The sequence below is a fragment of the Zingiber officinale genome, chromosome 9B (assembly GCF_018446385.1).
Source record: "Zingiber officinale cultivar Zhangliang chromosome 9B, Zo_v1.1, whole genome shotgun sequence".
Classification (NCBI taxonomy): Eukaryota; Viridiplantae; Streptophyta; class Magnoliopsida; order Zingiberales; family Zingiberaceae; genus Zingiber; species Zingiber officinale.
The window spans coordinates 40,254,134-40,326,222 of NC_056003.1; the positions used below are offsets into that span (position 1 = coordinate 40,254,134).

Genomic DNA, 72,089 nt, shown 5'->3' on the forward strand with positions numbered 1-72,089 from the left:
CTTCAACAATATCATAATTATTGGATTCTTTAACCTCTAATGATCATAAACATCATGTATTAATCCCCCATAAGATTATATATATGTATACCATCATTTTAGTCAAGTCCGAATGTTGAAAAATAATTTCAGACTGTGTCAGTCGACTACCATATGCCCCAGTCGACTGACCCCCATCAAAATATACTTACATAAACATTCTATACTCAAAAATACTATTACCAGTTGACTAGTATCTGTATCAGTCGACCGGTACTCTATTTCAGCAAAAATCAACCTTTCTGGCTTAACTTCAGAAATGCACCAAAAATTCCACAGACCTCCAAAAATTTTTAAATTTTGTGAAGAGGTTTATTTTACCAATGTATACTTGAGAAATATATATATATATATATATATATATTGATCATGGATCCCAAGATTGACACAAAATTCAAAACTAGCTAAATGGTTCAAAAATCAATTTTAACCTTTACCTAAAGTCCTGGTTTTGACTTCTTCTTGATGTATTTGCTCATACTAAAGAATAATGCATCCCTAGCATTAGTTTATATGTCATCTATACATCAAAAATCAATTTTCATGCAGTATGAACTCAAATCTTATTTCCATGCATGATACTCATTCCAATTATACCAATTCCTTGAATTTGAGACTCAAGTCCGTCTCCAAATCACTTTGCACATTTTATAACCCATCTACCAAGGGTCCCAAAGGCTCTTCCTAACCTTAGGACTCTTAGCCTTAATCACCTCCCTAGGTGACTCATCTACCATGGTTATACCCACATGGTGTACCTTAGTAGACTTCCTCTTCTTAACCTTGGGCACCTCATCTTTTTCATAATCATATGCAATTCTTGCATACTTCTTATCACGGACTTTGGATGATTCTCCCTTTTCCTTTGTCACTCCTCCCTTGCCATTTTCATGTGGCACCCTAGCACTTGACCTCCTCTTGGCATGAGAGAGACATAATTTGACATTTTTGAATTTTTGACCACCCAAACACATGTCAAGTCTTCTAGGTCTAATAATGAACTTATCTAGGACGTTCTCCATTTCTTCAAGCCTTACCTTCAAGGCTTGATTTTCCAATTCTAGAGTTCTAACCCTAGAGTCAACATATCCACCTTGGACATCCCTAGACCTACCCACCTTCCTAGGCATATGTCTCCCTTTCTTGGGATTAATGCTTAGGTCTTCACCCACTTTTCATCCCTTAGGCAAAGTGGTTTGGGTCTTATTAGGTCTACCCTTAGTGTATAATTTCTTAGGATTATCTACCTTGTTAACCCTATTCCTATCATTATACCTAAATCCATAATTATTCATGGGTACATAATTTTCAATATTCCTAACAAGCATAAAGGAATTTGAACTTGGATTAAACTTAAAAATAGGGATTACCTTCCCTTTTACCTTTGAAGCTCCTACTTGACTTGAGCTCCCCTTCTTTTCTCATTTCGTCAATTTCTTGAGCTCTCCTCTTCTTGGGCACATCGTGTGGTAGTGTCCCCACTCACCACATGTGAAACACCTAACGTGCTTCTTCTCCTTGACTTCATCCCTACAACTCACGTTAGTTCTTAAGCAACTTTACCGGGTTTAGCGATTACCTACTTTACCTTTTTGAGCGAAGGACACCTACTCTTATAGTGCCCCATCTTACCATACTCAAAGCATTTGATGTGGTCATTTGTGCTCTTCTTGGTAGTTGAGGTGGAGGGTTGAGCTTCCAAGATCTCCCCTTCCTTGGATTGCTCTTCTTCCACTTCACTTGAAGGTATGGATGGTTTCACTTCTTCCTCCCTTGAAGATGTAGATGATACCTCCTCATCTTTTTTCTCCTCCTTGGATGTTGAGCACGTGTCAACAATCGATTGGTCCTTCTCCTCTTGGACCAATGAGCCCTTCTCCTTGGGCTCCTCCACTCCTTGGAGTTTTGTAGGATCTTCATGAAATGCAATTATCTTTTTCCACAGGTCACTTGCATTCTCGAATTTACCTACACTCACTAAAACATTAGGGGGCAATAAATTTAATAGAATTTTCATTATCTCCTTATCCACCTCTGATTGCTCCCTTTGCTCCTTAGTCTAATACCGAGGACGAAGGTGTTTTCCCTTCTTGTCCATCGGAGCTTCGAATGGATCCTCCAATGTCATCCAATGGTCCCAATCCATTTGGAACCAAGTCTCCAAGCGTGACCTCCGATACCTAAATTCTTCTCGGTCATATAGAGGTGGGATCCTGATATTCAATCCAAGCGGATCTTCTGACTCCATCTTCCTCTAGCACTTTGCTCCCTCGACGATTAGTCCGTAGAAGAGCGACTTGCTCTGATACCACTTGTTGGGACCTTGATGTCCGCTAAAGGGGGGATGAATAGCTCGTCACCCAAATCGTTGCTTCCTACACTTGTTAGTACACAGTGGAAATACAAAACAAAACTAACAAGGAAAAGCTATACCCTAGAAGACAAGAAACACAAACAAACCTAACACGTTTATGTAACATGGTTCATAGATCACTTACTCATACTCTACGCCTGTCCTTAAGGTGAACGATCTTGATCCATCGGTGAATGATTCCCCGAAAAACCTCTGGCTAGCTCAATCTCCTTGTGGGTGCAAAAACCTCACCACAACCTTGCTCAAGTACACTTGAACACACAAGAGGGCTTTGGTAGACTTCTAATAGGGGTTAACCACCTCTATTTCACCAACAAAGCCCAAGCACCCCGAGCTCTATTAAATAGAGCTCAGGAAGAAAACACCAAGCTATTTTTCCATCACCAATCGACTGGTACAACCACCAGTCGACTGGTCCTAAGTGAAATTAGGTAGTTGCAAGCCAACGATCGGCTACTAGTCGACTGATGAAAACACTAGTTGATTGCTACAGTAACGCTACAGTACTGCTACAGTAACACTACAGTACTACTGCAGTTGCGCTAGAGTAACATTAGAATTTTATCCTGGATACAGTCTCTCATGCACTCGTCTTTGCTTGCACAACCTAAACCTAGCTTTCTAGCCTCCTCCATCAGCCTCGCGCCCCACAGATGCCTCCCTATCCTTCACGCCTTGCCTTCTAGAGCTTCCATTAGCTTTGTCATTGTTGTTAGGTCTTTCTTTACTAAGAGGTCGCACCTCTGGGACTTATCCATTACCAAGTCACACTTGGACTTACGTTGTTGTACTTGTATCCTACACACTCACAATGCATATCAAATACAACAATAAACCTAACTTAAACCTCTGCCCAAACATCAAAACCTAGGGTCATACTAGATTGCTCCAACATTCTATTGGTAATAATATAAGTTTATAGCTGGAGGTGAGTGGAGGACCAAAAGGGGAAAGAATATTGGGAATGAATGTTTTGAGCAGAACCCATGGAATTACTGATACATCTTCTTCCACCCCACTAATAGTAAGAGCACAAATAAATAACTTGACTGAAGAGGTTATCAATTTAAAGGGGATATTATTTCAAAGGGATCAAGAAATTATTCAAAGAGATCAAAAAATGAGGTAAAGAGATCAGGAAATTAGTTAATTGCGCCAACAACGAGACTTCATAAAGTGATATTTTCAGTTAGCTCTGCTCCAAGTCAGATTCCTCTTGGTTTTGGTGATGCTGGTGATGAAGATGATGGTGATGGTAGTGGTGATGGTTCTTCATGAATTTGTTGTGTATAAATGTTATTTATCTTAGAATTAGTATTTTTTTTTTGAACATTTGTTATTTGATTGAGTTTATGAACCCTTCATTTTTGTACTTTTAATTAGTACTGTTAATTTATTTCAAACACAGTTGGTGAGGCCAAGAAAGGTGGTGGAAATTGAAAATCCATGTAGGAAGAAGTAAATCTTTATATATTAAGTTTTGTGTTAATTTATATGATTTTCTTTCTCATTAAAAATGATACTTTTTGTTTGTTTATTTTCTAATGCAAAAAAAGAAGAGGAAGTATGGAAGGAGAAGGGAGTGTCTACCATGCGGAAGAAGATGGATCATGATCTCATTTTATATCTTTCCCTCATGTTGAGACTTATGGGATATTTTGGGGTATTTTGTGAATTTGCTTATGGGATATTTTGTGAATTTTCTTATGACACTTGTAGAACTTCGTTATTGGATCTTTCTTGTTGAACTTGGTTATTTGTTCTGATGTGTTATGGTCTTGTGTTGTTGAACTTGGTTATTGGATCTTTTGTGTTGTTGAACTTGGTTATCTGTTGTCGACTGTATTGTTTGAATTGAAATTATGTTGTATATAGGATTGTTTGTATATACGTGATAGAAAGCAGAAATGGGAAGGTTTTGTGAAAAAAATTTAAGTTTTGCCACAAAAAATTTTCGTCACAGAATTATCGTAAGTATAGTATGTATTGCAAATCTACGATGAAAAATCACCTTCGTCGTTGATTTGTGACGAAAATGGACTCGTTGCAGATCTAACGAAAATGAATTTGTCACAACTCTATAACGAATATATTTTCGTCATAGATTTGCATTTGTAAATTTGTCCTGAAATTTGGCGAGGACTTATTCACAACAAATAATTTTTTGTCACAAAGTTTGTCGTAAATTTTTTACGATGATTCTTTTTTTAAATTAGTCACAAATGAACTATTTTTTTTATAGTGCTTTGTGATCTTTCAAAAAAAAATTAATTATGTCAAAAAAAAAAGTATGGTACACCCATTAGTTTATAAGCTATTGACATTAATATTAATTCTATCAGTTATGACTATAACTGTAAAAAAGAAAGTACTTTCTATCCTGAGAATTGTGAAAGTCAAACTGTGGGTGATGCTTGGATGTAAATTGTTGATATGATTGAATTTGATGTAATTGGTAACAAATGTAACTTAGATTTAATTGATGTTATCTTAATAAGTGACGGGAGTCTAGACACAAGAACTTGATAAGGAACAACAAGTGTAACTTGGAAGAAGTATAAGTTGGTTGAGGTCATCAGATACTCGATGAAGTTCAATAAGTTTTAAAAAGTTTCAGGGGTGCTTAGCAAATGCAGAAGACTCAGAAACAAGTACTCATAGCATGTTGAAGAAGTTATAGAGGAGAGAACTATTGACAAAATGATTGTTGAGTAGATAACTCTTGATTCAGCAAATGTTGACGTCGATGCACATGTTAATATATAGAATGTTAGTTCGATGGCTTAGAGATCTAAATCGAGCAAGAGTCAAAGGCAAGTCAAGCTTGGAAAGCCTCGATACTGCTAAAGACTAGAAGCTTGTGAGAAGGATTCAACGGCGGATCATTGTCGACGACACCGAGGCATCAAGTTGAGAACTCCTCTTAATTAATTTCTAGTATGTATAAATTTAATTCAAGTGCTCGACGATGAAATTGATCATGCGAAATTTGCTCCCATTTACTACGAGTGAGTAGTTCTTTATTAATCACTCACTTGCCTTTATAAGTTTAGCAATATACTCAATCGCAAGTGTATATATAACCCTTTAAAGAGTCCACCATCTTACAAGCATCAAAGCATGGTATTATTCCTATTATCTGAAGACACTACTAACCTTTTTTAAAAAATAGATATCAATAACTAGTTAGGGTCGAATGAGTGTTCATCAATTTGGTGGATTTAAAAAAATAAACTTAAAATAAAAAATTAATAAAGTAGACTTCTAATAATAAAGGGAAAGATAACGTTCCTTTAATAATCTAGTAAAAATAAAAATAAAAACAAAAACAAATGAAGATATATATTACAAGGGACACAGCTGTATAACATTACATACATACGCAGAGAAGAGCAGCAGCAGGACAGAGTGGTCTCCCAACTGCTTGGGCCCTGCAATTTGATTTGGAGTTGTCAGGAGATGGCTACATCTGCTACGTACCGCATCGTCCCCGTTCCGTACTCACCGCAAACCGCTATGATACGAACCAACCTAATAATAATAATAATAGCTTTATGGGATTGGAAACCCAGCACTGAGTGAATAAGGACAGGATGACGAGGTGGCGATGCTGCAGGGTGGGCACGTCTTATCTTCTGCTGTTGGCTGACTGTCTGAGTGGAAGACAGCTTTCTACAACCTCTCTCCCTCTCTTTATACTTGCTTCCTGCCGCTTTGTTTCGTTGTGCCAGCACAATCCACTGCCTTTGTCAGGCTGGTTTTGGAAATTAGCTGCGTCATTTTCCTCCTGTAGAAGTCCGTGTCCTGCCTTTCTAATTGAAAAGCACATGTGCATGTTAGCATCGAGAAATTAAGTTGACCATGGAGAAAAGGTGGGAGAAAAGGTGGGGTTTACTTCAATCCCCTTGTTTTGTGCGAGTAAATTTTCACATGAGAGAAAAAAACAATTGTTGTGAGTTTTTTGTTGATTACAAAGGGAAGGACTCAGTCGAAGTTTTCACAAATGAAACAGATATGCGTCGAGGACATTAAGCAAATTTCTAAACTGTCAAAGATGTAGAGGCTTTGTTCACATTCAGGTCTATGATGCTATTCGAGCTTGATTAAGAATGTCGTAGAACTGAGAAGGCCTCCTCCTAGAACCGGAACAAAGTTCCTGAAAGGGGTGATAATAAATGTTAGATTAGACTGCAGTTCAAAATGGAATAAGCTATAACATATTTACAAAAAACATACAGAAATTGGGACAGTTGAAATCTACGTATTTATTGTTTTGATTTTCCCTTTGGAAAAATGGGCAAAGTTCATAACATTTCGCTTCGACCAAGAAGAGAAACTAAGCAAAGGAAAATAAATATAGGAGTCTAACAGGAACTCGTACAAAACTATCTAAGTTACATAAATTACAATTGATAACGTAAGCTGAATTCCAATTTAACTCGATGTTTTCTGCAATCATCCTTAACAGAATACTGCATAGGCTTATAAACCGATGAATCGTTAGTATCTTATTAACTTCCATGAATGGGTATGGAAATCAGTATATTTATTGACGAAACTATAAATGCTTAAAAAGTAACTTTCTGAGTTATGATGTCTCAGCTCCAGTGTGGATTAAGCTGGCATTTATTGCAGTTTGCATTGCACATGGTGCATTGCTCATTCTCTTTGACATGGCTACTATTACTGATAAAAAATGTCGGTACTTGAGGACAAAAATATAAGCCATAAGTTGGCCAACTTTTCATAGAATCGATTAGGCAGGACTTGCACCAATTTGTGTCCAACCAAACAGAGAAGTCTTCCAAGTTCTATCTGGTTGCACAAGATATATCCTAGTTTGTATTTAATCAATCAAAACATTTTAATTACGGCTTTCCATTGAATATAATCATAGTATCTCAGCTTGCATTCTTATTCATTATTGATCAATGACCATAAACATTTTCTATTCTTGCTTTCCGGGTTTCATAGCAAACTTGCATATTGACGAAGCACCCTTGTCCTCACTGGGCCAATATTCCTTAACTGACAAGATCAATCCCATATCGTTTCTTTACAATTTCCTTGTATGTTTTCTATTATATGTATGAAACATGTCACAATGGCATAGCTAATCTTTACATATTGGGGCCACAGTATCAAATAGAGTTACTAGGACGTGCAACTAACAGATGGTAAGCAAATTTGAACCATGGAAAATAATGTGTTTGTATTATTTAGCAAATATTGCACATGGCGTTCACTATTCTATCCTCGATGACTTGCCAACAGTTTAGAATTTACCTCATTTCTACTTGGGTGATTCACAAACAAGATCAACTCAGAAGGAATTTCTTTTGGCGACATGGTTGTTCTCAAGTGACTCCCGTTGGGATATCTTACCTCCTAAGGTAGGGTGCATGCTCACAAGACTTATATGCCTTACCTTAATTTGAGACTTCACAAGCTAGCTTCCCTTTCTAAGTGGTGGTGGAACCCTCTTATCCTCATGCACCCCGTGGGATTTGTGGTTCATCATCTCTAATTTCGTGGGATACAGTAGATCATGCAAATTCAATCCATTGTTGGTCCTACGCATTGAAAGGCATCTTCCAGCTCAAAATCTCCTATGCTCTTAGCCTTGAGAAATCCTTATTGAAAACCAGTGAGGTCTCATTCAGGAACCGAGATGGTGCAGTGGCATCACACAATGACAGTTTCCTAATTTATCTGATTGTCTCACAATGATTCCTGAAGATGGCCGTTCATGATCTCTCCTCTCCAGTTTTCCATCAGGCCTCTCCTATACTCATCCGAGAAATCTTATTAATTTTCAGGATCTTTTCCCAGTGGCTTAGTAGGTTCTAAATATTACTTTTCAACCTTTGCTTCTACACAAATCAGAGAACAATGGAATCTCCACAGTTGGGTGAGCCTCCTCAACTCAGCTATAGAAGTCAGATGGATGCTTCATTTATTGATTTGGTCTTCCTATGCATTAATTAAAGTTTACGTTTTCACCTGGTTGATTGTGCACAATATGATCAACACCAAGAGCTTGTTAGTAGAGGATTGCTACACGTGGATCCCCGTTGTGCACTTAGTAACACCTCTCTCTCTCTCTCTCATCTAGTGGAGGAAACCACTTTCATCTTCTTTTTCCTTGTGATTTAGGTAGGAACAGACCCTCTCTAGTTTCCGTAATATGTGGATCAAAACTTTTAATGTCAATTCACTCGTACAAACAAACTGATTATTCAAACACATTAAGTCAGTGGCCACGGAACATTCAAAGCGAGCACATTTTATTCAAGAGCTTGATTTTCTTATTTAGGACCGTCTAGCAATTGTAAAATTGCTACTTATTATCAAGCAACAACTTTGTCTATGGAGATAGAGACAATGAGGAATCAGATTTCTAAAGAAAAACAAAGGCAAAATCATCCGACACCATCACAGCAGCATGGTGGTAAGAATCAGATTAGTGGGCAGACAGCTTAAACTCAAATCCAGATCTAATTGATCGAAGATTCTTCCCGTCCAAAAGGCTAAAGTATATCAGAATAGAGGACCATCTTAGACTCGGAGCATAATTGCATCATCAGCAAGTCAAAGAGGACACATTGTTATTATTAACATATAACTATACATTAGTCACTTCCCAAATAGCTCAAGTAATTAGGATGAGTGGTTAGCAAATTAATTTTAACACTAACAAATGTGGTGATTTGGGGCATGTCTTGTGAGTGTACCCTTACGATATTAACTTCTACTGTGAGAAGGTGCTAAGGCACAAAGCAATAGAGTTTTAATTTAGGGCATAATATAGCATTTCACCTCAAGTCCGTAGTAGTCACAGCAGCAGCAAACTGAGCCATGCCAAAGTCGGCTGCAGTTGCAACGCAATGAACTCGAAGATATCAGTCGACCATGTATTTACCTAAACCCAGCAAGAGATTCAAAATACAGATGATCCAATAGCCCAAGTATGATAACTATTTATGACATTTCTGCTTATTTTTTGATTGATACTGGTAGTATACATTTATTTATCACTGTGGAATCCATATACATCAACCACTCTATAGCAGAGCATATAGGCATATAGGCCACTTTATGTGACCCCGCGGGTCATCCGACTTGGTATGTGGCGGGTGTTGCCACAATGAGGTCGCAGGTCGATCCTCGGGGCAGCTGAGGAATAAATCCCTTATCCCCGTATTACACCATGTCCGTCACATGCTCGCTCGGATGCTGCGATTTACCTCCCTCGTGATGGCCTTGGGTCAGGTACGGCGGGGGCGCTCGGAGCGAGCGTTTCGCCTTTTGCAACAATATAGACCACCTTATGTGCTGGTAGGAGGGCCGCTAAGGCAGCAGATTTAAAATATAGACCACCTTATGCTTTGGGACGAGTTTACGAGTAGCAGTCACTAGATTCGTAGATGATCCACAAAGAGACAAAACTAGTGTAAAATATTAAGAAAATGTTACTCATTGCTTAGAGTTGGCAAAAGAGCTACGCGAACTAGAGTTTAATGAGAGAGCATGTCTTCCTCTGTGTCCCTTATTAAAGGTGTGACAAAATTAATCTCAAGGAAAAGCTTGCTCCTAGGTAGTAGACCTAAAGATAAGTTGCTCATTAGAAAATTTATCTCCATGTGTTCCCTACTAATATTGAGTTAGGGAATATTCTCTCTCCTCACTATCTCCCGCTCATACAATTTCTTTTCCCACCACACACCACCTCTCCTCTCCTCTTCTAGGCGTTGGTTTCCCCATCCAACAATGCACCATCCTCCTCCTCCTTCCAACACCAATGCCTCCTCCACTGGTCGCAATTCCTCCTAAGTGACACCAACTACCAACACCATACTTCCTCCGGCTGGTAACCTTCCTCTTCCTCATTCCTCTCTTCATGTTCCTTCCCATGCAACACCAACACACCAAAGATAGCGATGTTGCCTCTCTTTCTTGTTGCCACTTCTTCACCTCCTCTGTGTGGCGATGTTAGGAGGCAACAACCCTCTATTTTCCCTAATTGGTTTCTCTTCTCCCTCTCCTCTATTCCCTTCTCCATGTGCTTAATAACAAGCACCACTACTAGACACCAAAACCAAGAGAGGCCACCATCAATGACGGGCTGAGAGGACCCTCCTCCCTTCCCTTTCTCTCTCTTATTTATCTCAATGTCCACCGACACGATCCAACCCTCTTCTTCTCTCTCCTATTTTTCAATGCCCATGACCCTTGCTGCTTTTGCTGGAACCATGAGGAACTATTCACTTTCCTCATTTTATAAGCCTCAAGCTATCCTTGAACAAAGTGATTGCTTGCACGCGAGCCAAATACAGCAAAAATCAACCCTTTATGCCACTGAGTGGTGTCAATTATATATCGATCCTCCTATGTCATTCGACTTAATTCCTTACTATATCATCATTTATATTTAAATAAATTTTATCACCTTTTATTGTTACTAACAAATATTATTTGGTCTCTCTTTCTCAATTAATGTGTATTTCTCACGTAGACATTTATTGATCGTCTAATTATATGTCCATATCATCTTATATACGTCTCTTAGAGTTTTTCTTCAATAGATGTAATCTTGACTTTCTCTCTAATATTCTCATTTTTTATCCAGTTTATCATATATGCCCAAAGATTCACCTTAACATTCTCATTTTTACAACCCTCCTTCTGCTTGTATGCTCATTTCATAGTCCAACATTCAGTTTCATATCATATAGTAGATCTAACTGTCGTTTTATAAAATTTTCCTTTAAGTTTTAGAGGTACATTGTGATTACAAAAAACATCTTATGTCCTCCATTTTAACCATATTACTTATATTCTATGTAAAACATCTTATCAGTCTCTTCATCCTTTTCCAAAAACGATCCTAGAAACTTAAAACTTTCAATTACGGATAGCTCATTATCTTCTATCTTAATAATTGTCTTGTTAAGTCTACTACTAATTTTAAATTTCATATATTTTGTCTTTACTCTATTAAGCTTAAAATCTTTAACTTCTAATGTCTCCGACCAAAATTCGAACTTAGCATTACTCCTTCACAAGTCTCATCGACCAAAACAATGTCATTTTTGAACAACATGCATCATAGTAACTTATCTCGGATGTATCCAGTGAGTTCATCTATAACTAGTATAAAAAATTATGACCTAAAACTGATTCTTAATATAATTCTATTTTTATGGAAAATGCTTTAGTTAATCTACCTAGAGTCTTCATTGTTGTCATTACATCATCATACATATCCTTATTTGTCTAAATATATGCTATTTTAACCCCTTTCTTTTTTAAAAAAAAATTCTCCACGGAATTTCTCTTAGGACATGTAATTCTTGCTTCTTTTCTCCATAGTTTTCAATCATCAACTTTTCAAATATGAATCCAAATTGATCTTCGATCACTTTGGCCTCCTTAATCTTTTTTATATCACTTTTCAGAATTGCACGTAGATAAAGGTAAAAAATGTGAATAATTTTATGATTGACATTGAAAAATGATTGATTATTTCAGACTAATCACAGTATGTATTTAGGTTTGATTGACTCGAGTCTTTCATCTCAACAAAACATCTATCTAATTTTGTCAATCGAGGGAAAGATAAATATTTTATTTTATCATATTACTATTTTAGGTTAGTTTTTCTAATTTAGCATGGAAAAATAAATTATTATTTGAAAGTATATCTTGTTTAGAAATTAGGATTATATCAAGCTAGCGTGATCAAGATTGGATCTATCGACTTAAAATTTAATTATTTTTTGAAAATTTATATGATTATCATTATAGAAATTTATTTTGAATTTTTTGAGCTATTTTTTTTATTGTGATACATATTCGAGTGGAGCATACCAATTTTTAGATACTTAGATTATTTTATTGTATATTGAGATGGGTAAATTATTTTGACTTGTATACATATTTTCTTGTGCATGAATAAATAGATAAAATAGATTTATATGCTTCAAAACATCAAATTAAAATAATATTTAAAATAGTGAAATGGGCTTTTAAATGAATTAAACCATTGGGAGTTAAATAAATTGATAATCTTTCATGTTTATGTATGGTTTCATATGGGAATTAGTTTGTTTTAAAATTAAAATGGATAGTCTGATCTATTCTTCATTTGATATTTGTCATTAGAACTACTTTACCTTTCATACTACTTGTTCACTTAGATGTTGATAGTTGTTTTAAGTTATATATCTCATACCTAGAGACCACATACTAATATATAATAAATTAGTATAACTTATGTCAAAAAGTTGATTTAGGTTAGCCGTTCAATTAACTAATAAGATGTAAATTTAGAGAAGATTAACTGTGTAAAGATTTAAAATGAAATGATAATATTTAAAATTATAAGTTTAGCCTCATACCAAAGTACATGATTTTCCATGTAAAATTGTGATTGTGAGTGGTTGCCCACGGTCAATATTTATCTGTGTGAGTGTTATATTGTTATATATAAGCGTGAGAACTTTAGGCCATACATAATGTTTGTGGATTTATTAGAGATATATTATTTAGAGGTGGTGATTAAATGATGAAAATTAAAAAATATATTTTTATTAAAAGAATGATAATTTAGAGAAATAATAATAACTTTTAATGAAAATTTGAAATAAAGAAAAATAATTATATATATATATAGGGATTTTATTATGCTGCACACCCAGTGAGCACTATAGATTTTTTTTTTTGTTAGACTTAATACTATATCATAATCCCTAAATCCAAAAATTAAAATCTTAAATGGTTTAACAGCAAGTTTAAAAAAAAATAAAAAAAAAAAACGTTGTGCACCGCACAATTGCGCACTGTGCAGTGCGTTGTGTGTGTGTATATATATATAGATGATGCTTTACATACCTTACGCCGCATGCCTTATGCATACTATAACTTAACCCCTAAACCCTAAAGGCAAAACTCTAAATAACATAACTGTAAGCTAAAAAAAATAAACAAAAAAAATCAAAAAAAAAACAAAAATGCCGACGAGGGGCGTGGACAATGCATCATAGTATCTTTCTTGCATGATATTTTTGCCCCCAGAGCGTAGCACAGATAGTGGCCGCATGACATCTCTGGTGTAATGGTCAGGGGTCGATTCTCAAGAACTGACGACCTGGGATTTATCCAATGACGCACAGAACGCCTATGTACGTGCATTTACTTCTCTCCATAATCGTTGGGCCGGCAAGACAACCGTCAATATAGCGGATCTCCATTTTTTTTTTTTCTTGCATGATTTTTGTTAACCTCTTAATTAAGAACATATTTACTCATTTAGCAAATTTGTACTTTTGCTTTTCAATAAGCTTAGATTTTGTTGGCAAAGGGTACTATTTTAAGAATATAATTGGTTTCAACTAGTACTTATAGTTGATCCAAGATATCGACCTGTATATGATCTTTTTTCATTGTATGGTTTCATTATATTTGTTGATAAAGTGAATACGCATGTATATTATTGAACTTTTTGAATATTTTGAGTTAGTAATCGTTTGTATGGCTCTTAGTCCCCTTTTATTACAGCCACTAAGTGGTGGACCTTCTAATACGTGGAAATTATAACTTCAGGCGTGACACTAATGGAATTGTCTAAGGACTAGTGATACTCGTCTCATCTACGAAAAGGGAGTTATTTGGATTGTGATAGCTCGCATTTCACTTAAAATGTTGAGGGTTTTTGTATCTCTCGCCACCCACGGACTAGCAACAATACTTAGTTCACCTGATATATATAGTTCATTTTGTAAACAATGTTTGCTCTAATTTTAGTACAACATAGTCAAGATGTGTATAAGCTCTTCCTACAAATATTGTCTATTATTTTTAATACCCTTAGTTCTCTCATTATAGATAATTTATATATCAAGTCAAATCCCACCTCCCTTTAACATAAATACAAAATTTACAGATTTTCCTCACTTGTAATAGACCATTCAAACATTTATCAGACTACTTTTGTGAAAAAGTAACATTTATCATCAAAGTTTATTTTAAATATGGCATCCACTGACAATGCAAAAGCAATATCTACCAAAGGCTATTGTAGATTCAACATGTTAGAATTGCACTAGAACAGTTTATAACGTACTGATGACGTTGCCAATTCAAGTACAAATCTTGACAATGCAGATGAAAAGCATACTTAAGAGATTAGCGAGTTTGAAATTTTCAAAATACTATGACCATGGCATGAGAAACATTAATGCAAAGTACCATTATTACTAGAGCTCCTCTAAGACAAGAACCATTGAAAATTTTTGATAACTGTAGACTAATTCTAGGTAAGGAAGTTAAAGACAAGAAAAGCAGTTGAAGATGGGAAATATCTACCAAATAGAATCCTTGTGTGTGTGTGTGTTGTGTGTTGTATGTGCTAGCACTAGAAACACTATCTTCTTTGAGAAAACAAAATTGCAAAGGTAAGCGATGTAAATTATTGCTTTGTTGTCATGGTGCATAATCATCGATTTTCAGAACTGGATGTTCAAGCTATAAATGACAAAGAATTCAAAAACCTATCAACTATCAAACTAGAACATGAACTTATCATTTACCAACTTCAAGGAGAATGTACCAATTCTTGAACCTTTTTTATTCTTTAACATGAATTTCAGTTAAAAATATGAAGATGAACTTGAATATAGGTTCAGATTTGGTCAAAACAGATAATAAAATATTGCACTAATCATTAGCAGCAAAAGATAAAACCATTACATTGACAGCCCTTCCAGGGTGGCCCCCCACTATCTGGAAGAGAAGTAAATCATGGAGGGCTTTGCCAACAACAACGACGCATGCAAAGAGGGATTGAGGCAACAAGCAAAGTATTTCGGCTAGGAATCAACCCCAGGTCTATTGGCAGCAATACCCTTACATGAACCAACTGCTCCAGTTCGTGGGGGCAATATTGCACTAATCATGATGGCAAAAGGTGATTCGCTTGCCCCAGTGCCTCCGCTAGCCCGTCTCTATGCCAACACGGAAGAGATAAATCACGAGTGGCTACTAGCCTTGGGCAGTTGAATAGCGCATAGGAGAGAGCAGGCACCCGGCTACAAGCACTAATCATGCATTCATGGGAAAGGAGAGAAGAGAGAGAAACAATCTTGTATAAACAAGAAATAATATGCAATCTACGGCACAGAGACTGATTGTTTTACATTCATCCACTTAGTTTCTCAATTCTCATAGTTAAACTGGTTTCCTGGATCGACTTTATATTTTTCTTCCATTTATTGCTGTTTTATTTGTCTTTTGTCAGTTTATTGCAGGATGTTCATTTGGAAATAGAGATTAATTCTTAATATTTAAAAGAGCAAAGGAAAATTTTTCACACTTTTATCAGTAACGTGTGCAAATTACAAACATATTGCAAGTACTTTGGAAATGTCCAACCTATTAAATGAATGACAGTTCTCAAATCATCTATTATTACACTAAATTTCATTATATGAGTCAAATTATTTTAAAGACTCAAATCAGTGCATTTGCCTAACAGACACTGTGCATGGTATCTCTAGAAACCACAACGATCCTAATGGATTTTGAATGATCCAAACATATAATGGAAGCTTTCAATGAAGTTGAGAATTATGCAAGTCAACAATAGTCATTCTGTTTTAGATGAGCGTACAGGCAAAATCAAATAACATATATATATATATATAGAGAGAGAGAGAGAGAGAGAGAGAGAAATGGTCTATTGCCCGATGCCTTCTACGCGACCGTGAGCGAAATCCGGCGTGGGCTATCTAATGCAGCCAAAACCCATTTTTTTAATCCCTCTCTCATTTGCATGCAATAATTTCTCTCTCTTTCCTCTTAAATTAAAATAAAATTATCTCTTCACTCTCCTATTATTGCATGCAACAATCACTGTTGTATTGATGCTACAACGTTATAGCAGCTACTACAGTAGCTGCTACAACAGCAGCTACACACAGTGGCTGCTACAACAGCAGCTGCTATGTTGTAGCAGCTATTATGTAGTAGCCGCTACACATTGTAGCAGCTACACCACCTTTAAAAATAGCATCACAATGATTGTTGCATGCAATCCTAGGAGAACGAAGAGAAAATTTTATTTTAATTTAAGAGAAAAGAGAGAAAAGTTGTTGCATGTAGATGAGAGAGATTAAAAAAAAATAGATTTTGGCCACGTCAGATCACCCACGTCAAATATCGCTCACGGTCGCGTAGGAAGCATCGGACAACATATATATATATATATATATATAAAAGTTAAATAAGTTTAAAGCATCAATATTGTCAAGGTTATACCTCCACTGCAGCAGCTACTCTGAGAATGGTGGCTTCATTCCATGGCCGTCCTATCAATTGCAATCCAATAGGCAGTCCTCCTTTATCATGTCCAATCTGCAAAATCGAGTGGCCAATATATGCATCCAGATAACAAGAAAATGGATATATATAGAGAGAGAAAAAGAGAGAGAGAGAGAGTGTGTTTCAACTGTTTCCAACTTCCATTGCATCCACGAAGTTATTCATTTACATCCATTATAGCAGGTGCAAGCTTTAAATAATTATGCTCTCAGGGAGCTCAGTTATTGCATTGATTGCATAAGTGAAGTTTCTATTATGACCTAGAAATTAATTACCCTAATTGAGACATTTTGCTTAAATTAAACCAAGAAATTCATTGACTTGGCTGAATTTTTTAGGCTTGGAGCAGACTTGACTGTCAAAGGAAGGTCACAACGCAAAGGTAAAGCAATCAATAGAACTTGAGTGGAGGTCAGACTTATTTGATCTCAGGTGAAATATTTCCATTTCAAGGTAAAATTGGATTGAGGTCAAACTCATGCTTCAATGGTATGGTTGGTTGATTTGTTGTAAAATTGGATTGTGTAGAGGAGTGTGACTGAAGGATGGCGAGTGACATCTATTGGGTCAACAGTGACTAACGGATTGACTACTTAAGAGGAAAGGAACCCAAATAGGAGACGGGTCAGTTCCCTTGTCTACTTCGGTACAATGACAAAGGAAGGGGAAAAAAAGAGAGCAACGTAGCTCCATTCCTCACTTTCGGTTGTCCAAAATTGGGGGGAAGAGAAGAGGGAGAAGAGGAAAGGAGGAACACTGATAGAAGCATTAATTCTGTAGCTTGAGAAAAACAAAATGAAAAGTCTAATTTTATCATTTTCTCTCATTTTTTTTCCTGATTTCTTCTCTTTTCAAGAAGGTAAAACAAAGAAAACCTCCTCCTTCCCTTCTTCCCTTTGCAACGCTCTTCCTTTCTTTCCTTTCCTTTCCTCCTCCCATCAAATAAACACGACATAAAGATGGCAAGATAGGGTCATTTTCTCTCATTTTCTATTCTTTTCTTCTCATTCCAAGTAGACAAAACAATGAAAAACTTCCTCTCCCATCCCAGCTTCTCTTCTGACATTCTTCCTTTCTTTCCCTTCATCCTCCCCTCAAATTGGCATGCTACAAGAATGAGTTTCAGTCAGCTAAACTCTTCTTTGACTGTTCTTCTGGGATTTGAGGTTTGTCGTCAAAATTTTAACTGATTTCATAGTTCACCATTAATGTTTGTAATGGGAACAATGAGTAAATACTTTCGGTCATTTGAAAGTCAAAAGCTATTTTGTATATGCTTATAGTCATGAGATAAAATATGCTAATGCGGTATGCCAAAGATTCATGTGATTTAGCTGCCTTCATTTCTTAATTTTAAATGATAGTTAAGAATGCCATTATTATAAACCAAGAATGATATTAGCTAGTATTGATTGGGATGGGAAGAATGCAAAATCTGTGTATCCATGGAGGGGAGAATTTGAATCTTCTTAGAGGAAGGAAAGTGATAAATTTTTGAAATCAAACTTGCTTGATTCCATTGTTGATGTTTTGCAGATATACATAATCAGACTTGAAAATTGTGCAGCTCCTATAAATTTGGTCTACAATACGACTAATTTGGTGGAATTCTAGCAAAAAGTTAATTATAGATAAAACTATTTGTGGTAATTTGATCCATAATGATTGCCTCCCTATTTAAACTAATTAAAATTATAATGAATCGAATATATGACTAAGAACAAATATAATTTTTTGCTGATATGGAACCCAATTAATTGTTGTTACAGCGAAGTAGCACATAATATCAGTCACCACAGAAAAGTGTGCTTGCCCTCAAGCATGAACTTGGAAAAGCTTCAAGATTCTAGTAAGAGATGAGGGTTGTAAGCAGTGGCAATCCCGTTTAGATGGGGGTTGAGTAACTCGGTGCTACCATTGGGGACCAAAGTGGATTTAGCAAAAGCAACACTAACACCTAGGTGCTTGGTTAGTCGAGAAAGAGTAAGCTTAGGAGTAGGGAAAAGGAAGTGGCACATGTTTTATGGAAGAAAATAAGTTCTTTTTATGACAATATAATGTTGTTTTATCAATCATATGTCATCCTCCACCTCGATAGTCAATTTTCCTTAACTATTTTCTTTCCACAAGATGTTGCATATTCTCTTCCACCATGGGTCTTTGGATGCACTTGTTTTATTCACCTAGTGTTCCATTAAGTGTATTTTTCATAATTATTGCAGTCTCTCAAAAAGATATCATTGTTATTCTCCTGAGTCATATCATCTCTTTACTTCTAGTGATGTGACCTTTTTTGAACCCACTCTTTCTTTCCCTCTACATTATTTCTTTGAGTCAATGCAGGAAGCCGTTGTTGTTCCTACTCTATTGTTCTTTCCAACTCCAACATTGAACCTCCCCTCACCCTTTATTGTTGTTGACACGTCATTTCAGGAATCTACCTTATGGGTCTACAGTTAATGACCTCATAGTGAAGACACACCAGATACTCTCCGAGACTTTCATTCTCTGGTTAGTTGTTGTCCAAGATCCCTTAATCCACTTCCCATCCTCTTTCACATTTTATATCTTATGCGTCTCTATCATTTAATACTGTCTTCTTTATCCTCATGATCAATTCTTATGAATGCCTTAGAGACACTTTAGAATCTATCATCATGACAAGTAATGATCAATAGCATGAATGCTCTCCACTCTAATAGCACTTGGGAGTTCTATTCCTTCAGGGAAGTCTACTTTGTGGTTGCAAATGGGTCTTCTGGATTAAATATTCATCGGGTGGTATCGTTGATTTCTTCACAACTTGTCTAGTACCTAATGGCTACACTCATATTCATAGCATTGACTATGTTCATATATATTCCCTAGGGGATAAGATTACTTTTGTCCATCTCATCCCTAGTTGGTAACTTCGACTAGCCCCTTCATTAGTTCAACATTAAGAATGTCTTTCCTTCATAATAATCTTTCTAAGAAAGTTCATATAGAATAACCTTCAGGATTTGTTGTTCTAAAGGAGATTGATCTTTTGTGTAAGTTGAAGAACTAAAATGACGTACCAACTAAAGCAATCTCTGAGAGCTTAGTTTGGAAAATTCAACTTAGCCCTTCTACATTATGACAAGACTAGGAGTATTGTAGATCTTTTGGTGTTCTACTTTATTTCACAACGAGGAAGATGATGATGTATTCTTTTGATTGTCTATGTGGACATTATTATCATCGTTGGTGATGACTCCATTAAAATCACAAAATTAAAAGATTGCCTCCACCAAGACTTCCAAACTTAAGACTTAAGTGACCTTCCTTGGTATTATAACCTCTAGGAATGCTCAAGAAGGTTAACATGCTAAGCACCAAACCGATAGATACTAATGTATGGCATGACCATTGTGTAGCCGCTATAAGGATCCTACAATACACAAAGAGTGCTCCAAGGTATTTTTATTTCATAATTACAGATCTTCATATCAAAGGGATGTTCTCCTACAAATAGGCGATCTACATTTGACTATTGCATCTGCTTAGGATAATCATTAGCATCATACTTTAAAATCAAATATTTTATTTATTAAAAAAATTAATGTATTTTTTATGTCATGTATTGATTGGATGCAACTCCAATAGTAATTGACTTCATTGTTAATTTCAAAGGTTGATCAAACTAAGTGTAAGGAGAAACTTCATGATCGAGATAATAAAAAAAGTTTTAAAAAAATTTAAAAAAAAAAGACCATGTTGACTTACTGGCACTGATATAGCTGGGAGCCCAAGGAGATTTCCTGCTATTACAAACTGCATGAGATATGCTGCAGAACAAAATGAGTCATGATATCAACCATTTAATAGCATATTGAATTGAAATCAATTTTTAAACTTTTTATTCTGCAAAACATAAAATTAAATAAAACTCAAGCTTCTCCTTGTTTTCTTTGTTTCTTTTTTTGGTTAAGTAAAATTTATAGAATGAAGTACAAAACCCGTCTTTAGGAGTTTCTCATGTCTGATGAAGCAAAGAAAACACCTAGGACCAGCATACATGAATTTACACACACTTGAAGATCCTTTCAATGTCCAATTGTCCCTCACCAAATAAACTTCTATTTCAATCCTTCCATACAAAATGAATCATAGATGACAAGACAAGATGACGGGCTGTGTCAGCATTCGGCTCCCCAGTAATGCTTTCCGATCCGTTGGTAGGTGGAGCTAATCTCTGATCCTCCTCCATAATTCTACAAATGGAGACACCCAAAGAATAGGTGCTCTGTATCTTTAATATGGCCCACAGAAAGTGCACTATTGATCTTCTAAGTAATTTTTTCTGTCTCTGGTGAGGAGACGCCTCTGTGCCAACATCCAGAAGGTCGCATAACTCGGCTGTAAGTAAGTCTTTCACACTATTTGAGCCCATGGCCTCTTAGAATTAGAATGTCTAAAAAATTATATGCTCGTGTGCTTCCCCTCCATCCTGATCAAACCAATCTACCATTGTCCAGCCTCCGAACCTAGCAGCCAATAATATAAGATTCTGCATTTATATAGTAACTTGTTTTCTTGTTTCTTGTTTATGTTGTTTAGTGGATCAAAAACAATCTAATCTTTAACTTAAGTTGAACTAGAAAGGAGTCACTTATAGCTCCATTATGATATTACAAATTAGAGATGCCAAGCAAAGCATTTTGGCTGTTAGTCATTGGTTAGAATTTTGAGCAGAGCAAGCCAATCTAAAGTTCTTAGCATTGGAATATAAAGAATGTGTGGAGTAAATATTTCATAGTATAATCGGACAGTTAATCGTCTAGAAAAGTCACAAATGAGTAGCTAAAAGTTCGTCATTGTTGGTTATTTAGCAGATACTGAGAGGACACATGTTCTACCTTTTTCTTTTTTAAAGAAATAAAAAAGAAAGACTTGTGCATTAGCTATATAATATGGAGTGGGCATTGGAATTCTGACGTGACCAATCATTATATCCATGTATTGGAATTGTAGAATTTTGAAAAAGTAGAAATAATCATTCTTAATGAGAGAAGCATTATGTGTGTATATATATAATCATAATAAAATCAAAAAAATATAAGTATTAATGTGGAATTAAACAACTAATAATTTATTGATACAATTGCTCTAAGACTTCTCTTCTAAGTTAGTGCATAGATATTATCTATGTCTAACTTGTTGCATAAACTAGAAACTATAATAAACAAAAAAGGATACCACTCACATAAACTAAAAAGAACTTAGTCAGCGGAGCAAAGACTTGATAATTCCTACGAGCTTAAATGCACGACCAACGATGCCTTTGGTCTCAAATCAACATATCGACAAAGAGAAACAATAAAGAAAGGAAGGATGAAGTGAAACAAGAGAGGGAAAAAAAGAATCACATTAACTAATGCTTAAACGGGCTTCTTGAAATAATTGTTACACCAACACAATAAATTGATGGAAAAGAAAAGCATTGAGGCTCTTAGAGAGGGAGGGATGGATGGATGGATGGATCGAATATAATGCAGCTTGACCATTTGCATGACTTAGTCACATGAGAACAGTGCATTCTCCGTATCAAGGTGCTTACGCAAAGAAGATGTTTGCACACTCACACGATGCTCATGTGAGGAAGGAGCTGTAAAAAGGAGGTTTCTCTATGTTTTGAGCGGCTAGATTTGATCATGAATAGTAACATCAAATCACTAGCAACCAAACTAATCATATAAAGGAGTTATGTGTGAAGGAGATTGAACTCTCGCCAAGAGCAATCTTGCATGTCTCCATCAACATGATTCCTTCACTCCTCTACTCAGTCTCACGATGTAACGAGGCAATGGCTTCATATCAGGAAGAGCACTGCGTGCACAAAGGAGGGCTTATACGAGATGGTGTTTAGGTGTCATAAGCGAGCACCATGCATGTTCGACAACAAAAACAATAGCCTGGCATAGACAAGAGATATAGGAGAAGGATAAAGGATTGAAGGAGGAGGAGGCCGACCTTCCATCAGAGGAATATCTCTTTGAAAACCTAATCCTAAAAAGAGCATTTGATGAAAAGCAAAATAATATATTGCCTCTTTATGAAATAGTCTATAATATGGGCATATATACTCAGAAAAAAAGACCTTAAACTTAATTGTAACAATGTGGGGCTACCTCTAACAAGAACCATAATAATAATAATAATAATAAAAGCAAGTATAATGAATTTATCAATTGTCCATTATAAAGTAGCTTTTTAAAATAAAAACCTTTTAGTTATACTTACCTATTCTCTTTTTATCCTTTTTCATAGATTTCTCTCATCTCACAACTTAACCTCTCCTTCCCTAATCCTCCCCCACCCCCATAGTCTCACATTGTATTCTCTCTCTCCCTACTCTTGTTACATAAAATAGGTAAATTTATCAGTTATTGAACAAAGGAAAGAGGCATTGCATTTATTAAAGCAACTATAAGAAACTTTCAGCTTACCTTGAACCTCATAATCTGACTCCCCAAGTTTGAGAGAACTGGGTGCTATCACTGGACTTGTAATACTATTACAATGAGAAAATTGATTAGGTGCAGAAAAGAATGTCTTATGTGAGGTCAAATAAAAAGTTTGCTTAATGTGTGGTAAATACAAATTATTTGACTATATTAATTGTTTGCTAGGATCTCATTCATTAGGCAGTTCCACAACTATCACAGTCATCCATATAGATATACTTGTATAATTTAGAATCTCAATTCATGATACATAAAATATTCTGGCACATCAACAAAATAATTTTCAAACAAAAACAGATGTGATTGCTCTAAGGTTACTACTAACTCACCCCCACAAGCTTGTTAACTTTGGTACCTCACCAAATTCCTTATAGATTACAAATTGCACAACCAAATATGATATTAGCTTCAATAGCATCATGCATGGAAATGTTAAAATGTGATGTTTGTTACTGCCATAAAGTTGGTTTGAAGAAAGCAAGCAAATGATTAAATAGACAAACAACAAACATTCTCACAAATGAGGTTGTGGAGTTCACAAAAAGGTTCACTTTGTAGGCTTCCCTCTTACAGTTTAGAAATCTGCATTACTTGGATCCTGAATCTATGGTTTTACAATTTTCTTTACGATCTATAATGCAACAAATAAAGAATCTACTCTTGCAACAAATCCTAAATTTCTTACAATTTTCTTTGCAATTTTTATTGTACTGGTTCATGAACCTTTTCTTGCACCAGATCCCAATTGTTCATAAATCAAGAAATGGGCGTGCCAAGTTTTCTACGAAGTACTAAAGGAGAGATAAAAATTGGATGGAGAAGACGAGTGTGAGTCAAAGAGAAAATAAAATAGTCAAATAGCAGAGAAACAAGACAATGTGAGGCAAGACAAGTTAAAGGAATGAAATTAGACTTTGATACCACTTGACATAGCATAAGCACAATCTTTGTGCTCCTGCTAATAATTTAGCAGGACTTGACAGTGCAAGGATAAATCCATGTGACTTGGCCAGTATTCTCAAGGAATTGCATGCTCGACACTCAAACTCAAGAGAGAAAAGTTAATTTCCAAAGTAGAATTATTCATTATTGATTGAATGATAAAAAAAATAAAAAAGGACCTCTTTTATTAGTCTCATAAAACTCAAGCTGAACTTTGCAAGGAACCATAAAAGCAAGATTTCTAAAATTATTCTGAAGAAGAAATAAAATGGGATTGGAAAAATAGAGTATGATCTGATTTATTCTATGGGACCAATTTATTTTAAGAGGGGTTTATTTTATTGCATCAACAGTATTCTTCCAACTTAGAAAATTAGGAGAAAAAAGGGCAATAATTGAAGATTAATGTATATTGTCGAAAATAGATAGAACTATTTTATCCAAAAATGGCAAGCAAATCGGATGATTTGCATATGTAGCTAAAGTAGCAAGGCTAAGTCCATTCCATTTCAAAGGATCTTTTTATAATGTATATGGAAATAAGCCCCCATTTCAATGAAGTAGGTTTGTTTCAAACCCAAAGATCTTGGCAACAACTTTTAAGGTCTTTACCAACTTGTTAAGTATAACAGACCTCGATCTACTCCCCTGACTTCAATGTCTCCTCATGCTCATTAGAACTTAAAGGCACAAGTGACTCTAATACAATATTGAAATGAAATGAAGTCCACGCTATCCTAAAATAACTATCCACTTGAGATACATTCTCATTATAAACACGCCATGTACCACCAGATATCCATGTGCGATTATGGGCGTGGAGCACCTCAACTTTAACACTTCCCATAAGGACAATTTGTTGGTGCAATCATGTCTCTATATGGTTAGAATATATCATACATATCGATGAGGTGTATCAAGTGTGTAGGCTCCTTGACACAAGTATTGTAGTCGCAATAGAGGAAATCCTGGCATATCAAAGGTTATTGGATGCTTGGAAAACGGATGACCTGACAAGTCAAGGGTAATTGAATGCTTAGTAAAAGAGAAAGACCAGAAAGGAAGGCTTCTTGATGTACGAAATGCTGGAGAAGATGCTCTTGTAAGAGCATTTGTAAAAAAAAAGGGTTTATTGCAGGCTAGATTAAGCATGGACTAAACCTATGAATTGCTTTAGTTAGTGACACAGTCAATTGAATGTGTTTTTCAATTGGCTAATGCTTGAGTCCACTGGTCAATCGACTTAGGATAAATAAAAAGGGAATAAAATATTTTTGTTTACTTGTGTTTTATAAGTCAGTGGAAGGGGAGCCTTGGTGCAACGGTAAAGTTGTTGCTTTGTGACCAAAAGATCACATATTCGAATCATGGAAACAGCCTCTTGCAAAAAGCAAGGTAAGGCTGCGTACAATGGATCCTTCTCCGAGACCCCGTATAGCGGGAGCTTCGTGCACTGGGCTGCCCTTTATCTGTTTTATAAGTCAGTTGATCGTTTGTACAGTGGCAATCTACTAATGTTATTTTCAGTTGACTCAAGAAATAGTGTTCTTATTACAATGGAACATATTTCTGACACAGTTGATGATCTCAAAGCTCCTACAGGAATAGTGGACTGATGAAGATTGAGTCAAATGATAGAGCAGCTACGTGGTTAACCTTACAACGGCAGCATTCTATAAGTTTTTGACAAGATTGCATGACAAAGAATAGTCAACTAAAAGCATACAGTCAACTAAATCAATGCAAAGCAAATATTATGAAATCTAAATGAAGACTTAATCAAGGCCAATAAATAGAGGTTAAGAGACTATGAATCTGCTATTTTCTCAAGCTTCCACTCTATTTCTCTTGCCCTAAGTGTCACTTTTCTCTAGTGCCAAAAGTTTCATTTGTAACAAGAGATCTTGAAAAAGGTTTCTCCACCTCCGGATGATATCCGAAAAAAGAGAGCTAAAAGTATTTCGTGGAGTGACTCACCGAAGGGTCATAAGTGGAGTAGGAGTCGGGGTTCCAAACCATATAAATACACTTGTTTACATTATCTTCTTTACTTGTGTTTTGATTCATGTCCTGTTTCTCTATTGTCGGGCACACTAACCTTTTATAGAAGTTAAACGATTAGTTATTCATCCCCAGCCTTTAATTCAATCCTACACAATTGACTTAGACTAATTTTGAGATCATGTTGAAGAGGGGTATGTTGCATTAGATTCCAAATGAACTAGCAATTTTTTATAGTGAGACTCCCTCAATATAAGCATAAAGAACCGTCATACTTATCTACATGGGATATTACCATGGAGGACCCTAGCTTCAATATGCCTTCTTTTTGCTGTCGTGATTCACCCTTTTATCCCTATCATGGTTGGGAAGTATAAATCTTTGGTACCATTTTAAAAGAGGCATGGAAATTATTCTATTCTGAAATGGCTGTGTTTGAACTTTGACTGATTTTTTAAAATATTTTTTTATTCAAAATAAACTACAGTGAGACCATGAAGTATATATCAGGAAAATCAAGTAATTAAACCTATTTCTTTTAATTTAATGTCATCTGATGCCAAACATAGAAAACTTGATTTCATAAGGAAGATGGTGCAACTCCCAAAGATTCTTAATACTTGCAGCAGTTATCTTATCTACTTACCATACTTTTGGAGGCCTCGAAATGATGAATATTTATGGCAAGTATAAACTACATGGTATATGTTGTCCAACTTGAATAGATTATTTTAAATGTGCTGTATTTAGAAAATTGATTGAAGTACATAGGAGGCAAGGTACATAGGAAGCAGCTGATGATCCACAATGTTCTTTTTAGTCTCACACCTCATTGTTTGATTATGAGGTGGGTTCATAGAATGGATTTGCTTAGTGTTCCATATGCTAACTACTTGATGGAGAAAGCTACAGATTTGAATTTTATTTTGTTTTGTAACCGAGTGTGTAATATTTATGAATTTGATTGTTTTTAAAAATATATATATATTATATTTCTTCAATTATTAAGAATATCATATTTATCTTGAAAGTGAAACACCTCAACACAAGGAATGAATAATGGTCAAAAGGCACACTTTCTTGCCTGATTGCCCCTCTTTACGTAGCCAGTCCAACAATGATATAGCAATACATTGACCTAAGTTAATTGGATGTTTAGCAAATCACTGCATTGTGTTTCTTGGACCCTAAGGATAAGATTATTTGGCAAATTATTGCATTGTGTTTCCTAGACCCTAGGGAGTTATAAGATGTTTCAAGATTTGTTCATCTTCCATACCTAATCAGATTTGCATCATATAGCAATTCAAAACTTTTACATGCTGTAGAGTTTTGGCCAAAATTGTTATACGTAACAATTAAATTTAAATACCTAAAATGTTTAAAGATTCTTTTCCTTCTTGAAATTTCATACTAGTGTCGAGCATTTTGCGTGCCAATTGACGGGCGGAATGGTAAATTCCACCCGTGCCAACCAACATGGCTTGCACTTGAAACATTGGGATCAACAATTTTTTTTCCAATTTCATTCACTCAAGGTACATTTCTTCACAACATGAAAAAGTATGGGATAGAAAAATGAAAACCTATCTTTGATTTATATTCACTTTTTTTTTTACTTTTTCATTTTTGAGAGAAAACAAACTCTTAAAGACTTAGTCTAAACATCTTTTTTTTATCTTCACTAGAATCTATAGTCCTCATTCTAATGGTGATAAGAAGGATTTTTAACTTCAAGATACCAGTCATATACTATAAGATTTCTAAGAGCACATTTCGAAATCCAACACTAACTCATTCATGCTATTTAATCCTTCCATCACAAGCCTTTAGAATTTTTAATCTCACCTTTCACTGATTCATGATGCTCTTCTGGGTCTTGGAAATTAAAAAGCCCATGGCCAGACAGCTTCAACAAAGAATTCTTATTGGCTTCTAGGATCTCATCAAGGTAGGTAAATCTCTTTCAAGAATTCTATGCTAGAAATTCTTTGCGTGGGAGCATCAACTATTTCTATCACCTGGGTAAAGGGAGCTTCAAAGATAACTATCAGTCAATTGCCCTTAAAAACTGATTGGTCAAGTTGATCTCTGAAGTGTTGGCGGTTAGGCTCCAGTATTATATTTCCAACTTAATAAGTGAGCTTCAGTATGCCTTTGTAAAGAATAGGATTGCTAAAGATTACCATATGTGTGCCTCTGAAGACATCAAATAGTGTGAAGCAATAGAAGTTGTGGTGCTCAAACTTGTCTATGGCAAGCCTTTTGAAAGGAGTTGTGATGGGATGTTCTTGCATATGTTCTCTACATTAGGGGCTTCCCTCAGCTGTGAATCATGAGCTTAGTTTCCAGTGCTCAAGGAGTTGTTATTGTGAATGGCCAAGTGGGGTAGTGGTTCAAATGTAGAAAGGAACTATGGCATGGCAACCCTTTATCCCCCATCTCTTCATTATTTCGATTGATGCCTCGTGCTATATTCTAGCTCAAGCTCAATCCAGAGGGCTTATTGAGGGGTTGGCTAGAGAGTACTATTCCCTGAGTTTGATGTTCTACAATATGCAAATAACACCCTACTTTGTTTGAGAGCTAAATATGAGTTTATACTGAATTTGAGGATCATTATTGGTGCCTTGTATTAATGGGTCTAAAGATTAACCTATCTAAGACTCTCCAGTATGTGTTTATCAGTTCAAGGATCGAGAACCACTTCTCTCTGGTATATTAAAATGTTCCCTTGTAGAGCTTCCTTTTCATTGCTTGGGTTTTCAACTTGGCGTTGGCCAACCAAATAGATCTTATTGGGAGAAGTTGATTTCTCAAATCATAGACAGGTTACATCCTTGATAGCGAGCATGGCTTTCAACAGGTTCACCAGTCAACAGCGTCCTAACTTTTCTCATGTGTATACCCTTGCTTTGTATACCATTTACCAGAGATTTAAGTACGACAAGCTGAAACGTCCCCCAGGAGCAAAAGGAGGACCCTCTGCACATTGGTGCAAGAATGACTCCACACCGCCTAATGTCGTAGATGCTCCATCATCCTCCAGGCCGATCCAATTGATTCCTTGCAAATTTGGGTGAATATTCTCTTGTTGTCAAGAGTTAGAGTTTTCATTAAAATTCAGGTCAAAACTACATGCTGGAATTGAACAACTCACTCTGCAGCACTGATTAGATCCTTTTCTGCTGAGATATTTAAAGGCTTGAGCTATCATCGTAGTTCAAATAGACTTCTGTAGGGTGCTCTACTTATTTGTGTGTGTGTGTGTGTGTGTGACTCAAATCTTTTTTCAAAAGAGGTTCATTCAAATCTTTTTTCAAAAGAAAAATCATTAGAAGTTGTGCATAGGAAAAATAAGTTCAAGATAAACATAGGAAGTTCAACAGAAACTAAAGAATAATACCCCGTTGTAGGAGTCACTATTATGTCAACTTTCTTGAAAGCCTCCAAGAAATAGTGCATGCTCCTTCTCCTGCATTTGTCAAATCAACAAAGTAACATGTACTAATGTAGCAGATTAATCATCTATTAAGAAAATTATATTTCTATTAAACGAAAGACAAAATCCAGGGTTTAACTTGGTACTGGGTTGTATCAAATCGGTCGATCAGGAAATAAAAACTTCCTAGACAAAATAGAAAAGGGAAAATACATTAATATATCTTTTAATATTAAAATAATATATATTTCTCATATGATACAATACAGTTCTCATACAGTGTTGTAGCAATATATATGGTAATTAATATTACCAAGAACCAATAGAAGATTTACGTTTACATATTTATAAAAATAGCAATAATTGTTGGATAATATACATTGTCAAATATTTCATTACATGCAATATAAGCTTTAGTTAACAATGATAATTAATTTTTAACATTCGTATGGTCAGTTGTGCACTAAATTTCATACCCATACTGGATTGTTTAATGTGCTGTACTCAGACCTCCTCTGTCTTTTTCTTTAAAAAGATTATTTTCCAGAAATTGAAATTGAGAGCTGTTATGGTTATTAAACTTTTCTAGTTTCTGAAACAACTTCTAAGCTTTTTCTTACTAAAACAACAGTAATTTGTTATTTATTGATAGTGGTTATGTTTCACTGGAATATCTGTTTCTTTCGTTCGAAAAAAACATGTTTAAGTACATTTAGCTTTTCCACAAGTATTTTGTGATTAACAGTTTATATGTATGTAGTTTAGGTACGTACCAATGAGCATTGTCTTTTCTACTTTCTCATCATGCATGTTAGGATATTCTTGTAATTGGTTTTCAGGAAGAAATAAATTTTAGCATCTCTAATTTAGTCTACATGGAAGAACATTGTTAGATACTAAATTTTTATTGAATTTAACTTTTTTATATTTTCAATTTTTTTTAATGACTATTTCAGTTGAGCTAATGTGACAAATTAAGTTTTATGAGTCAAGTAGATGATTAAGATCCATGGGTTGAAACTAGGATCAATTTGGGTTTTTCTTGGGTATCAAACCAAATTTCTATAGAGGGGTAGTCTAGTTTAATCATGTTGGAATGAATTAGGGAAATCGTTGAGTTAGTGATTATATAATCTCTCTCGTTGCATAAGTCCTCACCTAACAACTACACCACCTCTCCTCCTAATCTCTTCTCTCCTCTCTCTTGCTTTTCGTTGCCATTGCCACCACATCTCCAGAGCCACGGGTGTGCCACCAATCACCTCCTTCCTCTTATCGGTTGCTCACCCACTCCCTCCTAATCCCCTTCTTCCTCCTTTTCATTTTGTCGTGTCGTTACCTAAAGCTAGACCTCTTCCCTTCTGCTCTAGCACTATAGCCCACTAACCATGTCATCGATAGTTGAGTCAAAGAGGGATGACCGGCTACCTCTCCCCCTCCCATTCCATCCTCTTTTTCTCTCCTCCCTTTCCCTATGTCATAGCTCATCACCGATCGTTGAAAGCCCAAAGCCAAGAGGAACCACCAACCTTCCTTTGTCCCTCAATCACTCCCTCTTCCTATGCCTCTTCGAAGCAAACACTACCATAGCTGGCCTCCACCTTTAATCTCCTTTCTTTTAACCTCCTCCTTTAATCTTCCTTCTTTTCAGTTGTTTGTACAACACTATCAATATCTTGTATCAATGGGAGAAATTTTTAACTTGCATCCAACTGAGTCTCACCTTGCACGTCGACGAAATTAGAGGTATGAGTTCAGTAAGTTTTTATTTTTAGGGTTGTTGAATAATCATCTATTTTTAGAGATTAATAATTACTTGTTATTTAGGTGAAGTTCAACAAGATGGGCAAAGATCCCATTGAGGAGGTCGCGAAAGCATCTCACATCAATGTTCCAAGTCTTTCAACTTCCGCATAAATTTTCCTCCTTCACGTCCCAAATCTCCTCCATCCCAGCATGGGCGAAGCTTCTCCCACACAACCATGGTACTCACATAATGGTCTGACACCACATGGCCGTTGCCCTTGCACAAGCTTGCCTAACCTCCACTGCACTCACACGAGCCATCGAACCACTCGTTACTCTTGTGCAAAAATCGTCAATGCCACACTCCTACCTCTGTGTACCCAAGGCTCTACCACCTTTTGGACACATGCATGGAGTGTCGTGCAAACTTTTGTGTACACCTCGATGTTGCCATCCAATTCTCATACGTGCTCCAACGTTGCAGCCAAACATATACACGCATAGAGTTCCACCTATCACTCACCCTTACTTTGAGTGTTTATAGTCACCACAAGGTAATCTCTCCTTTATTCTCCTCTTATTCCCCTTTCTCTCTCCTTCCCTATCTTACTCCCCTTCCTCCTTTTCTCTTCCTTCTCCTCCTAGTTGATTCCATCACTGTATCTCAGCACACTCCAATACAACACAAGACTATCTCATTCTAACCTTGAATTAGAACAAGATTTTAGACTATACCTTAAGTTAGCTCCATATTGAAAATTGAATAGTTAAATATAAATTTGGTATCATATTAGTTTGTATGCCCATGTAGGATTATAATAAGAGTTTATAAGTCCTATAATATTTTTTAAATATAAACCAAAGTAATATATTAGGTGAGGTTTAGGTTATCTCTTATATCACTTCCCATCAATACTTTTATTTGATGCACAACATTCATTTTCATATTGACAACGTATAATTAGTCAAAATTCCTATTATACTTTTTGCAACTTATTGCTCCATTTAAGTCAATTAACTTTTTAATTATACAAGCTCATGTTTTGAGGTAAACAAGCTAAGCTAAGTGGGAGGGGATTATAGGATTAAAACTCATTTCTATTAATCTAAACATGCTTTAAAATGTAAGTGTGCACAACACGATACTGACATATATCATTTCATTCGAAGAACAAACCTCCGACATTGAACCATACTATGAACCTTGATTAATTGACATTATTTGAGATACAAGCGTGTCGAAGATGTTCAACTCAACTTTGAGGATCAACGTGCGAAAAATCATCACCAATCCCCTCAATTCAACACTTTTTTCATTTTATAAGGGGTATTGTTTTAATTGTGGTTTGGCCGTTTGGGGCATTGTTTTATAAACAAGTTAGGCGCATAGAGTTCAACTAGTGACTTTGATATGTGAGAAATTTTTGCTTTTATCTTAATAGAGTGGCACCACCATCAGCTAGATATAGAATCTTGTCTCATGAGAAAAATAACAAATATTCTTAATCCCCCCCTTTTGTTTCAACTTAGATAATTTGAAGTGAATGAAATACCAAAATACACTAAAAGATTAGTTATGAGTTTGACTTCCACATCCAACTATAGCACCATAATGACAAAGCATCCATCTAGTACTCATCAATTGAAAACCCATGAAACATAACAGTGAAACAACCTACAGAATCTTAATATACTAAAAAACATAGTTTTCTATATATTGCTTACCTAAGTCGTTGGGCAGCAACATAGTCTGATGCAGAGAATGATCGAAAAAGGGCTAAACTAGTCCGAGTATCAAGCGTCAACAAAGAACCTTTGCTACAAGAGAAAAACAATATTCTCAGGACATAATAACCATCATCCATCTCTATGGAAATAACATTACTTGATTATTGGCAAACCTTTGAGTAGAGAACAGTTAGAAAGTGAGCCTCTCCACAATGGTAATCAATGAAGGAATGCAAATGTGATAAAGTAGAAAGATAGAGAGCTTTAAGATAGAGAATTTCTGAGAATATAGATGCAACTTGATCTTTTCCAAGGTTCAATTAAAGTAGTATGAGATAAAGAAATGTAAAAAAAATAAGAAGGAACAAAATGAATAGGAAAAGGGCAAAGACAATTACTGACCTTAAGATCTACAATCCTACAATGATCAGGAAAAAGGCAAATGCCAAGACAGAATAAACAGGTGAAACAAGACAATGGACCTTAGTAGACAAAAGTAAAACCAGTTGGTTATAATAAGAGAGAAGTCAGCAAGAGTAGCTATTGAGGAAATCAAGTAGTTAGATTGGAAATCGTGATAACTATTTGGCAATTTGCTTTAACATGTTGGCAAGAACATTTTTACAAGAATTAAGGCAAGTCTTTCCTTCAGAACATATTCAGCAAGTTTTAGTGAGAATCCAATTAAAGTTGTAACTTAAGTTCTTAAAAAACACATAAGATAAAAGAAGCTAACATGGAATGTGTCATCATGCCAAGAAAAATATGGAAATTAATTGGACTAAACAAAAAGGATTCTAGTGAGTAGACAACTTAAAGCAAAATTAAAGAATAATAGATAAAGTGAAAAAGAAAATGAAACTTAAACAGCAGAGCATACCCAGCTTCACAATGTGCATTTAATCCACAGAGTGATTCAGAACCAATCGAGACCAAATGGGCAGTCCGCATCTCTTCCATCTCAGGCAATATAATCTCTAGTATCTTGAAGCATAAAAATAAAATACTAAAATACAAGGATGACATGCATAAATACAGAGTTAGAACATAGACCGTCTCCTCCAGCTCAGGCAATATAATCTCTAGCATCTTGAAGCATAAAAAAGAAATACTGAATACAAGGATGAAATGCAAAAGTACAAAGTTAGAACATAGACTGCCTTTACATCTACCATGGAGCACAGACTTGAGCACCTTTCTAAACTACATATATTTCTCAAAAAATAAGCTTAAAACAACTGGGCTTACCTCGCATCCAAAGCTAGCTGCAAGATTATTAACAACATCTTCACATTTATTTGAGATTTCACTGTTAGAAACATCATGGAACCACTGAAAAAAAAGGAACATTTGTTTGCATATCTTGAAGGCAGACACATTCAATTTACAAGGGAATGTAGTCAATGTACAATACCTCCGTGTATTTCCCCAGTCTTATCGCTTGCAAGATATTTGAATTATCATCAGTAGATAACTTTGGTATACAGAGGGGAGACTACATGTGATATACAATATTAAGAAAGTAATAGTCAAGCCAAGACAAAGACTACTGAAAACCATATACAGAAAAATATTTTTATTTGGCAAATTAGAATTTTTAGAATGAAATACTCAGGAGTATTTGCTTAAGCATTTACAGATGCTAAACAAACAAATAGGATTAGGTTAAGTAAAAGCTGTCCCGCCAAGATCTCCCAAAATCAAACAATTGGCACTCTTAGAATCACAATTAGAAATAAAAAGTGATGATTGAATCATTGATGTTCAAATAAATAATCATGAAATGTGAACAATTGCTAGACAATTGAATTTGTTTAAGAGTTCATGCATGATCACTTCTTGTATCCAAATTAGTTCTCCTGGCAATGCCAAGTGTACCTAGTAATTGGTTACGTTAAAGAAAGTATTGTTTGAGTTGCTAGGCAGGCCTAGAGGAATTGTGAATAGTTTTTTTTTTAATTCCTCTAGTCCATGCTGCTTTCCAGATTTGATCAGTTGCAAATATCAAACAGCAGATATGTAATAAAAAAGATTAATTTCATTCATATAATTGTTCAATTGCATTAGTGAAAGTCTATACAATCTAATTGTCTAGAGGACACCTTCACTAACAAGTATTGAAGAAAATTATGTGATTGTAAGAGAATTATTACGTAGTATTTCAGCCATAATTCCTCAGGGAGAAACCAACAATCTCAACAATCATCTCCACTCATTCATTCATCTACCTATTGTGCAATTGCCAGCTTCATCTATTAATTTAAACTAGACCAAGGTGTTCCATAATTCATCCTAACATATTTGCAGCTACCAGATTCGTCAAAACCTCTTCCACTTCCAGGTCCAACCATAGTAAGAAGTTTGGGGAGCTCAAGATGTCATGCTGTTCACTACTTTTCCTTGGCCAAATCCAGCAACACCAATAGAGTTGCCTTGTGTATCCTTCTTCCTCCACAACAAGTATGTGCACAGCACCAATTTGTAATTTCTTCATCACCAATCACAACCTAGCCTTTGTGCAAAAACTCCTTAATAGTGACCAACAAGACCCTTGTAAAAAATCCATGTATGTGTATGCACCCTCTACACCATACCCCAGCAAGCTAAATCCGTTTTGCCCCCCTCCTAATAAAAGGGGCATCATTTCAAGGGATACTAAGTCCATGAGTTGAGGCATCCTCTACCTGCCTCTAAGCAAATGGATATCCAAATTTGTGCTCATCTCCCACCTGGAAACTGTCACACTAGGCCTCAAGGAAGTGTTATCTTATGTTGTTTTCTTGTTTAGTTCTTTTCCCTTCCTCATTTCCCAATAAAAGAGTACTTCTCACATGCCTATCACTCATTCCTTTAAGCCATACTATTCTTCACCAATCTCCGTGCCCTCATATACCGGAAGAATCAACACTTAGTACTTCTCTACTCTACTACCTATGCACTTGCATGTTCCCTTTTCTTTCAACGGTGAAGCACTTCTTATTGCATGCAACTTATAAATAGCATGTTGCACTTCATGGCTAGACCTTTTTAATAGTTAGTTTTCTCAAGAACTATATATTTTTCTCCAACATAGACATTTTGTTGTGCCTACTTTGTTCATCTAGTGTATCCTAAAAAGATAAGTTAGGATTAAATGGGTTCATCATACTTAATTGTGGCAAGCTGACATATGGATATGGGAGGCAGCCCACTTAGATTTCCTGCTGATCAAACGACTACTGCAGATATAGGATCTTATATTATCGGCTGCTAGATCCTAGAGGCTATTGGATAGAGGTTAGCATATTGGTTTAGTCGATTGGGAGGGGGCTCGGACATATGACTTCCTTAGGCATCCTAGTTAGACCCGACCCCGGGCCGGGTCTGGCCCGGACCCGGCCCGGGCCCGTAACCGGGTCAACGGGCCGGTTGCCCGTTGACCCGGTTCGCCGGGTCGAACCGGAACCGGCCCGGCAAGTTGCCGGGCCGGTAAATAGAGAGCTCATTTCATCATTTTCACACACATCTTCTCTACTCTTAATCTCATTTCGTATTCTCTACACGCTTTCGTTTTCAATTTTCAATTACAATGGAAGGAGGTCGCGGAGGTGCATCATCTCGAGCTCGGAAGGAAAATAAATAATGAATCCTGGGAGGAGGACCCCAACATTCAATCCACCGATGATGAGATCGAGCATCTTCGAATCCGACACCGAAACACAAGGAAGTACCGATGCAATTACTTAAGGTTCGGAAACTTCCTCCTCTAAAGTCTTCTATTTTTACTAAACATTTTGAGAAGGTCACTCTTCCGTCGGGAGAAATGCGTGCAAAATGTAAGCACTGCAATGCTTCCTACAAATTCCAAGCCGGACGACTATGGGTCGTTGAAACGACATGTAGAAACGAAGCACCCGACGGAATATGGACTCAATTATCAAGATTTTCTTCAACTAGCGGTACCGATTCCGGTTTATTTTTATATTCGGATAATAAATTAAGAGAATCATTAGCTAAATTTGTTTCCGTAGAACATCTTTCTTTTAGTTTTGGATCTAAATGCACATTTGAAGATTTTTGTAAAGAATCTCTTAATCCATGTGCTAAACGTGTTCCTAGGACTACACTTACTCGTACAATTAAAAAATTAGTAAAACAAGGAAAAAAGAATTTAATTGATGAATTTAGTAAATTAGATAATAAAGTTTCTTTATGTTCCGATATTTGGAGTGATGCAAACACATTCGTATATGGGTGTGACTTGTCATTGGATAGATAACTCTTGGAACCTCCAAAAAAGATTATTAGCTTATAGAGTTTTTGATGAATCACATAATGCTCATAATATGGCACAATTATTATGTTTAATTTTAGAAGAATATGGTTTAACTCATAAAATATTTTCAATATCATTAGATAATGCTAGTTCTAATACATATAGATGATCTAAAATTTGTTTGTCAACCTATTATTGGAGGTTTATTTTTTCATATTCGTCGTGTATGCCATGTTTTAAATTTATGTGTTCAAGATGGTTTAAAAATTTTAGAAAGTTATATTAAACTAATTAGAATTGCAATTTCTTATTTATGGTCTCATCCATCTATAATGAAACAATGGGGTAGGTTTTGTAAAATTAATGGAATGAGACCTAAAAAATTTCCACGTGATGTACCAACACGTTGGAATTCAACATACCAATTATTACAAGATTCATTTCAATATAAAGAATTATTATGTTCATTTTTTGCACAAAATACTAATACTAATATATATTTATTTTCACAACAATGGAATATTTGTAGTAGTATTTGTGAAATTTTAAAAGTATTTAATGATGCAACCGAACAACTTTCCGGTGTTTATTATCCCACTGCTCAATTAGTTTTAGAAAATTTTTCTAATATAGTATTAGTTTTAAATGAACATATTAATAATGAATCTTTATCTCCTTGCATCTTAGCTATGAAAACTAAATGGGAAAAATATTTTTATTTAATTCCTGAAATTTATTTAATTGCATTTGCTTTAGATCCTAGATTTAAATTAGAAGTTTTACAAGAAATGTTAACTTTATATTATGACGCTTTAATTCCAATTAAAGATTCTTCTTCCCCTGATCCAGTTAATATTATATATAATGTTAGAATTTATTTATATGATATTTATAATCAATATTATGCAAAATATGGAACACAAATTAATATTTCTGAAATTCAACAAACTACTAGTAGTAATTTAAAACTTACAAAAGCACAACTCTTATTAAAAGAACTGATAAAACGTCCACGAGGATCCTCAAGTTCCACACAGAAACTTGAGAATTATTTTACGACTTCTTTTGATTTTAATGAAGCAGATAGTAAAGTTCTCTCCGTGATCGCTAAAAAAGAATTTAGCTTGCTTAGTGTCAATAGTTGTTGTGGAGCAGACGTCCAGCAGTAACATATTAGATGAACGACGATCAACTTTGTCTCCTGACTCGTTAAAAGCCCAAACATTACTCGACGATTGGACGAGAGCCGAAGAAGAATCCAAGGAATGCAACTTTCAAATGATGAAGTTGAAGATTTTGATATCAAAGGAACAAATACGACAGAAAAATGAAAGTGAATGAAAATGTAACTTCATAAGATAAGATGGTCAAAATGTAAAAGAACTACGTGGGCTTTGATTCCCCTAAAGGGATACGTAGGCAACTTAAATAAGTGCAAGCCCTTTTTTCAATAAATTTTAATTTCTAATTTTTAATGTTTTGTTTAATTTTTAATTTTTAATTTTTTTTTAACATATTAATCTTGAACCGTGGCGAACCGTGACGAACCGTGAACCGAACCGTGAACCGGCGGTTCTGAACCGTGAACCGGCGGTTCCGAACCGTCGAACCGGCGGTTCCGAACCGTCGAACCGTCGGTTCCGAACCGTGGTCAGGTCTAATCCTAGTCCTAAGTCGTCATGGGCCTGAATAGTATGGATGACATACTTACTGCTGAGTCATGTGGTCATCTTCTGGATGTTGAAATAGAGGCATCTTCCCACTAGGGATAGATAGGATTACCTTGAGGATTGATAGTGTACTTTTTGTGGATGGGTGCTAGAGACATAGGAACATCTATTCTTTAGGTACCCCCTATTACTGGATTAGGGAGGAGGATTAAAGATTGGTTGCATATGACACCGGAGATGTCCACCTACCAGAGAGAGATGAGTCTTCGATAGACACTATCATGGGAGCGGGGTGTTGACAAAGACTCATCATCTAGGCTTGTCATATGTTATTTATTATGTATGGTCAGCTAGAAACTCTAGTTTCTTTGGTGAGGAGCAGTTAGACATTGAGAGGATTTTCAGGAATGTGCAACTTCATGAATACTAATCCTTAGGAGTTTATTCTGAACAGATATGGGTAACTCTTAAGGACTATCTATTGTACTCTTGGTTTATGTTATACAATTTTTTACTTATCTAAAAAATAAAAAGATAGGTTAGCACCATGTTCTAACAAATATCTTTCGTAGCTATTCTCATCTTTAGAAGGTCAATTGTTGCTATTCTCCCGAGTCACATTGCGAATTTATTATCTACTAACATAACCTTCTCTGAGTTACTCTACTTTTAGCTCTTTGGCCTTCCATTTGAATCAATGCACACACCTCCTCTATAAGTGTATAACCAAGGCATCAGTATAGTCCAACACTTTCCAGAGACTCAATGACTTCCCATTTTCTACCATCCCAGATCTTACCTCTAATGGCTTTTTACCAAAAGAAGCAGTCACATTTCTTTATTTACCCAAAAGAGCACCTTAGTTTTAAAACTACCAAAAAGAGCACCAAAAATAGTGTTATTCCCTTCCTACCCCTCCCGCCAACCTCCTAAATCTCCTCTCTCTCGCTATTTTCCAATGCATCCCCTCTCTCCAGGATTAAAAAGGGCTTGATATGTTCCCATATCTATCTGGCCCACGGTGGGCCTGATATTTTTCCACACAAGCCTACTCTGGGTCTGATGTGGTCCAATATCAGGCCCCCATATCAGGCCCGGCGTGGGCCTGATATTTTCGATATCAAGCCCGGCGTGGGCCTAATATTTTCCATATCAGGCCCGGCCTAGGCCTAATATTTTCTCATATCATGCATGTTGGGCTTGAAATTTGCCCATGCATTGAAAAATAGTGTGAGATTTAGGAGGTTGGCGGGAGGGGTAGAAAGGGAATAATACTGTTTTTGGTGTTTTTTTTTTGTAGTTTTGAAACTAGGGTGTTTCTTTTGGTAAATAAGGAAACGTGGCCACTCCTTTTGATAAAAAGTCGTACCTCTAATTTAGATGTCTCTATTGTTTTTAACAAAGGTACTAGATAGTGTTCTACTTCACATCCACTTTCTTAATCTATATTATATGTCGTTGTCACCCAAATATTTTGCTTCTTGCCCACTATAGCTTCATAAGCAATTCCTAGAAATGCCTTATAAGCCCTTTTGGGTTCCAGTTGGCAAGAGGTGATGATCAGAGAGATGGATTCTCTTTGCTTAAAAGTACTTTGTAGTTAATTCTTCTCTCTCAAAAGAAATCTACTGTGGGATACAAGTAGGTTATCATTATTAGATGCTCTCCAAGAGCAGTATACACATGGTGGTCTTCCTTAACCCCTCCTCTATTTATATTCAAACTCCTCCCCTACTCTCCATTCCCCTGATTTGATTCCTTCTGTTGCATCTTGTGTCATCCACAATCACACATGTTAGTTGTGACCACATGTGACCAACCATGAGAATAAATGTGTGGAACTAGCGGCATTTGGTGCCAACGTGTTTGGCGCCCATTTTGTATGTCGACCTCACAAAGAAAGGATCATTTTAAGTATGTTAAATGGCACAACTTGGTACCATAAACAATGGTTTTATAGGATCAATTCTAGATGGTATCACATGTGACTAGCCTTATCTCAATCGGTATCATGGGAACTACATCAACACAGGTGCCACGATGACATTTACTTGTGCCAATATACAATATTAGTTCATTTTGACCTGATATCGATTGGCACTTAAAACCATCCTCTAGTTACAATATAATATTTTCTTACAACTAAGCAATATAAATTTTCTTTGCCCTAGATTACCAAACTCATTACACATCCTCAGCAGTGGTATAAAAGACAAGAAGTATCAGGTTCATCAATGGGAATTCTAGTGTAAGTTCCATTTTCTCTTGCTGAGATTGAAATGGACAACATTCATTCATTCATTCACACTCAATATGCATTAAAATAGTTTTAAGTGTTAATTGATGACACAAGCAAGCATATCATTTCGATCACCAACCAACATCAATATTATACTAGCATTAGTAAATGGTTGTCGCCCATGTGAACGTGACTTCAATGAACTGACCAAAATTTTAAAAAAAAAAAATTGTTTTAATGAGTTATCCAGCTATAGCAAAGTGGGGGTGGGACTAGAGTTGCAAAAAGTGGAATGTCTTTATATTCAATACCTATACATGATCTAATTTTAATTATGTGAGTACAACTCCAACTCTCAGTGACTAATTAATATATATCTATAAACACATGGAGAGAAAAATTATAATACAAGATGTCTAAGAGCATTATCTAATATGGGTCTTAGAAAATTTAGAATTAAACTTAGTAGGAACTAGGAAGTTACAAAAACAATGTTCCCATTTGATGCACAAAACACATTTTGGTATCAAAAATTCATATCTATTAGTAAAAAGCTTTGTTGTATTTTTATAATGTATTTCACTAAAATTTTAATTCAATTGACTTTATGATTGGTATAACCTTATATTTGGAATTAATTAAACAGGTTAAGTGAAAGAGGATAAGCGAAAGAGTATTACGAAATAGAAACTCATGAGTTGATCTTGGAGCACTTTGAAGTGTGCTAAATGTGTTGTATTGGCAGGCACGGTTCGTAAATTATACCCTTTCTACCAAAGGCCGAAGCTCTAACACAAAGCAGAATACGTTACTTTTAAGCATGTGAACCATCAGTTTTCATGACAACATAAAAATTGATTAGTTTTCTTATTCACAATTGCCAAAAAGGATGTGTATATTAGATCAACCAAGATAGTTAGAACAAAAAAAACGAATTTCTCAATAGAAAATAAGTATTTGACATGAAAGGATCAAAATATTTTTGTCAATTATTGATACAAATAGCGTTGACCCCACCTAGTGGGATAAGGCTTAGTTGTTGTTGATTGATACAAATAGAGGTGGCTACCTTTTATAATGCACTTTGCAACGACTCAAAAATTATAGGAATCTCACTCTTATATCCAACAAAATCTCATATTCTTGTTCACAAACTAGGTACCATCAAGCATATTTTGACTATTTTACTATGCAACATGAAGCAATACCAAAGGCAAATAAGTAAGTCAATAGAGTATCAAATTTTAGTTTTGGTTATAATATAATATGACCAACAATAAATATTTAAGAATATGCAAAATTTTTGCAAAAGCTGAATTTTTATATGGAACTTCACACGGTTCTTTAGTACAGCAACAATCTGAGTAAACTGGATAAAGTTTAAATGTGGGCAATAGATACTTCTGCTTACTGGGTTAAAAACAATTCTATCAGATTCAGAGGTTCCTGCCATTGCTGCATAACTGAGCCAAAGGACTTTATTAGAATCCAATTAAACAGTTTAAGGAAAATATATATATAAAGAACTAATCTTAACCTAGGAAGGCAAGGAAAATACAAAGCAAATCCTATTTGAAAAAGACAATTTAAGTAGAAAAGTTACAGGTATTGTAAGAGAAGCTTCTTACATCAACATTGCATCCTCAACTGTGGAAGCAAGAGGAGAAACAACTTCAACAGTCCCACAATCACACAAGGCCCTACAAAAACATCATGTTTTCCAGAAAACCAAAAGTGTTATAATTGCATAATGAATATACGCACTATTCTTATACATGATCTTATAAGAGCTATCATTGAGTTTGTTGGTTGAAAAGGTATAGGTCTAATCCAACATAGGGAATTGTCATAAGGTTTTGTGTGCATGTTTGTGTGTGAAAGTTTATATTTTTCTAATATGCTCTATCAAATCTTAGGAAGCCACATAACTTTTTTTACTTCTGTTTAATTCTATTAAAGTTAATTGACAAACCACTTATCTCATAAGCTTGAGCTCAAGTTTTTAAGATTAGTTGTTGGGATAAATCATTAGTAATTCAACTTTCATATAGTTTCAGAGCAGGTCGGAGGTTCAAATTCCACTTTCTTTTAAAAAGTTATATAGTTAATGTGTTGGCTGGTCCGGGTCAATCAAGTCAAGCATCTTAACCACACATGAAGGTATGCTTTTAACAATATAGATTCATTGTGTAACCTCTATGCCACTTCATTTTCTCTTCACTAAAATATAAATCCTCACACAGCCTACAGATCACATTTCACAGTCAGTTGCCAACTCAAAAGTTCATCCACCTCCATCAAATGTTGTACTTTGGGTGATACAGTAGCTCAATCCTCCATTTTGGCTGCCAGACAAGTAATTTTGTCCATTCTTTTCTCTTGGTTTGAATCATGTAGTTTTGTTTTGGTTAGATTTGTTGGATAATTCAAGTTTTTTCATAAATAAAATTTATTCATTGTTATAAACTCTATTTGGAAAATTGAGTGTTGAGTTCGGCACTTTAATTAAAATAGCAACTAACAGTTATCAGAATCTTTCTAGTAAATGTTCTTTGAAAAGATAGCACTTTTGGAACTATAGAATTCACTTTTCATCGTGGCATCATTGTCCTAATAACAAATTGGTGAATGCAGATTAATAGAACTCACTCCCCAAATATAGGTGGTTTTTTAAAAAAGCGTGAAAAACAGTTACTTGGAGATAAACAAAGATCCAATATCAAGTTTTTCATATTAGAATTTTGGGGCATAATTGTAATTATAAATGTCTAATGTCATCAATTAAATAAGTCATAATTTAATGTGATCAAATTTATGATTAAGGAATATGACTTAAGGGTTTAATTGTTATGAATATATTAATATGGATACCATGTGCAATTTTTAATTTGTTGAGGGGCAAAATTATAAATAGGCAAACTTATACTGCTTCTATAAATAAGGGTTGTGGTCTTAATTTGCAAATATAACTTTTATTTTGTTTCCCATCGACAAAACTCTTTGGATTTCTAAGGAAAAACTGTAAATTGAAGATCTTGCCCAAAATCGACTGCATACTATGGATTCTGGTTGCTTCTATAATTTTGTCGATCTAGTTTATAATTTCTTAAGAATTGAATAGAATTCATAAGTTTTGTGTTGAATTTTCAACTCATTTTGCTATCATTTCAGATTTGCAAGCATTTTCAATTGTGAATCCAGAGGTATATCAAATATAAAGCTGTTTATTTGTGACTAAACCCACTAGACCCAAGCATTTTGCAACTGCGTTGTCTGAAGGTAGTTCTTTGACCATACATATTCACACATTAGTTTGGAGTTCATTTGGTTATATCAGCAAAATGCAGTGGTGCATTATGGATTCTCCAATTGGGGTGGGTTGCATGCTTAGTTCCCAGAACTCACTGAAAAGACAGATATCAGCTTTTACCGGAGCAAGGGTGTTAAGTATTGATTTTTATAAAAAATTTGTTAAACCCTGAATCGACAAAAATCAGACTAATCAAATCGTTGAACACGAAATGAGGACGTTTGAGTTAAAGTCAAATTGGTTTTGGATTGAATCCAGCAGATATGTGCGGAGACAAGAATTTCATGGGAATTTTAAAAGGTTAACTTGGTTTGGTCAATTTAAAATAAAATAGGAAATTTTCAAGGAAATGTTTCTTCTCTCTCTTTCTTCTTTTCTCTCCTCCCATATCTTTCTCCTACGCATGTGAACCCACCCTCATTGCCTGTTCTCTTCCTTGCCAAGCGCGCACACAATCCCTGCAAGCATCCGCCGACTCTTCTCTATTTATCCCCTTTGTCTCTGCACAACAGCCCAAAGAACAGCAGCAACCCTTTCCCCTCTTCTTTCTCTCCAACCCTCCAACAGCAGCAGCCCTAGTTGCTGCCCTCTCCCAGCACACAAATAACGTCATCTAACATATGGAATAAAAGTCCCCTCACCAGTTGAATACATAATAAACACTAACCGCAAACAACAAGATACTACCACAACATGTGGGTAGTTAGATACTCTAGGCCGCAGGCGACAACACGCAACCATGTGGGTGGTCTAGTATTCTAGTATAAAGTTAGGCTCAGAGTTTTCACTGTTAGTATTCTATTTTCTCCATTTAATATCCTTATGATGTTTAATTCATTATACCACATTTGTTAAATTCTAAATTCACATATTATCGGTTAGTCTGAACAACCAACCCAAGTCATATTGTAATATGAAACATGTTAATCATTTAGGTATCATCATAAGGTCTACATGTAAAAGTTATATAATATGAAGCTACAAGTAGCAAAATCTAGGATATCAACTAACATGAACGGTCGAGCAATATAAAGACAGGCATCAACGGAAGACTAATTCATAACATCTATTTTAATTTTTAAAACAACCCTTTCTCATATAAAACCCAGATATGAACATGCAGTAGCATCAGTTATTAACCCTCAGGTGGTTTAAATATTTTTAAATTAATTTCACTTTTTAAATATCAATTTTAATCCCCTTTTTAAAAAGGGTTGTACAAGCATATATAATCTAATTTATCTATTTATTCATGCACACGGAAATTACAATCCCTTCATGCGTTTGTCAACTCTCTTCTCCTCTCTATTTATCCCCTCCATCTCTACACAACAGCCACCACAATAGCAGCAACCCTTTTCCCTCTCCTTTCTCTCCAACTCTCCAACAGCAGCAGCCTTAGTTGCTGCCCTCTCCTGGCACATAGTAGAGTTTCTTCCTTTCCTCCTCTTCTCTGGCAACAAATTATAGTCACCACTAGCAGCAGCCCCTTTGTGACTTTCCTCACTCTTCCAATGTAGCTGCAGCAGCCGCTGGAGCTAGCCAAGGTCATCGTCAAAGCTCGCCAATGCTACTGACAAAGAGAGAGATTCTCCCTTTCCCTTTCACTATACCAGCAGCCTTCTTTTATTTTCAACCTCAACGTTGTTGCCTCTTCCAGCAACAAGTTAACTCCAACAACCTGACAACCAACTGCTTCTCTCCTCTTCTTTTGTTTCCTGGACTGAGATTTGTGAAGAAAGCTTTTTGGAGCTCAAGCAAAGATTGGTGAGTGCTTCAATGTTAGTTATTCCCTCTAGAGAGGATGGATTAATTCTTTACAAGAATGCATCTATTCGGGAATTAGATGCAGTTTTAATTCAGCACGATCGAGTGGTAGCTTATGGTTAAAATTTAGAGGCATTACCTCTACGGTGTTACCTTTGAGATATTCACTAATCACAAAAGTTTGAAGTAAATTTTGATACAGAAAGAGTTAAACCTTACAAAGAGGTGAATGAAGTTCTGAAAAACTATGGTTGCACTATCAACTATCACCCTGAAAAGTTATCATGTTTATATGGTTCCAAGGTTTCTTTTATTATACTGTCACCGAATGGGATACCTCTTGGTGTGCAATAATTACACACCCGGGGCATGACAAAGGGATTGAATGAAATAGTCAGCCCAATAGGAACTATGGCGTTGGGGTTAAGGTTGAGGGATAGAAACTAATGGCGGGGTTAAGGTTGAGGGTTTTCCTTAGAACTAGGAGAGACCTTCTGCTTGTTTTTAGATGATGTTTCTGAATGTTATTGATTTCATTGCATCTGGGTTGGCATGACAGAAGGGGAGCCTTGGCGTAATGGTAAAGTTATTGCTTTGTGACCAAAAGGTCATGGGTTCAAATCCTGAAAATAGTCTCTTGCAAAAAAGTAGGGTAAGGCTGCGTACAATGGATCCTCTTCCCCGGGACCCCGCATAGCTGGAGTTTCGTGCACTATGCTGCCCACATGAAAGATAAGATGGAAGCTTGGAAATAATGGGTTCTTAGGGTTAAAGGAGCAACCTTCTTTAGCTTAGTCAAACTCCACCCATGGCAAACACCAAATAAAAGAGGAGGGTTGCGTTAAATTATCTGCCAATGTTAAATACAATAATATCAACCAAGTCTTATCTCAGTAGATGGAGTTGGCTATATGGATCCTCCTACATCATTGAACTCTATCGCCTATTGTATCATCATTTATATTTAAATAAATTTTATCTAGTTTTATTGTTGCTAACCAAGTTTTATTTTTTTTTTGTGTCTTCATCTTTCTTGTTTGATGTGCATATTTCTCATAGTTTTGTCTAAGCACATGTTTATATCATATTTGTCGGACAACGTTAAATATAGGTAAATATTATGTATAGATAGCCCACAGGGCGTAGCGCAGACGGTGGGCGCATGGCTTCTCTGGCATAATGGCCAAGGTCGATTCTCAGGAATTGATGACCTGGGGTTTACCCCACCATGCGTCTGACGCCTGTGTACCTGCATGTACCTCCCTCCATATCCGTGGGGCCGACACTAGGCGGTTGTTAAAATATATATATATATATTATGTATAGATCTGCCAAACCATTTTTACATGACCAACTATCCTCCCTTCTCTCCCTCGATCTCTCTTCTTCCCCCCCCCCCCTATTTCTATCATTCCACCACGATGTCGTGTCAAAGTCAATGAGTGAAATAGTAGATTCCACCTATACCGATTAGCATGGCTTGGCATCGTAAACCATGCTCCCAACTATTTAAGACCAATTAGATGGATCATATTACTCATTGATATTTAAATTCTATATTAAACATCAAACAATGAAGGAGAGTCATGGTGCAATGGTAAAGTTGTTGCTTTATGACCTAAAGGTCACGGGTTCGAATCCTGGAAACAGCCTTTGCAAAAAGCAGGTAAGGCTGCGTACAATGGATCCTTCCCCAGAACCAGCATAGCGGGAGCTTCGTGCACCGGGTTGCCCTTTATTGAACATCAAACAATGCTTCATTCATGACCCAAGGAAAAGTTAGGTATTTCTTCTGCTAAAACTATGGTACTTGATCTCTTTCAAAAAGAAAACTAATCAATATATTCTAGCCTCTAGTAAGAACGATAAAGAATATTGCAGTATCCAGATCCGTCCAAAGAACTACATGAAATAAATAAGTTGAAAATTCAAAAAGGAATACCCAGTTATATCTGTACGTGAATATGTTGTCTTGAGCCCTACAATGCCACAAAGTGAGGATGGAATCCTCACTGAACCTGCCTTCAAAATACAAAAAGAATTAGAACACATGTACAAATCGTGAATGACAAGAATATAGAAACTCATATTTTATTTACACAACCTCCACCATCTGTCCCTACTGCTGCAGAAATCAATCCAGATGCAACAAGTGCTGCAGGACCAGAAGAAGATCCACCAGTGTATCTTTCAATTGAATGTGGGTTTCTTACAGTTCTGTGGTAATTGAAGTTGAACTGGTGAATAAATTGTGATAGTATACACACACACACACATAAACTAATTTAATCATCTTCTTCTGGGAATTCTTTGTTAAGAATCAGAAACTGAAGTATCTCTAAAAATTTTTTATTGGAATTCAGATATATCAGGCTTCAAAAACTGAACATCAATGCATGTTATTTGCAAGATAAAAAACAGTTAAGATAAAAATAGCATGATTGAATATTTCATTAAAACATATAATGGAGTATGGAGATAAGAAATCAGAACCTGATATAGAAAAGAAAATTAATAGAGAAGATCCTGAACGAGACTAAATATGAAAAATGAAAGAGAATAACAAAATGTATATACAAGGAATGGAAATAGAAATAATAGAAGACTAGAAATAGGAAAGGGAAACATCTGTAGGAATAGATTCCTAAGATATATTCAATAATCTTCAACAACTTCTATACTAGAGCTTTAAAAAAAATTGTATTTGCAAAACTAAATCAATTAATTTAATGACAAGAGCATCAGAAAAGGACAGCCTCTACGGAATTAAACATCATTATAGGTGTCGGACCAAGTATGTTATCCCTATTGTTCCAAACATTCCTCAAGCTGGGCAGAAATATTTCTAACCATGATTACTATCTACGTCAGATATTAAATGCTAATCTTCGGCAAGTTTGGACATTCCACTAAACCAGTATGTAATCATTAGTATGATACAATTATGATGTAGCTAAAATTTACTAGAAAACGACTCTTTGTCAAGTTTTGGATTGCATGGTTTAAGACTGTAAGATTCAACTATGATCTTTCGCAGTATGCACCCATGTGTTCTCTATACTGCTGATTCTGGAAATATGCTAGTTTAAAATAAATAAAATTTCAGTATGTAGGAATACAAGGACTGAAAAACTGCAAGGATATGACAGGGGAAAAAATGATTTCCAATAGCAATTTAATGGAGAAAAAAATGTATACATAAAACTATATATATATATATATAATTTTTACACTGAGGATGATTGATCTTCTCCAACATACATACATATAGATAGGTAGATATACACTAACTTTTATTGCATTTGTAATGGTTTTCTTGAAATTAATTATTTCAAAGCTCTAGGTGCCATACCAATTGGCATGTAGCGATTGGACAGCCAATAACAACTATATGATGCTGAATTAGTAAGAGTAGCTGGTTAATTAGTAGAATTGAGTAGTTACAGCAGGATATGGTCACAATATAAATTTTGGAATCAATTTTGTCACAATCTACAAAGAGCATAAAATCATAGAAAAAGGAGTATTGTACCCATAATTGGGGTTGTTCCCGGTTGTTCCAAGCCCCAACTCATGCATGTTTGCTTTTCCTATGAAAATCACACCACAACTTCGTAGTCTAGAAACACATATTGCATCTTCGGTGACAGTATGAATGTTGTGAAACCATGTTGTAGCACCTGAATCAGGATACAAATTAAGCCAACAATATTTAACTCATCTCCAAGAATTAGTCAAATTGATTACCAAAAGATTCATCATACAACCTTTAGTTGGGTGAGGACAACAATCGATGTCATCTTTAATGGCCATAAATATACCATCTAAGATGGAAATGGGTTTTCCTGGATGTTCCATTGAAAAGTTTGCTCAAATGAAGGAAACAAAGTCAAATAAAATAGGAAACATCACTTCAAAAACTGTGTATGAATTAGCTTCACCATCTCCAAATCTTTGAGTGGAAGCTGAGGCTTGCCTCCTCACTTCATCTGCACTAAAAGAGACCAGAAATGGTGCATTGGATTTTTCCACAACAGAAATAATGTGCTCTGCAACCTACATCAAATCCAAGTTGAGTCACTCTTCTATCTAAAAGCAGCAAAACTTCACAATCTTTGTCAACTTACAATAGATGGAGTCGTAAAATCTTTTCGATATGCATGTGCATAGTCACGAATTTTCCAGTATAGAAATGGTGATGAAGTATCATGATCCCATTCTCGAGAAGAATCATAGCTTGGAAGGCACTCCAGTGCTGTTTGAACACGTTCAACAGGGTGTCTATCATCGCCTAGGAAAACTACTCCAGGCTCTGGCTCTGAAATTTTTACACATTTTACAAATTGTATGCTCAACAAACAGACAAGATCATCAGATATAATCGTAGTCCAAAAGGAACATCAATTAAGGATAAACTGCCTATAATCTTCTTTGTGTCCATAAACTATCTACTGATAGCGTGGGAATGCAATTGCGAGTCTGAACATGTTGCTGTTAGTTATTTATTAGTGTTACTGCAGACTAGACACAAACTCAGTTGAACATTGTGAAACTCCAGTGTGAAATTTTAAATCTTACTGTTCCCATAACATAATAAATTAGGGTGTAGTGGATAATTTAGTAAGATACTATGAACGGAAAAAAAAAAACACAGATAAAGAGTCACTATCTGAGAGCCTTAATAAGCCATCCATGGATATTGGCGTCGCTTATAGTTTTACACATCTTACCTTGAGGTGGGTACTCTGGCTTAAACATCGGCCGCTCAGGAATCACAGTATTCCTCAAAATCTGCACGACAGACAATCGAATTTGAATCATGCCGTCCACGGTAAGGAACAAGAAACAGTAAAAAATCCGACCTTCGTCAGGCCATTCTGTTTTTTCAAGAAACGGGCGATGAGAGAACCGAGAACCGGGGCTTCCATCAGCCAAGTGAAAATCAAAAACCCATAGCCAGTCAAATGGGGAGCTGCGAGATACCAACAAGCACACACACACAAAAGAAATTAAACCCCTCAGTGAGTCCATCATGGCGCGCATTTAGGGTTATGCATCGGAAGATGCGTCCCGCGATGACAGCCCTAAATCGAGATCAGGGGATCAGAACCGGGCACCTTGAAGGTGTTGGGGCTTGTACTTTACGGCGGAGACGTCGACCTCCTCCACCGGCAGCATGACGTGCAGCATCTTTCGACCCATCGGGCTCTGCCCTCTTCGCCTCTTCTTCTCCCTTTCGCTCTCGCTGCGGATAAATGAAACAGTGTGGAGGTCGGTGGGAAAACCGCAGACGCTTTGCTATTGACGCGAGAGGGGCGGACAAATAAAGGAGGTGACATTACTCATAAGAGTTTGTTTTCGAACTCACTCGGGGAAGTAGAAAGCCAATCACCATCACATCGCCGTCTCATGGTTAATGGTAGTTGATTATTGGTTGGTGCAGTTGTTAGAGTCAACGAGTGGGTAATGGAAGGAAATTCACTCAACTTTCTATAATAATTCGTCTTTTTATGAAATGGTGCCCTCAAATTGAGTAATACTGCGTATGAAAATTTTGATATTTCTCAAAGACACTTGTTTTTTTAATAGGAATCAAGTATCTAGTTTACACTAATAATTCCTAGATAATGGTGCAATAATAATAAACCTTATTAGTTTTCAGATATTTAAAAATTAAATCTCACCAATGAATTAATATATCATTGAATCTCAACCTCATCCCTTCTTCTTATCAATCATCCTTAGATTTAAAAACAATATTTAAATTGAATCGAACGACCAAAATAACTTAATTATTTCATCGGTATAAAAGACATTGATATTTAAAAAGCTCATTTTAAAAAAAAAAATATTGTTAAACTAAGGGCAAATTGTCCTTAACTCCCTTACACTAAACTCAATTTCTGTCTTTGTCACTTTGTGTTAGAAATAATTTATTCTCACACCTTATATATGAATTTTCCTTTACTTCAACTTCTTAATGTATACTGATTTACTTAATTATCCTTATTTTTTATAGATAAAAAAATTCAAAAGGAGATATAAAGATCTTTCTAAATTCCATATATTTAAATTAAAATCTAGTATATTTTTTATCAAATTAAGCATGACTCTTTTTTCGTTTATCGTGAGAGAACAAAAGCTCTCATTATTTTTATAGGTACAAAAAAAAAGTCCAAAGGGGATATAATTCCTCCTAAATTCAATACATTTTAACTAGAATCTAATATATTTTCTATCCGCCGTTAAGGCATAGTGCTGATAGTGGGCATATTACATCTCTAGCGTAATGGTCAGAGGTCAATTCTTAGAAATTGACGACCTGCGATTTACCTCACCATGCATATAATACTTGTGTACCTATATTTATCCTCATATCCGTGGGGTTGGCACTAGGAGATCGTTAAAGTAATGAATTTATCTTTTTTAATATATTTGTTATCAAATTAAGTACAACTTTTTTTCCATTTGTCGTAAGAGAATAGAAGCCCTCATTTTTTTTTATAGTTACAAAAAAAAGTGTAAAAAGAGGTATAATTCAGCATCATTTAATTACAATCGAGCATATTTTCTATCAAATTGAACATGACTTTTTTTCCTTGACCAGAGCTCATACCAATTATGTAGTGTTCGCCACATGTTTAATTAAGTAGATTTATTGGATTAATTACAATTAAATTAGAATTCAGATTTATTTAATTAAGGAGATTTATTGAATTAATTGTAATCTAATTAGAATTCAGATTCATTAAAGTAAATCGTTGAAAATAAAAGTTATATGATTTAGTAGGTATAAAAATTTATAAAACTCATATATATAAATTTTTATATAAATTTATGTGATTTAGTATGTATAAAATTTATAAAACCTATAGACATAAACTTTTATTAGGTATAAAAAATTATATGAATTAGTATATATAAAAATTTATAGAACTTAGCATGTATAAAATTTATATAACTTTTATATATAAATTTTTATTATGTGTATAAAAAATTATATGACTTAGTATATAAAAATTTATATAACCTGAATAAATTTTTATATAAATTTATAAGATTTAGTAAGTATATAGAATTTATATAACTCATATGTATAATTTTTATATAAAAATTTATTGGACTTAGTATGCATATAAAAATTTATATGACCATGAATATAAATTTATGTATATAAAAAATTATATAATGTATGGATATAAATTTTTATATGACTTAGTATAATAAAAATTTATATGATTTAATAAGTATATTAAAATATAATTTATGGATATAAATTTTTATTATAAAATTTATAAGACTTAGTATGTATATAAAAATTTATATAACATATGAATATAAATTTTTATATGACTTAATAAGTATATAAAAAGTTTTAGACTTAGTATGTATATAAAAATTTATATAATTTATGGATATAAATTTTTATATAAATTTACATGACTTAGCATAATAAAAATTCAAATGACTTAGTAATTTTGGTATAAGGAATAGGTCTCACTATAAGAAAAAAGCTTATAGATAACGCTTTAAAAGGGTTTTCTATAAAGCTGAAAAAACATGGTTAAAAGTAGTATTGTTGTCAAAAGTCCGCTCAAACACAACGCTTTAAAAGCATTATCGTTGGTAGTAAAGACAACGCTTTAAAAGCGTTGTCATTTTTTTTTGCAAAGATAATGCTTTAAAAGCGTTGTCATTTTTTGAAAAGATAACGTTTTTACAATACTTTAAAAGCGTTGTCTTTTTAAAATAAAAAACAAAAAATCATATTTATTTTTCTATTCACAAAATCGTTGTTTTTATATTTACAAAACCATTATTTTTCTTTTACCTTGCTATAGAAGTGAAATCAACCATAACTTAACAAAAAGAAAGGTAAGTTCTCATCTTTCAACCAGACATCAAAATCATGACAGATCAAAACCAAGTACACTATATATATATATAACCGAGATAGATATATAGTGTACATAAAAATAAAGTACATAGTTCCTAAAATAATTATATTATTGTCAAAATGATTCAAACAAGATTAGAAAATAATGGACATATCCAGATTAAAGATAGTTCCTAAAATGATAGATGTATTGATTAATACAAACATTAACTAGACATCATCCATATTTGAAGAGAATTAACATGTAAAACCAATCCATTTTCAGTTGAAACATCCACCTATCCATCGTCAATTGGATACATCCATTGAACATTGATGTTCCAATTCTAGCAAAAAATAATTGAAATGATAGGAATTGAAAGTATATATAGAACATTGACCTTCAGTTGGATACTTTCACTAACTTTTGAAAGTATAAAGTTTACAGTAGGAATTGAGGCATCCTAAAAGGCTTGATTAAATTTGTGTAACAACCTAAATAAACAAACAAAAAGACTAAGTCATGACACTGTGTGAATTTCCTTGATATACTTCGAATATTAATTGAAGTCGTAGATAGGTAATTATCGAAGTAGACGTACGTGAAGTAAAAGGGTACTATTTTACTTCGTCTTATCACTGAAGTTGTATATATGAAATTAGCGAAGTCTTTAACTAGTTCAAGGAGGCAAAACTGGTTTAGAGTTAGACCGATGCCTAAGTAAAAAAAAAAATTTACTTCATTGGTTTTGTAATGTGCCGAAGTAATTGATTATATATAACTTTATAGTTTATATTGATTATTGAAATAAATATATTCTATAACTTCGCCATAATTTGTATTTGTCCAAATATTTGATATTATGTTACTTTATATTTTACATTTATTGATAAAATAACTGATTTAAAAAACTTCATTATTTTGCATTATATTGAAGTAATTGATAAGAAACGACTTCGCAATTATCAACGAATCCACAAGTTCATATCCACTAATCCACAAGTAATTGCTTCACAAGGTCGTGTGAGGTCACACGGTCGGCTCTTAAGGGCATGTAAATGCTGAATTTTCTCCTCTTTAACTCTATGGAGGTTGTACACAATCCTGAAAACAAAGTTAAGAATGACTAAGATAACTTATTAACATAATTAACAATTGAATTAAATAGAAAACCTTAGGTTGCCTCCCAAGAAGTGCTTGTTTAAGGTCTTTAGCTCGACTAATATGAGCTCATTTTGGAGGGTGCGACTCAAAGGAATATAACTTTTGGCTTTCTTTAATTTGCATGCTGTGGAGATATCTTTTTAATCATTACCCATTTACTTTGACCACACTGAGCCCTTCATTCCAAATATCGACCGATCTGAATGGATAAACCTTTTTAACTTTGAATGGGTCTGTCCATCGTGTTTTCAACTTCCCGAGAAAAAGTTTTAACCTTGAATTAAATAATAGTACTGAATCCCCTCCTTGAATTCCCTGCGTATTATATGTTAATTATGTCATTTCTTTGTTCTTTCTTTATAGGATTTGGCATGCTTGCAAGCATCCATCCTCAATTCATCGAGTTCATTTAATTGGAGCTTTCTTTTTTCTCTCGCTGCCTTAATATCCATGTTAAGTCGTTTAATCGCCCAATAGGCTTTATGTTCCAATTCCATTGGGAGATGGCAAAGCTTTCTGTAGACTAGTCGAAATGGGATCATACGAATTGAAGTTTTGTAAGCTGTGTTGGTGCAATCGACCTCTAGGATTTTGATGTTTGACAATATGATCAAGGGTTGACCCAAACAGGACTTGATATTTGGGAGAGAGAAGTCTAGTCAGGACTAGATGACTAGCAAAGGTAAGTCCTAACTTATTGGCGCAACTCAGAATTTCATTCTGTTTCCTCTATACAAAAATTTGTACAAGCACAGAACTTTTCCTAGCAACTCATGTGCTTTTCAGAAGTTAAACTTGGATTACAAACAAAACTTAACATTATTAATCCAAGTTCAACCCATGTGTTCATCAGAAGTTAAACCATATTACAGAAGTTGATTAAATATCTATTTCAAGGATTGGCTTCCAGTGTTAGAATGTATACTAAAAGCCTAGATTTTTGTATAAACATTTATTTTGAAATAAGAATCACATTGGTCAAATGTCTGCATTTAGTTAAATGTAGTTGTCCATTTAATTTATATTATAGATAACATGGTGTGTAGTATCACACAGAAGATCATGTTATCAGTTCCTTATAAATTATAAATAGTAGCTCACAATCAAGATGGATTGGGACAAACTATTGGAATGGTTGTAGTGTAATTTGGTATTAGTTTATCTTGACTATAAAATTACACTAGTACACTATGTGTGTATTAAGCAGGGTCATTTGAGTTTGTTCCTTTTATACTGACTGCATAAAAGAATAGAACATCTGTTATTATAGATGTGAGTACTCTTAATCTCGATATAATAACAAGCACATATACTTAGTATTTATTTCTTTAATTTATCAATGGGTGAGATTTATTCGTTAAATCAATAGGCACAATAAGTTGGGAAATAATATTATTTATATGGTATGTTGTTGATTATAGAAGGAAACTGTGTCCTAGTTATCTAGGTTGATGATGTCCCCTTGAGAAGCTCATAAGGATTGTCATGTAAACCCTGCAAGTAGACTTAGTTCTGATATGACAATGAAGTTGAGTGGTACCACTCTTGGAGCTAAATGTTAATTAAGTGAGTTGTCAGTAACTCATTTAATTAATAGACATTCAATATCTTAAAGACAGGAAAATTAATGCACTCATGATAAGAATGAGCTCATAATGTAATATGAGATTGGTGCAGTAGTTGAATAATGACTTTTTAGTAGTACGAGTTATTATTGATGAACTTAAGTTGGATGTTCGGGTTGAACACAGGAAGCTCAAGTTCATTAGGAGGTCAAAATCAATTCCTCCTCTCGGTCTCTACTAGAGCCTCTATAAAGCCTCACGTTCACCCGTTTTGATTTTGCTTCTTACCCAAATGAGGGGCCGACCACATCCTTGCTTGGTGGCCAAGCAAGGGGTCGGCTAAGCCCTCTTGGTGCCCAAGATGTGGGCCGGCCAAGCCATGCTTAGTGCCCAAGCATGGGGCTGGCCATACAAGAAAAGAAAAAGGAAGTTTTGTTGAAAACAAAATTTTGTTAAAATCTTTCCTTTTATAGCTTTCTACAATGGATTAAATGAGAGATTTTAATTTTGGTAAAATCTTTTCTTTTTTGTAGTTATCTACAATGGTTAAAAGAGATATTTTAATTTTATTAAAATCTTTCCTTTTTTATAGTTATCTACAATGGTTAAAAGAGATATTTTAATTTTGTTAAAAATTTTATTTTTTTATAGTTATCTACAATGATTAAAAGAGATATTTTAATTTTGTTAAAATATTTCTTTTTTTTTGTAGTTATCTACAATGGTTAAAAGAGATATTATAATTTTTTTAAAATCTTTCCTTTTTGTAACCAACCATTATAGGAATAAAAGGAAGATTTTGTTTATAACAAAATTTTGTTATAATCTTTCCTTTTATAGCTATTTACAATGGTTTAAAAGAAAGATTTTAATTTTGTTAAAATATTTTCTTTTTTTTTTTTAACCATCTACAATAGCAAATAAAAAGAAATTTTATTAAAAACTTTCCTTATTAGCCGCTAGCAAAGATTATAAAAGAGAAGAAGGGAGGTGCCCGAAAACTAACACAACCTAAGGCTCCTCTTCTAATTTCTTGTGGCCGACTCTTCCCTCTTTTCCCTTTCCTCTTCATAAGGGCCGGCGACACTTGGAGAAGGACCTTCACCTTGTGGCCAGTTGCTTGGAGGAGAAGAAGAAGAAGAAAGAGGCCTCTTCACTTTGTATTCTTTGGTGGCCAAAAGCTTGGAAAAGAAGGAGAAGGTCGAGTGTCTTCGTCTTGGTAGATCGTCGCCCACACGATATCTAAGAAGAGGAGAGGAATACAGCAGAAGATCAAGAGGTCTTTAGGTTACAAAGAAAGGTATAACTAGTTATTATTTCCGCTGCATAATTAATTTGTGTTCTTTGTATGGATCCTGAAATACCAACATAAGAGGCTATCGATTTTATGTTTCGATTTTGTGTTTCTATTATGGTCTCTATAGTTAAACCTAAGGTTACTATAAAAGTTTAAATATTCAATTTCTTTGAAAGGCTTTGTCTAAGAAGTGGTGGATGATCTCATACCCAAGACGGCCGAGTGCCTCGTCATGTTTAACCTGGAAGCCAATTTTTGAAATAAATATTTAATCAACTTCTGTAATATGATTTAACTTTTGAAGAACACATGGGTTGAACTTCGAATAAAAATGTTAAGTCTCGTTTCCAATCCAAGTTTAACTTCTGAAGAACAACTTGGATTAAAAATGTTAAGTTTCGTTTGCAATCCAATTTTAACTTCTGTAGAGCACATGGGCTGCTAGGAAAAGTTCTGTTCTTGTACAAATTTTTGAACAAGGGAAACAGAACGGAATTCCAAGTAGCACCCAACAATTGGTATCAGAGCTAGTTTTCTGCTTCTGTGTGTTTGGTTTTCAGTTAAATTATGCACTTTTCATACATAAATTTAGACAGGATAATAGTAGGATGTGCAAATAGATTAACTCTGTGGTTGCAGACATCCTAGTTCCAACTATTATGGCCCTATTGTGTTTGTGAGTGATTGAACCCTCGGACATGTCGAGGGTATTTTATGTGTGTGCATAATTGTAATTATTAAATACAACAGGAGCTATATTAGTTTTAGGATTTTACATTCTGTTCGATCTAAATTACATGTACATTCCCTTGTGAAATATAGGATCGATAAATGTAAAATTTTATTTTTGTCGCAAATCGTATCCTTGCGAGGCGTGGTGCTATTTGAGGACTAGAGGTGCAGCGGAAAATGAAGCAAGATAGACGCGACGACATGACCCGTTGGCTGCGGCTAGGGTTGGTGGCACACGGAGGACTGCTATGGATGAGACCATAATAGTTGGAAAATTACTTTTCATATTTATTGACTTTTATGTTGTTTATATGTACTCTGTGTGTGTGCATGTTAAAATTCCTCATTTTAAATAAGTAAGTCGGAGAGGAATTATTTAAATTCCATGGTCTCCATTACTGGTTTGTAAGTGATGCATTCAAACTTGCGCATTGGCTTTGAGTGCCTTCCTCCACATCAGATGAGTTTGTTTGCGAATCACTAGATCAAACTTCCTTTATGGATGATTATAGGAAATTATTTAGGTTTGTGTGATCTTCTCCATCTGAAGGGGCACAATCCTATTTAATGGACAAAGTATCAAGTAATGGTATACAGTTAGGTGCATTTAATAGTATCCTCCCCATCAGAGTCACTGCTATTATTTGTGTGATCGAAGAAAAATCAACTATTAATTTTATTTGTCATAAAGTTAGGTTGACAAGATAATAAAATTAATGGGTAAAACCCCCTCTTACAAATGTTTGAATTTGTATACGTCCACATTATCGTGGTATACAAAATTCACGGTGTTTTGAGGTGTTGGTGAATTTAAATGATATAGTTTGAGGAATCAATATTATTTTAAATTCTAAAGTTTTGACCAAATATTTTGTGATTCTTAGGATTTTAAATGTCTTCAATCCTCTTGATGTAATATTGAAAGAAAATAAACTTACTGGTCCCAATTACATTGATTGGAAACAAAACTTGGACATTGTCTTAACTGCTGAAGGTTATAAGTTTGTACTTCTTGAGGTCTGTCCTAGCGTGCCTAATAGCGATTCTAGTGAAGAGGATATTGACAGGCATAGGAAATGGGTTAAGGTAGATGAGATGACGCGGTGTTACATTTTGGCTTCTATGTCAAATGTGCTGCAACATCAGCATCAAGCCATACCCACTGCCTATGACATGATGCTCAATCACAAAGAACTCTTTAGACACCAGAATCGGGTTGCCAGGCAGGAGGCCGTGAGAAACTTAATAACGACCACCATGACTGAGGGGACACCCATAAGGGATCATATCCTCAAGATGATGGCTCATTTAACGGGTTGTCCTCGTAGAAACAAGAACAATGAAGGTGTATCTTATTCATTAGTTGTTGAAACATGTTTAGTGGTGTTATCTACTGGTACTTGATGTGCAGATATGGGAACCACTGATCATGTATGTAATTCATTGCAGGGGTTCCAGGAAACCCGACGACTACATGAAGGGGAAATCACCGTCTACATAGACAATGCTACGAGAGTGGAGGTTGTTACAGTGGGAGATGTTTATTTATCTTTTGATAGAAATAAAACATTGATTTTGAGAAATTATCTTTACGTACCATGTTTTAGAAAGAACTTGATTTCAGTTTCTAAACTATTTATGGATGGATATTTTGTTTCTTTTGATGACAAAATAGTTGTCAAGTAAAATAGGGTAGTTATCTGTTCTGGTACGTTGGTTGACAATTTGTATAGTCTAAATCCAATAACTCCCACGATACAACAATAGAAAATTTAAAAGAAAGATATTTTAATTTTTCCTTTTAAGAATTACCAAATTTGTTTTGGGGATATGCTCTGGAAACAACAGTGTACATTCTGAACTTGGTACCTTCTAAATTAGTACCCTCTACTTCCACAGAATTGTGGAATGGGTGTAAGCCTAGCTTGAAATATATTCGAATTTGGCATAGTCCAGCACATGTGCTGAAGGGAGACAATGATAAGTTGGAATCACGTACAGAAGTTCGTTTGTTTGTGGGTTATCCTAAAGGAACGAAAGGAGGTTTATTTTATAGTCTTAAAGATCAGAAGGTCATTGTTAGCACCAATGCCCAATTTTTAGAAGAGGACTATGTAATGAACCACAAGCCCATGAGTAAAATTGTTCTTAAGGAAATAAGAGAAGATACGTCTACTTTAGTACCAATAGTACAAGATGAGATACTACAAGAAACTGCAACACATGTCACAAATGATGCACAATTACAAGTAGTACCACGTCATAGAGGGAGGGTTATTCGACAATCTGATAGATTCATGTTTTTGGGAGAGTCTTCAGACTTGATCCCTGGTGAACATGAACCTGATCCCTGGACATATGATGATGCACTCCAAGATAAAGATGCAACATCTTGGCAAAGTGCAATGAACTCTGAAATAGAATTTATGTATTCTAATCAGGTCTGGGAGCTTGTAGAACCACCAAATGGTATAAAAGTCATTAGATGTAAATATGTCTACAAAAGAAAAAGAGGGATAGACGGGAAGGTGGAAACCTTCAAAGCAAGGCTTGTTACAAAAGGGTATACTCAGAAAAAGAGAATCAATTATGAGGAAACCTTTTCACCGGTAGTCATTCTTAAGTCTATCCGGATTCTTTTATTTATTGCTGCTCATATGGATTATGAGATTTAGCAAATGGATGTCAAGACAACTTTCCTTAACGGAAGTCTTAAAGAAAACATCCATATGAAGCAACTAGAATGATTCATTGTGAAGGGCAAAGAGCATCTTGTATGTAAGCTCAATCGGTCTATCTATGGACTGAAGCAAGCTTCGAGATCTTGGAACATCCGGTTTAATGAAGTGATCTAGTCTTATGGATTTATTCAGTGTCCGGATGAGTCTTGTGTATATAAGAAGAGTGACGGAAACATGGTGATATTTTTTGTACTATATATAGATGACATTTTGCTCATTAGCAACAATATCAAAGTGTTATCAGACGTAAGGGTATGACTGTCCAAGTAGTTTGATATGAAGGACTTGGGAGAATGTGGACATATTCTCGGAATCAAAGTGATAAGGGATCGCAAGAAAAGAATGTTGTGCTTTTCCCAAGCTTTATACATCGATACTATTCTAGCTCGTTTTAGCATGCAAAACTCCAAGAAAGGTTTTCTACCTTTTCAGCATGGAGTACCTTTATCTAAAGAGATGTCTCCTAAAACATCAAATGAAATATAGGACATGAAGGCAGTTCCTTATGCTTCGGCTATAGGAAGCCTGATGTATGTGTTGCTATGTACGAGACCGGATATCTGTTTTACCGTGGGCATGGTTAGCAGATATCAAAGTAACCCAGGACAAGGGCATTGGACTGCCGTAAAACATATATTGAAGTGCCTGAAAAGGAATAGAGATGATATGCTAGTTTACCTGGAAGATGATTTGCTCCCTATGGGTTACACGGATTTGGACTTCCATTCAGATAGGGACAATAGTAAGTCGGCCTCAGGGTATGTGTTTACTTTGGGAGGTGGAGCCATAGCATGGAGGAGTGTTAAGCAGAAATGTGTTTCGGACTCCACCATGGAAGCTGAGTATGTGGCAGCCTCTGAGGCAACCAAAGAAGCTGTATGGCTAAGAAACTTCTTGATGGACTTAGATGTGATTCTTGGTTTGCCCAAAATTATCATAATTTATTGTGATAATAGTGGTGCAGTAGCAAACTCGAAGGAACCACGAGCCCATAAGGTAAGTAAACCCATTGAGCGCAAGTACCACCTAATATGAGATATCGTAAAATGAGGAGAAGTTGTTGTCGCTAAGATTGCATCAACAGATAACCTGGATCCTTTCACTTAGGCCCTTCAGGCGAGAGCTTTTGATGGGCATGTTGAGGGGATGAGAATCAGATGTATGACAACATATATGACAGCATAGTCTTTTAGTATAAGTGGGAGATTGTTAGGATGTATACTAAAAGCCTAGCTTTTTTGTATGAATATTTATTTTGTAATAAGAATCACATTGGTCAAATATCTGCATTTAGTAAAATGTAGTTGTCCATTTAATTTATATTATAGATAACATAGTGTGTGGTGTCACACAGAAGATTATGTTATCAGTTCCTTATAAATTAAAAATAGATGCTCACAACTAAGATGGATTGGGACAAATCATTGGAATGGTTGTAGTGTAATTTGGTATTTGTTTATCTTGACTATAAAATTACACTAGTACACTATGTGTGTATTGAGCAGGACCATTTGAGGTTGTTTCTTTTTATACTGACTGCATAAAAGAATAGAACCTCTGTTATTATGGATGTGCATACTCTTAATCCCGATATAATAACAAACATATATACTTAGTATTTATTTCTTTAATTTATCAATAGGTGAGATTTATTCATTAAATCAATAGGCCCGATAAGTTGAGAAATAATATTATTTATATGGTGTGTTGTTGATTATAGAAGGAAACTGTGTCCTAGTTATCTAGGTTGATGATGTCCCCTTGAGGAGCTCATAAGGATTATCATGTAAACCCTGCAGGTGGACTTTGTCTGGCATAATAATGAAGTTGAGTGGTACTACTCTTGGAGCTAGATATTAATTAAGTGAGTTGTCAGCAACTCATTTAATTAATGGGCATTCAATATCTTAAACACAGGGAGATTAACGCACTCATGATAAGAAAGAGCCCAAAATGTAATATGGGATTGGTGCGGTAATTCAATAATGACTCTTTAGTGGTATGAGTTATTATTGATGAACTTGAGTTGGACGTTCGGGTCTAACACAAGAAGTTCAAGTTCATCAGGAGACCAAAGTCAATTCCTCCTCTAGGTCCCTGTTGTAGCCTCTTATTAAAAGCCTTTTTATCCACCCAGAACCCAGCTTCTTACCCAAGCTAGGGGCCGGCCACATCCTTGCTTGGTGCCCAAGCAAGGGGTCGGCCAAGCCCATCTTGGTGTCCAAGATGTGGCCGGCCAAGCCTTGCTTGGTGACCAAGCAAGGGGTCGGCCACTAAAGAAATAAAAAGAGAGATTTTAATTTTTTAAAATCTTTCCTTTTATAGCAATCTACAAAGGATTAAAAGAGATATTTTAATTTTAAAATCTTTCCTTTTTTGAAGCCATCCACATAGTTTTAAAAGAGAGTTTTAAATTTTAAAATCTTTTCTTTTTTGTTGCCATCTATAATGGTTTTAAAAGAGATATTTTAATTTTGATAAAACTTTCTTTTTTTGTAACTATGATTTAGAAGAGAAATTTAATTTTAAAATCTTCCCCTTTTGTAGACATCTACAATGTTTAAAAGAATGAGATTTTAATTTTTTAAACTTTCCTTTTATAGCCATCACAATAGGAAATTTAAAAGAGAGAGATTTTAATTATTATTAAAATTTCCTTTTATGCCATGACCAAGGATTATAAAAGAGAGATAGAGGGTGCCTTATGGGAATAACATATCTCCATAGTTCCCTTGCTCCTTTAGGGCCGACACCTCTTCCTCTTCTTCTCCTTGTGTGGCGGGCTCCCTCATCATCTCCCCTTCACCTTGTTTTCTTCCCTAAGGCCAGTGACACACATCTTCTTCTCTCCCTTTCTTCTTTCTAAGGTCGGCACTCATCTCTTCTTGGTGGCCGAAACTTGAAAGAAAAGAAGAAGCACTTGGTGACCGGTTACTTGGAGGAGAAGGAGAAGAAAAGGAAGTTTCCTATTTTGGCATTCCCTTGGTGGCCGAAATTCTTGGAGGCAAAGAAGTGGTTCGGGTGGTGTTGTCTTGGTAGATCGTCGCTCACACGACGTCCAAGAGGAGAAGATGAATACAACAAAAGATCAAGATGTCTTTGTCTATAAAGAGAGGTATAACTAGTTCTTTATTCCGCAGTGCGAACTAGTTTGTTTTCTTCGTATGGATCCTGAAATACTAACACAAGAGGCTAGTGATTTCGTGTTTCGATTTTGTGTTTCGATTTTGTGTTTTGATCTTGTGCTTCTATTGAGGTCTCTGTAGTTAAACCTAGGGTTACTGTAAGAAGTTTAAATAATCAATTTCTTTGAAAGGCTTTGTCTAGGAACTGGTGGATGATCCCATACCCAAGAAGACCGAGTGCCTCGCCATATTTAACCTGGAAGTCAATCCTTAAAATAGATATTTAATCTACTTTTGTAATATAGGATGGACTTGGATTAATAATGTTAAGTATCGTTTGCAATCTAAGTTTTAACTACTAAAGAACACATGAGTTGAATTTGAAATAAAAATGTTAAGTTCCCTTTCCAATTCAAGTTTAACTCATGAGGAATACATAGGTTGTTAAGAAAGTTCTGTGCTTGTACAAATTTTTGTACAGGGGAAGCAGAACGAAATTCCAAGTAGCGACCAACAGATCCCGTACCCAAGAAGGTCGTGTCCCTCGCTATGTTTAACCTGGAAGCCAATCTTTGAAATAGATATTTAATCAGCTTTTGTATTAAGGTTTAACTTCTGAAGAACACATGGGTTGAACTTGGAGTAAAAATATTATGTTCTGTTTCCAATCCAAGTTTAACTTCTGAAGAACAACTTGCATTAAAAATGTTAAGTTTCATTTGCAATCCAAGTTTAACTTATGTAGAGCACATGTGCTGCTAGGAAAATTTATATTCTTGTACAAATTTTTGAACATGGGAAATAGAACGAAATTTCAAGTAGCACCCAACATCCAGGTCATTAGCGAGGCACTCGGCCTTCTTGGGTATGGGATCATCCAACTCTTCCTAGTCAAAGTCTTTCAAGGAAATTGAATATTTAAACTCCTTATAGTAAACCATAAGCTAAACTACAGAGACCTCAATCAAAGCACAAGATCGCTAGCCTCTTGTGTTGGCACTTCAGGATTTATACAAAGGAAAAATAAACTAGTACACAATGGAAATAATTAACTAGTTATACCTTTCTTTGTATCTTAAAGATATCTTGATCTTCTGCTATATTCCTCTCCTCCTCTTGGACGTCGTGTGCGTGACGATCTACCAAGATGCAAAAACCACCCAAGTCCTTCTTTCTTCCAAGACTTTCAGCCACCAAGGGATCAAAGCTAGGGACACCACCTCTTATTCTTCTTTCTTCCTTGCAACCCACCGGCCACAAGATGGTTGAAGCCTCTTGTTGCCGCCGGCCTTAGGTGAGAAAGTAAGGGGAGAATAAGAATATGAGGGGGTTGGCCACAAGGAGAATAGAAGAGGAATATAAATTGTGTAGATGATTATTTCCTCTAAGCCACAATCTATCCTCTTTTATAATCCTTGGTAATGGCTAAAAAAGAAAGATTTTAACAACAATTAAAATCTCTCTTTTAAATTTCCTATTATGGATGGCTACAAAAGTAAAGTTTTAAAATTAAAAATTTCTCTTTTAAACATTGTAGATGGCTACAAAAAGGAAAGATTTTTTTAAAATTAAAACTTCTCTTTTAAATCATGGTTACAAAAAAGAAAAGTTTTAACAAAAATAAAATCTCTCTTTTAAATCATTGTAGATGGCTACAAAAGGAAAGATTTTTTTAAATTTAAAACTCTCTTTTAAATACATGTGGATGGCTTCAAAAAAAGAAAAATATTTAAAATTTAAAATCTCTATTTTAAAACATTGTAGATGGCTACAAAAATAAAGATTTAAAAAATTAAAAACCCACTTTTAAACCCATCTTGGCCGGCCCCTTGCTTGGGCACCAAGCAAGTGTTGGGTGCTACTCGGAATTCCGTTCTATTTCCCATGTAAAAAAAAAAATTATACAAGCACAGAACTTTTCCTAGCAACCTATGTACTTTTCAGGAGTTGAACTTGGATTACAAATGAAACTTAACATTATTAATCCAAGTTTAACTCATGTGTTCTTCAAAAGTTAAACCATATTACAGAAGTTGATTAAATATCTATTTCAAGGATTAGCTTCCAGGTCGTTGGCGAAGCACTCAACCTTCTTGGTTATGGGATCATCCACCACTTCCTAGACAAAGTCTTTCATATAAATTGAATATTTAAGTTCATTACAGTAACCTTAGGTTTAACTATAGACACCACAATCGAAGCACAAGATCGAAATAAATATCGATACACAAAATCAAAACACAAAGTTGAAACACAAAATCGCTAGCTTCTTGTGTTGGTATTTCAGGATCCATACAAAGAAAACAAAACTAGTTGCACTTCGGAATAAATAACTAGTTGTACCTTTTTTCGTAGACAAAGACCTCTTGATCTTCTGTCGTATTCCTCTCCTCTTCTTGGACGTCGTGTGGGCGATGATCTACCAAGATAAAAACACCCGAACTCATTTTGTTTCCAAGCCTCCTACCACCAAAAGATGCAAAGAAAATGGGCGCCTCCTCCTTCTTCTTCTCCTCCAAACCGCCGGCCACCAAGGTGCTTTGTCTCTTCGTTTTCTTTTCCTCCAAACTCCGGCCACCAAGAGAAGATGGGGCATCGACCTTAGAGGGAAGAAAGGGAAGAAGAAAAGGATGGGGCGCCCTGAGGGAAAAGTCAATCCCGTTGACTTTTTCCGCCCGGGTCTTTTGCTCTGGCTCTGTTCACCTCAGACTGAGTCTTCCGCTCGCTTGGGTGATCTCTGCCATCTAGAATAGGGCTCACCCGAACCCAACTTTCGGTCTTCTCAAGCAGGCTTCCGCTCCGGCTTCTCGTCCCTCGGAATGGCCGTGTGCTTCCTTCTCATCCACCAGCGTACTCATCCGTAGTCTTCGTCCCTCGGTCGCACCCCGTGCCGACCTTCTCACTAACTGCGTCTCTTGCTCCTCGAGCAGTCTTCCACTCCGGCTTCTTGTCCCTCCAAACCACCGCATGCTTCATTCTCGTCCGCCGGTGTACTCTTCCGCAGCGTCTCATCCCTCGGACGCATCGCGTGCCGTCCTTCTCGCTAGTTGCGTCTTCCGCTCGACTACCTATACTCCTAAGCTCCTGCACACTTAGACACAAGTTTAAAAATACACAGGACCTAACTTAACTTATTGATCACACCAAAACAACCTTGGGGTTCCAACAGGAAGTTTTAATTTTATGTTTAAAACTTTCCTTATTTGGAGCACATGTGTAGGGCCGGCCATGACAAGCATTAAAGGAATTTTAATTTTTTGTTTTAAAACTTTCCTTTTTAGTAATTGGTAAGGAATATAAGGAAGTTTTAATTATGTTTAAAACTTTCCTTTTTTGCCAAGACTAAGGATTATAAAAGAGATGGAGGGGGTGCCTCATGAGATAACACATCTTCTATTCCTCTCTTCCAATCCTTTGGTGGCCGACCCTCTTCCTTTTCTCTTCTCCTTTTGTTTTCTTCCTTGGAGGTCGGCGACATCAAGTTTGGTGATCTCTTGGTGGCCGGTTGCTTGAAGGAGAAGAAGAAGAAGAAAAGGAAGCTCTCTTGTCTAGCATCCCTTGGAGGTTAGTTGGTGGCCGAATCTTAGAAGAAAAGGAAGAAGCTTGGGTGGATTTCATCTTGGAAGATCGTCGTACACATGACGTCCAAGAGAAGGAGAGGAATACAGCAGAAAATCAAGAGGTATATAAGTTACAAAAAGGTATAACTAGTTATTTGTTTCCGCATCATGACTAGTTCATCTTTTTATATAGATCTTGAAAAACCAAACACAAGAGGTTATCAGTTTTATGTTATCATTTTTGTTATCGATTTTATTTTTCAATTTCATGTTTTGATAATGTACTTCTATTGATGTCTCTGTAGTTAAACCTAGTTTGTTGTAAGAAGTTAAATATCCGATTTCTTTAAGAGGCTTTGTCTAGGAAGTGGTGGATGATCCCATACCCAAGAAGGCCTGGTGCCTCACCATGTTTAACCTGAAAGCCGATCTTTGAAATAGATATTTGATTAACTTCTGTAATATGGTTTAACTTAGAAAGATCACATCGGTTAGACTTGAAGTAAAAATGTTAAGTATCGTTTCCAATCCAAGTTTAACTTCTGAAGGACAATTTGGATTAATAATGTTAAGCATCGTTTGCAATCCAAATTTAACTTCAGTAGAGCACATGGGTAGCTAGGATAGTTCTATATATGTACAAATTTTTGTACAGAGGAACTAGAATGGTATTATGAGTAGCAACCAATAATTGGAATCAGAGCTAGGTTATACCTCTGTGTATTTGGTTTTTAGTTTAATTATGTACATGTCATATATATTTTAGGCAGGATAATAGTAGGATGTGCAAATAGATTAACTCTGTGGTTGCATGCTCCAATTATTATGGTCTATTGTGATTGTGTGTGATTAGACCCTCGAACATGTCGAGGGCATTTTATATGTGTGCATGATTGTATTTATTAAATACAGCAGGAGCCGTATTAGTTTCAGGATTTTACATTTTGTTCGATCTAGACTTTATGTACATTCCTTTGTGGAATATAGGATCGATATATGTAAAATTTTATTTTTGTCGCGGATCGTATCCTTGCGAGGTGTGGTGCTATTTGAGGACCAAAGGCGCAGCAGAAAAGGAAGCTTAATAAACGCGATAACATGAGCCCTAGGGTTGGCGGCTAGTTTTGACGACTGCTAGGGCTGACAGCACATAGAGGACAGTGATGGAAGAGACCATAATAGTTGGAAAATTATTTTTCCATATTTATTGTTTTTATTTGCTGTGATGTGTGTGTGTGCATGTTAAAATCCTCATCTTAAATAACTAAGTGGGAGAGGGATTTATAAATAAATTCCACGGTCTCCATTACTGGTTTGTAAGTGATGCAAACAAACTTGCGCGTTGGCTCTGAGTGCCTTCCTCCACATTAGATGAGTTTATTTACGGATCGCTAGATCAAACTTCCTTTATGGATGATTATAGGAAATTATTTAGGAGCATGTGATCTTCTCCATCTGAAGAGGCACAATCCTATTTAATGGACTAAGTATCTGTTGGTTGCTACTCGGAATACTGTCCTAGTTCCCCTGTACATAAATTTATACAAGCATAGAACTATCCTAGCTACCCATGTGCTCTACTGAAGTTAAATTTGGATTGCAAACGATACTTAACATTATTAATCCAAATTGTCCTTTAGAAGTTAAACTTGGATTGGAAATGATAGTTAACATTTTTACTCCAAGTTTAACCGATGTGATCTTCCTAAGTTAAACCATATTACAGAAGTTAATCAAATATCTATTTCAAAGATCGGCTTCCAGGTTAAACATGGCGAGGCACTAGGCCTTATTGGGTATGGGATTATCCACCACTTCCTAGACAAAACCTTTCAAAGAAATCAGATATTTAACTTCTTACAGTAAACTAGGTTTAACTATAGATACCTCAATAGAAACACAATATCAAAATATGAAATCAAACAATAAAATCGATAACAAAAACGATAACCTAAAATCGATAACCTCTTGTGTTTGGTTTTTCAAGATCTATACAAAAGATGAACTAGTTATGATGCGGAAACTAATAACTAGTTATATATTTTGTAGCTTATAAACCTCTTGATCTTCTGTTGTATTCCTCTCCTTCTCTTGGACGTCGTGTGGGCGACGATCTTCTAAGATTAAATCCACCCAAGCTTCTTCCTTTGCTTCCAAGATCCGGTCACCAACTAACCTCCAAGGGATGCTAGACAAGAGAGCTTCCTTCTCTTCTTCTTCTCCTTCAAGCAACCGGCCACCAAGAGATCACCACACTTGATGCCGCCGGCCTCCAAGGACGAAAACAAAAGGAGAAAAGAAAAGGACAAGGGCCGACCACCAAAAGATTGGAAGAGAGGAATAGAAGATGTGTTATCTCATGAGGCACCCCTCCATCTCTTTTATAATCCTTGATCTTGGCAAAAATGAAAAATTTTAAACATAATTAAAACTTCCTTATATTCCTTGCCAATGACTAAAAGGAAAGTTTTAAAATAAAAAAAAATTAAAACTTCCTTTAATGCTTGTCATGGCCGACCCTATACTTATGCTCCAAACAAGGAAAGTTTTAAACATAAAATTAAAACTTCCTTACTTGTTTTCGGTAAGAAATATAAATAAAAAATTTCTCTTTTAAATCCCTTGTTGGTTATAAAAGGAAAATTTTATAAATTAAAATCTCTCTTTTAAAACATGTGGATAGTTACAAAAAAGGAATGTTTTATCAAAAATTAAAATCTTTCTTTTAACTACAAATAAGGAAAGATATCAAATGTCTCTCTTAATCTTTTGTAGAAAGCTATAAAAGAAAAGATTTTAAAATTTAAAACTCTCTTTTAAAATCATGGCTTCCACAAAAGAAAAGATTTTAAAATTTAAAATACCCTTTTATTTTAATGTGGTCAGTCACCTAGCTTGGGCTCCAGGCTTGGCCGGCCACAACTTGGCTCTACTCTTTGGCTTGGCCGACCCTAGCTTGGGCTCCAAGCTTGGCTTGGCCGGCCACAATAAGATGGGTAAGAAGCTTGGCTTTAAGTGGATATAAGGCTTTATAAATAAGAGGCAACAACAGGGACCGAGAGGAGGAATTGGTTTTGGTCTCCCGATGAGCTTGAGCTTCCCGTGTTCGCCTCGAACACCCAACTCAAGTTCATCAATAATAACTCATACCACTAAAGAGTTATTATTGCACTACTGCACCAATCCTATATTACAATATGAGCTCGTTCTTATCATGAGTTCGTTAGTCTCCCTGTGTTTAAGATATCGAATGCCCACTAATTAAATGAGTTACTGACAACTCACTTAATTAATATCTAGCTCCAAGAGTAGTACCACTCAACCTTATTGTCATGTCGGACTAAGTCCACCTGCAGGGTTTACATGACAATCCTTATGAGCTCCTCAAGGGGGCATCATCAACCTAGATTACTAGGACACAGTTTCATTCTATAGTCAACAACACACCATATAAATAATATCACTTCCTAACTTATCGGGCCTATTGATTTAACAAACTAAATCTCACCCTTTGATAAATTAAAAAATAAATATTAAGTATACGTGCTTGTTATTATATCATGATTAAGAGTACACACTTCCATAATAACAGAGATTTTATTCTTTTATGTAGTCAGTATAAAAAGAAACTATCTCAAATGGTCCTGC

At 35.4% G+C, this 72,089-nt stretch overlaps 1 protein-coding gene across 1 annotated transcript; it reads right to left on the reverse strand.

Annotated features, from left to right (window-relative positions):
* Window positions 1-6,286: 6,286 nt before the first annotated feature.
* LOC122024765 (fatty acid amide hydrolase-like) lies at window positions 6,287-51,748 on the reverse strand. The gene is made up of 20 exons (XM_042583459.1): window positions 51,498-51,748; window positions 51,243-51,352; window positions 51,111-51,171; window positions 50,508-50,698; window positions 50,322-50,436; window positions 50,148-50,225; window positions 49,913-50,060; window positions 48,485-48,597; window positions 48,323-48,398; window positions 42,932-43,003; window positions 42,715-42,766; window positions 34,554-34,634; window positions 34,388-34,471; window positions 34,020-34,123; window positions 33,137-33,229; window positions 29,630-29,698; window positions 23,263-23,327; window positions 20,540-20,601; window positions 16,730-16,825; window positions 6,287-6,569 (listed from the first exon to the last, which is right to left on the reverse strand). Exons 1-20 carry the CDS (start codon window positions 51,580-51,582, stop codon window positions 6,495-6,497), a joined length of 1,830 nt encoding a protein of 609 aa, XP_042439393.1. The 5' UTR covers window positions 51,583-51,748; the 3' UTR covers window positions 6,287-6,494.
* Between the last annotated feature and the right edge of the window lie 20,341 nt (window positions 51,749-72,089).

What these genes read in the sequence shown, in the direction of transcription:
- LOC122024765 (XM_042583459.1), bottom strand. Translation starts at nt 51,582, where the DNA reads ATGGGTCGAAAGATGCTGCACGTCATGCTGCCGGTGGAGGAGGTCGAC. An exon ending in CAAGCCCCAACACCTTCAAG is followed by an intron (nt 51,353 to 51,497) that starts GTGCCCGGTTCT and finishes GGTATCTCGCAG; the next exon opens with CTCCCCATTTGACTGGCTAT. An exon ending in CAGCTAGCTTTGGATGCGAG is followed by an intron (nt 34,124 to 34,387) that starts GTAAGCCCAGTT and finishes TTATGCTTCAAG; the next exon opens with ATACTAGAGATTATATTGCC.